A 53,358-nucleotide genomic window follows, 5' to 3' on the forward strand; every position below is an offset into this window, starting at 1 on the left:
CTTTAAATAATGCATAAAGTTCTAACTTTGGTAAACAGGGGGATTCATTTTGATCAAAAGCTTGTTTACTCAGATACATTATTAAAAGCTTAAAAATAACAAAAATAAATAAATATAAAATAACAAAACTTATTTAAATTTTGTTTCAACCTATGAAGTCTTTTAAATATATAGAGTAAAATGATTGTATTGATTATAGATATAATGATGGGAATAAAAACGAAATAAATGCATTTGTTAATATCTGAGTAGGAACCAGAAGCCACAAGCTAAGTTTTTCCCAACCTTCCGCTCTGGATCGCCTTATTTCCCCTTCTCCGGCTCCGGATCGAATCCAATCCGATCGGATCGCACGATCTTGCAGCCTTGGTTCGATCCACTTGGAGAACTGGCAATTTCCCAGCCCTCGTTGGATGCCCTTGCTGGGGACTTCCGAGAATACGAATCTGCGGTAGGACTGTACTGACTGCACTTCCTAGGGGGCAGCAAATAAATATTATTCATAATTCAATTAAGCGCAATTAATAAATACAATTAAGAGTCCATTTCAAAAATTCTCAATTCTGTTTTTTTTTTTTGTTCATTTGTTAGTTACTCCACTCTAGCGAGCTACATTCTACGGCAGCAATCTGGCGCGGCAATTATGTGCATTAATTACGAATGGCAATCATTTTTGTAGCTAATTATTGTATAATATTGAGGTTTTGCTTTCCCAAATCGAAGTCGTTGGAGGCATCGGCTGGTGTTATTCCATGGCGATGAGCTGTCGCCAAAGGGGGAGTCCACATCCACGTCCACATTCACCACTTGGCGATGATATGTCAATCACGTGCTGTGGAAACCGAAGTTCGGAGGCGGGGATCTCCGCTCCTCCGCTTTCTAAGATCAACTCGTTTGGGACTGATTCACACTGGGGGCCAAAGATGACGCCGGCTGCCTGATGCTGTGTGTGTTTTTATTGCCCGCGTTTATCAGTAAAATGTTCATTTGAATATGCAAAATAGCCGCGCGCCTCGTTCGCATTTCGTATTTTGTTTGTTTTGGTTTGTTTTATGCCATTTTTTGTTTGCCTTTTTTTCGGTTTGTTTTTCAGTTTATTTTGCGTCACGTGCGGCAAACCAAAAACATGCTCAAAAAATCCCAGAGTCACTGCAGCATAACAAATAACAGTTTCAGTTGCGGGGATTTTGTTGGAAAGGATATGTTGATGAGTGTGCAACCTAATAAATTGCTTTGATAATTGATTTAGATTGTAGAATTCGCGGGAAATGAAACTATTCAGGTGAATGGGAATTTTTACAAATTAATATGGCAGATTGAGTGCGCTTTATCAAATTATCTTGATGAGTCTGGGCCTGGAATGCTAAACTACTCATTAAATTAAATAAGTCATTTAGCAGTGCTTCCAATTGATGATAAATTCTTTTCCCGGACAGTTCGAGAGTGCTTTTCGAATGGTAAAGGGAAGTTGGTGAATTCTGGCCAGGATTGCAGCTCGTGCTCCCTGCTGCCAATCACAGCTTTATATTTAGCTTATCGCAGTTGGTTTTTTAACGACTTTGCCTTACTTAACAGTGAATGTGTTCCAAAACATTTCCAAGGCGTGTTCACGCAGTGGAGCAAAAATAAACACCAACTTAATCACCATGTGTATCGGAACGAGCCCCCAAAAATAATCGGTAAAAAGTAGCATTTCTCAAGTATGTACGAGTATATTTTCATTATTATCACATTGTCGTAAAAATTCGGCTAAAGTTGAACAAAGCACCGTGGAAGTGAACCAGTTTGTTGCACCTTGTCAACTATACCACACAAAGAAAGTTAAAATTAAAGCCAAAGGAGCTCGGAAGATTTTGCACTCGTTTACTCAGGGATATATAGGAGTTAAAATTAATATATAAGCATGCATGGTTGCCGATTAAATGGTGCCAATGACAAGCCCTTTTGGCCACTTGAAAATGTTGTTTTTTTGTTGGCTCTCCTGCCAAACACTCTTGACCCGCTTAGCAAAAGGGGGGAGGATGGGTCGGCTCAAAAATCAATAGACACCTGTTGATGACAGCTGAGAGTCGAACAAAAACCGAAATCGGAAGCCAGCCTCCACAGCCTTTTCATTTCACAAGTGCCTGTCTCTGGTTTTGATTCGCCTGATTCGCCTGATACGCCAGATTCGCTTGCACAAATGTAAATCACACAAAGTTCTGTTTAAAGAGGTGGATTCCCTCGGCTGCCAGGTGCGGCAATTAAACCGAAAAGGAGTCACATGCTAATTGATGGCGCTGTCTGTGCCACAAAATCCAGTTAGGTGACTCGACTTGGTCTTCCCCAACGCACTTGCGTCAAAGCCAAATGTTGCTGCTGCTGTTTATACTACGGCTATCTGAGTCATGGTCATCAATATCGGTTGATACTTTCGAAAAAGTGGTTATTTTTCCCACTTACAAGGGGTTTTTTCCTCGAGATCAGTATTCTGTTTTGATTCTGGCACCTTTTTTTTTGTGCTAATTTCCAAATCGGAAATGCTGCGGTCGCTCTGGCAAGGAAGAGATATCATCTTTTGGTCTGGGTTTTCTGGGGGATTTGCATAATTCTTCGCCGGGTTATTTCCTAGGAAACGTTCTATTTACGAGTCTTTTCACAATGGTAAGCAATCGCTAAACGAATGATTTGACAGATTTTTGGCTTGGATGGGTTTCACGCCATTGAACCGGTTTTCACCCAAAAAATTCTGTTTAGCATAATTCGCCAAATATGTTCCACTTAAAGCCCAGCCCAGTTTTGTTCAGCTACCGTTTGAAGTCGGGCACAAAGTTCTTAATTCAAGTTGTCAAGGCGAACAATACGAAAATTTAAGCCAACTGCTTGAAGGTTATGCACTTTCTAAGGCCTTTTTTGTATCGCAATCGGAGGTGTTAGTTAGTGGGCTCCTGTATATTAACATAAATTACGGATTCAATCGAGCAGCTGCCTGGTAAAACAAACAACTAGTAACAATTTCATTAGACCAGCTGCGATGATGTTTTTGCACCCAAGATACTAAGATACTTTTAATGCTTAAACGAGGGTGAAAAGTGGCGACTAATTAGCTTCAAGTGTCATGAGTGTCGCCGGTGGGGTGAGCTCATTCGTTAGCTTTGCATTTTATGTAATGCAATATTTAATCAGCTGCCATTGCATTCTAAATTTAAATTTAAATTTCTCGCTTTACTTTGCACGGCGCGTGCACGAAAATTCCATTGAACTTGAATGCTGGGCTGTTTGGTTTTTGGTTTTTGATTTTGGCGTTGGTTTTGGTTTCCACCTGTGCAGGAAGTCGCGTTCGCCGCTTAAGTCTTTTGATTATGTCGGAAACGCTTAAATATGAGTTAATGTGCGCCGTTGGCATTAACGTGTAAACGGCAATGTAAATTCCAGTGACTACGTGATCACCCGGCCAACAACGACATAATCCTCTTCTAATGACCCATTAATTAACAAAGTGTGGCCAAACAATGTTGTGATCCGATCAGCGATTATCTAATATCTGGAATGACGGGGCAAGATCTGCATTACATTAGCAACTAACTCTCGGCAATATAGCATAGGCAAATACACAAACCATTTGTCTAATCGACCATACAAAGGCCAAGTTCAAACCGCACCCTCTATAAAGGCATTGTCTTAATGGCAAACCACAAACATATTGACAACTAAGGCCGGCAGCTCCGAAAAAAAAGAGAAAAAATCCAGAAGCACAGGTTCAACGAACGGCGTCCAAGGGAACGCTATTTTTAAGTTCGATTTAATTTGATTTGTTCGCATTAAATTGGGCGGATATCTTTCTCCCAGTTGATTCACAAACGGAAGTCACCGATTGGATTGCACTGACTAACTGACTAAGGAGCTTCTTGTTGGACAGCAAGGCTTGTAATTTAAATTTAGAAAGTAAAAGGTGATTGGTGCTTCATGTGGGATAAGCAAATGCTGAACACTATTTACTGAATACTGGGCTGACTAAGCGACGACTCGCCAAACTGATTGCATGTTATTTGCACATTTTCCTTGATTTACACCGCCGTCTACTGCACACGAAATCAATAAAAGTCAATTTTAACGTAGCCATTACAAGTGTAATGTAATAATTACACATAGCCAAGAACCTTTTGTGACGGCGATTTTACAATGCCCTACGGAGGCGATCGTGAATAGTTATTTAATTGTATTTTGATTGGCTGTGCTTTCTAAGCGTAGTGCTCGGTAGAAGAAAAATAATAGAAAATGGTATTATACAATCAGACGTGATAGAGCTAGGTCCATTAAACATTTCTTAAAAATTTTGAAATTATTTCTAATTAGTTAGGCAATAAAAGAGAGAATAATTAAGTATTACAATTTGTAATATTACTCAACGTTTTGTAACTCCAAAGTTCAGCGGACTTCGCAATTAATAAAAGTGTTATTATACACCTTAAGCCTTATCAATTGAAATAAGTAAAAAATATTTCGAATTGTAGAAATATCTTCTAAAAAATCTCCTAAACCTGTAAACGATGATCTTGAAATACCTCAACCGCCTTCGACCAGCTGATATACCCAATTAAACACCATGTTCTCTTCAATAGCAGTGCAAAATTGTGGCGAGAGCCGAGAACTACATACCCAACTTGTAGAATGGAAAATAGTGCCTTAACTTCCATAGCAACAATTACCAGTTGGAGTGCATAAATACGAATTGAATGACCTTTTTGGTCAGCAACGTAACGACGACGCACAATATTGTATTAATAATGTTGTATTTTTTTTTCCTTGCCCTCTTCCAACATGATTATTATGTATTAATTGTTTAGTTTTCAACTTCAGCGTCGAGCTCGTAAATTATGCAATACTGCAACACATAAATCTCAATCCGGAGGCTATTTTAGAATGCCTCCACTTGCCGGCAGGTGAAAATCGCTGCGTGACTAAACACAATGACGGCCCATGTACGGATTGTACAGATTATACAGATGGCCACGCCTCTTTTCGACCAATTAGAATATCCCTCAATACTCAACATCAAGAATATCTGAAATTCTCAGGTTAATCGGCAAAGTGATTGCGTGTCAATAACATCGAAAGAATTTCGCGCAAAAATTTATAACAATCGTTACGCAACTGCCGGCGTTTAATTAACAAATTGCAATTTAAATATTCTCGAATTTATTATGCACGCTTGCATTTCATTAAAATTCGAAATGTTTGAGCGCGCCGGTTTGACTCGAATATTTTAATATTCTCATACATTTTCAAACGGCTTCGATTGCTGCTGGTGAATAAACCAATTAACATGCACAATAATTATTATAAGTAACAATCAAAAACAACTGGTTCTAACCGGATGAAAATTTCGCCTACCACCGGCAAACCAAACAAGTGGTGCTGCAGATCATTAATCACAAGAACGTTATAGAATGTTATATATAGTAACGTGACTCAAAGGCTATCTGTGATATAGATTACGACGTCTTAATGGGTGTTGAAAACCAATGTAAGTCCGCTAATTGCCGGATAAACCCCAGGCGACCAAGAAGAGGGCATTGGATCAGGTAGCGTTAGTCACGCACCGTGTTTTGGGTTAAGATTTTTATATATACTACATATATTTAATTAGCAGCTTGTGCGCGGGGTAATTGGGTGTTTTTCCTTAACCTGCTTTGCAACACGTCATCTACCGGAATTTTGACCTCTCACCCAGGGGAATGTGCCCTGTGCTCGAGATGTCAAGATTCCAGGCATAACCACCTCCTCCTCCTCCTCCGCCGCCACATGTCACCACTCACTGCTGCACTCCATGGCACTCGAAGATAATGCTGTAATCGCTGCGGCGCTGATAATTAAATCTGATCACTTGCTCTCAGCAATTCCATTCGAAAGTTTTCGTAAAATGGCACAGTGCATTAGCAACACGCTTCCCGACTTCGTGCCGTTCTAGGAGCCCCTGCACGCAGATGATCGATGGAGCTATAGCATATATCATATAGCATATAGCATATAGCCGCTCGATCGGCAATCAAGCTGGCACAGCTGTCTGCAATTGCTGGCTGGGAATTGGAAACTGGGAACACCAGAACACACCAGCTGGTGAAGGGCAGCAGCAGTCGCTGCAATCCGGACTGCAATTGTATGCAAATGAACGCGTGCCGTGTCGAGAGCCTCAAATTGCATAATAATTGCTCGGCGAAATTATCAACTTGATTTGAAACATGGGTTCTTTTGGATTTTTGTCTTCTTTTTTTTTTCGTACAATATGCAATAGAATTCTTTATTGTAATTTACTCTTGTTGCTGCTTGTTGCCTATACATACAGATTTATGTATAATGTGCACTGGCTGCACTTACTGCATATAATATATATGTTTGTATATATATAATTTATGTATACATATTCATTATTAATATAATATTTAGCTTGTGGTTCTTTAAATATGTTTGTTGCTGCTCTTTTATGCTCTAGGTACCGTCTCTTCGCCATTTCGCAACGCATCGCATCGCTTCACTTTCATTTGTGTTCTATCAACTATGTTATCGTAGGGAAATTAATTAAAATGTACGTTTGCAAAACGAAAGCTTTAACAACTTAATCGAATACGGTTTCTTGTGTTTATTGTTTTCACTATTTAATATATATTTATCCATTAATAATATTATGGGCGCTCGGTTAATGCGTTTCTTTCTCGATTCTTCGGCTCCGTTCGCCTTCAATAGCGACTAAGACACTTTTTCATTCATATTTCATAAATTTCAATTGTTTTGCTTTTCGTCAAATCTATATCGATTTTTACATGGTTTAAACTTTAAACTTTAAAGCTACAATATGAGATGCGTAAAAACGAGAAGAGTTTTTACTTGTCTGTATTCCCTCTTGTATGTACACCAAATGGATTTTCGATTTTCATTATGAAAGTTGGGAAGTTTGAAAGTTGGGAGGGGATGAGGGTCTGAGGCGGAATGTTGCACATATGTGAGCTGTTTTGGGTTTACAATGGTTTTATTTGAATTGATGAGACGCTTACTGTTTAAACCGAACTTTTACTTAGCATATTTAACAAAAATTTATACATCTGCTTGGCGTTCTATAAACTAAAAGTGTGTACCTCACTTAGATTTCGTATCTAGCTTTAGTTGTGTGTTGCGAATCTCTTTGTTTAGTTGGATTAATAAATATTTCAACAAATCGCCCGCAGCACGAATCGATAATAGTTATAATAGTCGTAGTACATAATCAATAGTAATAAAACTAATAATCGTAGTTAATTTACACGAGTTCTATAGTTACGAGTTAGGTTTGGGAAAAAACTAAAATCTAATTATAGTCAGGGGGAGCTTTAGAGTAATTCTTTGAATTTTTTGCATTATTTCTCTTTCGCTTTTCTGCTTAGTTTCCTTTGTTAAGCATTTAAAACAAATTAAGTTCAATTAAATTAGATTAGAGGCCTAATTAGCTAAAGCTATTAAAATTAATTGTCATTAACAAAAGGCTTAAAACCTACAGACTACTGAAAGTTTACAAACTAAAGACCAACAAACTTGCTCTTTAGGCGTGGCCAAAGTCCAGGGCGCAACTGCAGTCAAAAAGGAAACATTGCACAAATGAAAATGTTCATAGAATACAAAAATGAGTCAGAGGATGGGGGCAGTGAAATTCGAGTCTCCAAAATGAATATCAAATATCAGTACAAAACAAAAAGACACCTCAAAAAGTCCACCTACTTTTACACATAACACAAACTTTGCTTCTTGCAGGAAAAGAAGATGGTTCTCTTTTTCGTTCACGAAACTAAATATTAGATTTTAGAATGCCAAACATTTTGCCAAAGTAGTAGTTTTTCTAATACACGATTTCTATGCCTTTTTTGAGCATAAATAAAAAATATACAATATAAAAAGCGAGTTTCAAAAAATAAAAGTCCTACTGTTATTTCTCCATATAAGCTCGAAAACGAAACTAAAACTGTGGGGTTTGTTTACCTTTTTGGAACCAATTAGTATGTGGATTTGAAACCTTTCTAAACCTGCCCACTCTTTCGATCTCATCGCTGTGTAGCTGCTGTCGAGGATGAAGCTGCTGCTGGTCCCGATGCTGTTCCAGTTGCCGCCCCCGTCAGGTCGTCTCCTTGGAGATCCACGTTGGCGGCACTGGCGTACTGCTAAAACCATGACTGCCGGTTGATGTCATACGGCTTTGGCATGCCCAGTGCAGCGCGTTGATAGGCGGATGGAGGCGGCGGCGGTTGACCATATCCGGCTGCTGCCGCCGCCGCTGCCGGTCCGCCCAGCAGACTCTGGTTGAAGATCATCCGCGTGTGAAAGTCATCGCGCCTTAGGTACTGCTGGTACAACTGCGAGTTGGGATCCGCAAACGGATATGCAGCTGCAGCAGCCGCTGCCCGCGAGGATGGATGTGCCGCCGCCAGGAAGGGATACGATCCAGCTGCCGTGTTCAATGGATTTTGACCCTTGTCCGCTGCATTTCCAGACGGATTCGCAGCTGTGCCACTATGTGCCGGTGCCGGTGGCATGTAGTAGGGATTGGGAGCATCTCTAAATTGATCCAAATAGCTGCTAGCTGCAGCGGCCTGGTCTCCGTACAAGCCCAGCGTTCCTGGTGTTGGCGCAAAGTTGAAGGCACTTCCGGGCACCATTCCACCTGTCGACGTTTTCAGTGAAATGGCTGCCGCATCGGCCGCCGTCTGATTGCTGGTGGAACCACTGTTTACCGGCGTAGCTGCTGAACCGCCAACGGGCGAGGATACACCTCCGGATTTTAGACCCGCATACAACTGGAAGCCTTGGTGCAGCGCCTGCGCATGCGCCTGCAGCTGATTATTGGTGGCAGCGGCCGCGGAAGCCACTGATTGCGGCATATTGTACTGCGGCATGGCTTGGTGCTGCTGTTGCTGGGCGGCCACCTGTTGATGCTGCTGCTGCTGGGCTGAGACTTGTTGCTGCTGATGCTGCTGCTGCTGGGCGGCCACCTGTTGCTGCTGTTGCGCCTGTTGCTGCTGTTGCTGCTGCTGTTGTTGCTGCTGCTTGGCAGCCGCAGCCGCAGCTTCGGCCGCAATAGTAGCCGCCTTCTTTTTCCGCCCCCTTTTCGCTGGCGCTTTGACTTCTGCTGGCGGAACTGCAGGAGCTTGCTGTTGTTGTTGTTGTGGCTGCTGCTGTTGCTGGTGAGCGGGATTGTTGTTGCCGGGAACATAATTACCCGGCAGTTGCTGCGCCGGATTGCCATAAGCCGAAGCCGCAGAGCTGGAAGCGCTATACATATGCGCTGCCGGCGGTATGGCCTTGTCGAAATAGTTTCCGGCATAGCCCAACATCGATTGCATCAAAGGATTGCTGTAGGTTTGGGGAGGCGGTGGCGTTGGCTTGTTGTAGGCGGCCAGGTGATGCGTCTGGCTGAGATGATGCTGGTGCGCCGTAGAGGGTAGATTCATCATGTTGCTGCTCGTTTCGCTTACCGCAGCAGCAACTGTTGACTGAGCGGCGGTTGGTTTGTCCGGCACTGCAGTTGCCTGTTGCTGTGCGGTATAATTATGGTTGAGTTGTGTCTGTTGTTGCTGGTAGTTGAGTTGTTGCGGCTGTTGCTGTTGTTGCTGCTGCGGCAATTTTTGCGCCTGCGTTTGCTGCTGCTGCTGTTGCTGGTAGTTTTGACTGAGCGCCGTCTGAAGCTGAGTAAGATGTGGTTGCGATTGCTGGGACTGCTGCTGCGGTTGTTGCTGCGTTTGTTGGCTCGTCTGCTGCTTGTTAGTTGCCACCTGGGGCGACTGCTGTTGCTGTTGCTGCTGCAGCTGACAACTATTGTCCTTTGCAAAGTCCTTGGGGAATCCCATGGCCGCCGCTCGGTTATACATCTCAAATGCTTTATCAGGCGCTATGTTGCCAATAGGTTTGCCGAATGCCATAGAGCCCAGGAAACTATTAAACATTTGCTCGTGCTTGTTAAGCATGGATGGCGTCTGGTTTTGGGCTGGTTGCTGCTGTTGTTGCTGCAGCGCAGGAGTCTCTTCTCTTTTCTGCATTTTATTGGCCGCATTTCCACTGTAATCCATACCAATTTCCTCTCCGGGTCGTTTAAGGGGATTTATTAAGGTATCCGTTTTGGGTGGCTGCTGCATTTGATGCTGCATAAATGTGGCCATATCACTGCCATAAGTTGGAGGCGCAATTTTCTGCTGCTGTTGCTGTTGCACGGCGTCTGCTGCAGCTGCAGCATTGGCAGCGGCATTAGTAGACTGATATTGCGCATAGGTTGGATATTTCGGCTTGTGTTGCTGCTGATGGCCCAGTCCCTGTTGCTGAGGTGCCTGCAACTGTTGCTGCTGCTGTTGTTGTTGGGATCCTTGCAACTGCTGCTGTTGAGGAGCTGCTTGTAGTTGCTGCTGTTGTTGAGGTGTTGCTTGTAGTTGCTGTTGAGGTGTTGCTTGTAGTTGCTGTTGCTGCTGAGGTGTAGACTGCAACTGCTGCGCAGCTTGCATTTGTGGCTGCTGTTGTAGCTGTCCAGCTTGCTGCTGCTGTTGCTGTTGCTGCTGTTGCTGCTGTTGCTGCTGTTGCTGCTGCTGCTGCTGTTGCTGTGCCGCCTGATTTACAGTATTCGTAATACTGGGGGGCAGCAAGCTACGATTTAGACTCCAGTCATTGTTAGGCTTTGTTATGGAAGCAGTTGAGGACGCAGCGGTCGGCAGAGGATTGATCAAAGTGGCTGGGTTATACAAGGATCGCTGTTGTTGCTGAAGCTGCTGGTAGCTATCGTGAGGGGGCGCATAACCATTGTTGCCCAGAGCTGGAATAAAAAAATGTATTAGCAAATGCTGGCAATAGTTAATCAAATCAATGCTTACCCGTTGCTGACTGAGCACCTGTGGCTGGTTGAACTGGCGGTACCACCGGCGGCTGCACCTGTTGCTGCGGCTGCTGATAAGGTGATAACACGGGCTGCTGATACGGCGAGTGCTGCTGTTCCGCCGGCGACTGAGCCAACGGTGTAGGCGGTTGCGTTGCTGCCGAGGACGCTGGCGATTCCACGCTGTGCATAGGACTGAGTGCCTGCTGATGGGCTGCCGGACTGTGCGAAGGCTGCGAGGATTGCTGTTGCTGCTGCGCCGCGGGTGGATGATATGGTGAGTGCTGCTGCTGGTGGTACGGCGACTGGCCATGATATGGCGACGGGTGTGTCGATTGCGACTGCTGCGGGGTGGTGTACGGAGAACTTTGGGGTTGCTGGTAGGGCGAATGTGGGTTGGGTGTGCTCGGACTCATGGAAGAGTTGTAGTCCGATTCCTGGGAGCGCGGCTGCTTGTATTGGTCATAAATCGGAAGCGGGGATGTGGAAGAATACGCTGGAGTCTTAGAAGCCTCAGAACCCGAAGGATTGTAGCTGTTTCCTCCTCCGTAAGGGGACGTTCCACTCATATCCGGCGTGGATACATTAGGTGACGAGGCGGAGGAGTAGATATGCTGCGAGTACTGCGGATACGGCGAGTTCATCTCTCTGGGACTGCAGCTCTTGTCCGGACTGCTCTTGGTCGTGGTGTCCTGGTAAAAGCCCACTTTGATAGCCCCATTTAGAGGATAAGGAGATGCTGGTTTACCCATATCGTCATTGGGCTTCGGAGAAACCATAATGGGGGATGCGCCAATGGGTGAGGCACCGATCGGCGAGGTATAAGAACCAGCGGCATAAGATGCATAACGCTCATCGATGGCGATTCTAGGTGAATCTGGATCCTGGCTAAAGGAACTTCTCTCCGAATTCGTGCTGCCAGTGCTTGGTTTCCTCTGGCGCAGTACTGTTGGTAGGCAGAAGTTGTCCCCAGCGGGCGAGTGAGCTGGCGGATCCACCTTGGAATCTCCTTGAAGATCTTGGGCCGGCGTCTGCTGCTTTTCCTCCTCCTCTGACTTCTTGCTAACCTTTGGGCCACCGAAAGCTTTTAGCCAGGCGCTGAGATTGGGCTTCTCCTTCTGACTGGCCTCCGATTTCGATGGCTCTGTGGATTTGCCTATTTTACTGAGTTCAAGAAGGGCTTCAAATGGCTTTGGTGGTGCCTCTGTGTTCGGTGTTGTAGGCGTGGAAACATTCTCCGGTTTGATTTCCTCATTTGGACTATCGTCTTCCGTCGCGTCCTTTTTTCCAGACATTTCCTCGAGAGATTTGCCCAACGTAAAGTCCTGGGTCTTTAAAACAGTACCCAAACTTAGTTTCGGTGCTCCCTCGCATGTTTCCGTGATAAGAGCATTCTTCAGCTCCTTCACCTTGGTGGCCACTGGATTTACACCTGCGTGCGAATCTCCGCCCTCCTCCGTTGATTTTACGGCGACTACATTCTGCAGGAGATTTCCCTTTGCTTTGCCTGGCTGAAGCCTATCAATGGTTCTCATAACATTCGCCTTGGCTTTCACCTGCTGCGCTTGGGCAGCTTGAGCCGCCTGCTTTTCTTTCAGGGACTTGCGCTTGGCCTCCTTCGCCAGCTGCTGTTTAACTTGAGGTGGCGGTGGTGGATTGAGAATCAGCTGCGTGGTGCTTGGCTCTTTTGGCTTGGGAATTGGAAGCAGTGGCGGAGGCGCGGGCGTTGGCGTGGGAGTAACCGCCACGGGTAATGGAGTGGGCATCGAGTTGTTGGAGCAATTTGAACTGGAGGCCGCAGTGGCGGATGTGCTTCCAATGGAATTCCCTGAGTGCATTGAATGCGGAGGAGTACCACAGCTACTACTCACACTACTCGGAGTTGGAGCCACCGACTCCGATTCCGATTTGCTAGCAGCCTCTTTTGGTTCGCTCACCAGTTCGTTGAGTGCCTCAGCCAATTTAGTTGGTACCAATTCCGCTTTTGGAGCCGCCAATGCCACTGGTCGTCGAAAATCGGCCGCATCTAGTTTACTACCAATTCCAGAGTCGAAGTCATCCAGAAGATTGTATCGCGATGGTGAATTACTGGCCGAACTGAACTCCGTGAAGCGGGGCGTGTGCTCCAGCCAGCGATTTATGTCCTTAAGGGTCTGTTCTGTTTCCACATCCAATGCTTCAAGGTTTGTGTTATTGTTGGTCTGCGGTTGTCCCGCTTTTTGGGCTGCCTTTTTGCTGGACGTCTTCTTGCCCGATCCCTTTTCATTTGGTTTATCGGCAGGTTTCGGTGGCGGCGGCATTTGTTTGTCGGGTCTTTTCTTGGGCTCCTTTTTAGCTGGTGCTTCCTTCACTTTACCGGCCGCTGATGTGGGTGTGGGAGTTGGAGCTGGAGGTTCCTTGATAGTTTCCAAAGCTGATGCCGGTACGGGGGATTTTTCTCTTGGCGGCTTTTCCACTACTTTTTGTGGCTCCTCCCTTTTCTTCGACTTCTCGGTGTGTTTCTCGGTGTCGGCCTTTGAAGCTTTCTCAGTTTTGTCCGCTTTATCCGACTCCTTTGTGCGCTTTTGGTCTTTGCTTTTCCGTCCGCGCTTGTGTTCCACAGCATCGGGTGACTTTTCTCGCTTCGCAGAAGCTTTTTTGTTCTCCCTATTGCCTTTAGTGCTCGCTGACTTGGAATCCTCGGAGGGTGCTACCGAGTTGGATGCACTGGAACCGCTCAGAGCAGCACGACTACGTCGGTACTTGATCACATCGTACTTGTCCATGAAGGGCAACAGCATCTCCAGTTCGGCCTGCTCTGCTGCGGCTGCAGCGGCGGCCGCTGAAAGTGGAGACTCGTCTTTACTTTTCTTATGCTTTGCGCTGCGGGATTTGTCCTTTTCTTTGTCCTTTTCCTTGTCCCTGTCTCGGTCCTTATCCCTGCCTTTCTTTTCTTTCTCCTTTTTCGAGCTTTCCCCCTTCTTTCCTTTCTTCGCCACCGGCGGACGCTCCTCAGAGCTGGCCCTACTGTTGCTTAAGGATTTAAAGTCGCCGTCAGACTCTCGGGAAGATCGCTCCTCATCCGCTTCATCCTGGTGCCGGGCACTCAGTTTTGTGGTTTCCGCGGAGGGAACCTTTTTCACGGTGGTCAGCAGCTCGGAGAGATCATCGTTAAGGGCACTTTTTGAGTATTTCTTGTGGAGATCAACCTTGAAGGGTGACATGCTTCGCGACCGCGAGCTATCCTCATCTTCGTCTTCATCCGGGGGCGGATCATCCCCATCTTCTTCCAGCTCGGCGGCGGAATCGGCTAGAGCGGCAGCTGCAGTTGGTGGCAGCTGCTTCTTAACATCCACATCGGATTGGTCGCTTTCCAGGGAGTCGTCCTTGGCCTTGCGACCACCTTTGCCCTTGCCTTTCACTTGCCGCTTGACGGGAGTGGGCATCTTTACTTTGGATTCAGCGGGTACAGATTTCTTCTTTTGTGCCGCTATCGTGCGAGCTGTGGGTTTAACGAGAGATTTGGTTTTGGCCAACGAAATGTGGTCATCATCGCTGTAATCCTCGCTCTCGCGACTGTCGCTCGGCTCCGACTCAGGATCCGAATCGGCCGAAGACTTCTTGGCCCCCTTTTTGGTCTTTTTGCTGGATTTGGACGCGGCTTTATCGCTTTTAGTTTTTCGTCCTCGCTTGCTTGAAGAAGTTTCCTTTTCCTTCTCCTTTTCTTTGTCTTTTTCCTTATCCTTCTCCTTTTCCTTTTCCTTATCTTTTTCCTTTTCCTTTCCTACCTTGCTTGTTTTGCTCTTCTTGCTTGTTGGCGGAGGAGGTGGAAGAGGTGGTGTTGGTTCCCTTTCCGTCTCCATATCTTCATCATCCGTTTCCACATCCGCCTTGCTCTTCGTCTTCTTTTTACGTCTTTTGTCTTTCTCCTTACGCTTGCGCTTCTGGGCTTTTTGAGGTACCTCCGCTTCGATTTCGCTGAGATCATCCTCAGCGCTGCTCTCCGGCCGACCTGGCGCATCCTTCTCCGTTTCCTCCTTCGCCTTCTTACTGAAATACTTCTCGCGAAACACGTTCATCTTGGAGTCAGCGGCGGGGTAGCTCAGATTGGGATCATCATCCTCGTCGTCGGAGAGATTATCAAAGTACTTTTTGGTGGCCTTCTCGAAAGCATCCTGCAGATTGTTAACCATCTCTGTGTATTCTGCGGAAGTATAGAAGTATATTAGATTTTGTATTCATGTACATTAAAGTGAAATAGTACCATTGTTGTGCCCATTGTACAATCTGCAGTTGTTGACAATCAAACGAAAGTCGTTGCGGAATTCACTGAATTTGTGATACTCCCCACTGTCCAGTTTGTCCTCCATTTTCAGCAGGTCCATGGGTCTGGAAAGGGGATTTAAGGATTAAACTTTGAAATAGGTTTTGGGTAAGTGTACACACCTCCTGATGATGGAGTAGTAGCGCGGTGCTATATCCTCCTCCACGGGATCCACAAATGGCCAAGCATCGCGATGGTTCTTCACGTAGACGAGCACCTTGTGCATCCCGATTTGCAGGACCTCCTCCGTTTCGGTGAAGCTAAGAATATTCGCATGATTGGAGGAGTTGTACGTTGAATTGTTGTTTGTGTTTACTGGGTGGAGTTGTGATGTGCTTGTTGCGTTTGTTGTGTGATTATTGTTGTTGTTGTTGTTGTGGGCAAGGGAGTGGTGCGATTTGGTTTTATGTTTGTTACTGTGATTATTAGTGGTATGGTGATGATGATGATGGTGGGTGTGGTGTGAGTGTGAGTGGGTGTGGGAGTTTTGGTGGTTCTGATTATTTTGATTATGATTATGATTCGAATTGTAATGATATCCCTGCGACGTTGTCGTTGTTGCTGTTGTTGTAGCCGATGTCGTCGTTGGATGGCTGTTGTTGTTGTTGTTGTGACTGTGGTGCGACGCGTGCTTATGGTTGTTGTTGTTGTTAAGGCTGCTGTTGTTGTTGGTGGTGCTACGGTTGCTACTATTTACATGGCTACATTTTATCGGGGTTTTGGGTTTTTGATGAACAACAGTCGAAATGTTTTTTTTTCGTTTGTTTTTTTGCGGGTGGGTACAAAAGTTTACAATAACAATGATAAATATGTTAATCAATTGATCATATTATATACAATTTGATGGGTGAGTGGATGTAATGAGCCGACAACATGCAATGCCTTATAGTTAGGAACGAAACATAAGAACTTAGGAACGGATTGTGAAAATGTACAATCAAGGAAGGAGAAGTTGTTACAGAAAAGGAACCAAGACCGCAGCATAGGGCCCAAACTCAATAATCAAAATCAACAACAATACCAGAGTTGAGCATCATGAAAGCTTATGCATAATATATGAAATTACACCTTGATTAAGTATTTACTTTCTTGGAGATTTAATTTTTGCTTAAACAAGATGTAAGTCTATGACATGATGCCCACACTTCCAACAGCAAGCAGAAGCATAAGGAATGATTAAAGAATATGCCAAGAGCAAACGGATAGTACGATTGTGTTGTGTCTGGGGATCGAAACTGTCCACCCTCACTTACTCATCGCCACTCTTGTCCGAGTAGGCACCGCTGATGCGTTCCGTTTTGCTGGAGGACGATGACGCCGATGAGCCAGTCGCCGACTTCTTGGACTTGCCCGTCTCCGTCTTGCTCAAGTTGCGATCCGCCTTGTCGGCCACTTTGCTGGTGCTGCTGCTCCCTGTGCTGTTGAGCACGGCCTTCTGCTTCTTGGAACGCGCAGTACTGGCTGTTGTGGTGGTGCCGCTGTGGCTGCTGCTACTGCTGCTCGTCGGCTCCTGGGATTGCTGCTGCTGTTGCTGGGCGCTTCCTCCCGGTATGAAGATGTTTCCAGTCAGCGAACTGAGCGAATTGTTCGTCTGCCTGCCAGGCAATTTCACATTTGCCGCTGGCGCCATTGAAGAAGTTACTGCTGGTGGCTGTGCTACCACTACTGCCGGCTGCTCAACCTGCTCGTCCTGCTCGGCTTCGCTCTCATGTGCCACCGGCGAGGGCAGACTTAGATCGGCAATACTTGTGGCCACCGCAATGGCCGCCGAATTGGTGTCCAGCAGTTGTAGCTGCCTACAAAAGTTCTCCTTGTCCTCGGGACTTAGAGAAGTGCTGGGCTCGGCAGTCTCTGCCTGCTGATGATGTTGCTGTTGACCACTACGTCTTCGCTTTGGCTGGACACTGTTGTTGCTGCTGGTGCTATTGGTGTTGCTGTTGCTATTGCTGTTGCTGTTGTGGTTATTGTTGTCGTCCTCGCCTTCGTCTGCCTCTGAAGCATGCTTGTGTCGCCGCCGATGATGATGATGATGATGCTCGCGATCCCGTTCACGATCTTTATCACGATGATGTCGCTTCTTCTGCTTCTTGCCCGACTTTTTCTTCTTGTGGTGATGATGATGGTGGTGGTGACTACTCTTGCTCTTCAATTCCGCCGGCGTTTGCGATTTCGGCGCTTCTGGAGAGCGAAAATCGTCGCCAGTTGCTGAGGCTGCTAATAATTCCTCCGGTTCTTGCCGCTGCTCCTCTTCGGGCGGTTGCTCCTCTGGTTGCTGCTGCTGTTCTGGCTGATCTGACTGCTGCTCCGCGTCGAGGGCCTCGTCGTCGTCGTCGTCGTCGTTTTCTGGCGAGAGGCAGAAGGTTTCCCTGTGGCACAGAAATTCGCTCGAATTAGTTGTGGTTGTTCGTCTCAGGGAGCTTGCGTAGGTTGAAATACCACTAGCTGTCGACGTAGACTGGGATCTAAAATACAAGCAGATAGAAAAAACAAATTAATTAAATGTATTAATAAGCTTTCCTTATGATTTCGAATATTAAATATCAATTTTAGGATATGATAATGTATCACTAAAACCGTTTTCAATGCGTTTCAATATTATAATATTGTTTGAAATGTTTCAATTAGAAGACAACGTTACAAATTCATTTTGATGAATTAATATTAATATTAAATCAGCGTTTTTAAGATACGAGAAATCGATGACAAGATGTTAATTGATACGAATCTGTCAATGTCTGTGTCTCGTGAATGGGATGAAAGTGAGAAGTTCTCTTTTAAATAAACTTAAACCATAAGATAATGCATATATCGAATAGAAATAGATTCAAAAGCATGCTTACAGATTGTTTTTGAAAACGAAATCCAACCAATTCTTCCATATACAAAATTAAATGATGGGCAAAACTCAAATTAAGTGCTGATCCTCGTTCCGTCTATGCTGATCCTGGGTTTATCGTCGATGTTGATGATGGCGATTTGGTTTCTCAACTGCAGCAACGCAAATTGTAAGCGAAGAGTATTTTGGCTCAACAAATTATAAATGTACGGCAACTCAAAAGATCAATTGAAAACATAAATCAAAGATGCTTTCGGTATGCAAGTGAGTTCAATGTATCTGTTTTGTTTCTGCTTCCTGTTCTGTGAGTAGGATGGATGTGGCCGTCGCTTGCGCCAGCCTTCTTAGGAACATTGGCGTGCTAACCGTCTGCGTGTGCGCTGCTGCGATTGCTGCTGTTGATGCTGCTGCTGTTGCTGCTGTTGTTGCTGCTGCTGCTGTTGCTGCGGCGGTGCCAACCAGTGCGCGTTTTGCCGCTCCTGGTAGAGATTCTCCCGCTCACGACGCTGACGCTCCTCCTCTTGGCGCGCCTTTAACTCCGCGATATTGCGAATTCGACTGGAGTTGCGCACTTGCAAGAGTCTGGTAAAGTAAAATAATATTTCATTAGCAATGTCGCTTCAGAAAATGTGTCTAACATCTTTTAGAGTAATGTAAACTGGATTAAGGTAAAGATATTTCACTCACTTCCTACGCCTCAAACGCTCACGCTCGCGGAAAAGCTGCGGTAGCTTCGGCAGAAAGTTGTCATCGAGTATGTGAAAGAGTTCGCGCTCCTTGGCGTTCGTCGATGTCTTAAACTTGGCGGCCAAGTTTTGCCAGTCCTCTTCGGTGAAGCAGATGACTTGCCAAACTGTGCCGTTGCTGCCGATGCCCTTGCTATTGGATGCTCCGCCAGTTGAGGCTCCGGCGCACCCTGATCCCGAACCGGACGAACCCGAACTGGAGGCGGCCGCTCCACCGGTGGCCTTGTCCTCCCGATATAGTCGCGTGCCGTAGAAGTACCAGTAGCCGGAGTTCTTGGCGTCGTAGCCCAGGGGCTCCACGCGCAGACTGTCCGCCTCTAGATTGCTGAGGATGACCTGCACATCGGCGGAGTCCAGGCGAAAGTGGCACAGATCGTGCAGAATGTGCAGGCGCTTGCGCACGGGCAGCGACTGGAAGTCAATGTCCGTGTCAAAGTGGTTCTCGGTCTGGTGCAGGCGACACTGTTGGCGCAGGAAGCGACGCAAGAACATCTGATAGTTGCTGTGTGTGATTTCCTTGGCTACCGACTGTAGCGCATCGCAGCCCTTGAGCAGGCGCACAATTAACTCGGGCACTAAGGCGACCTGATCCTCATCGCTGGTACCATCGGAGAGCAGCGCCGATTCGAGGTCCTGTGCGTATATAAGATTGCGTTTTATACGATTGATTCAATTCAGAGAGTGTTTATCAGATACTCACCTCGATGTCGATGTCGGGCAGATCAAAGGCGGAACTAAACAATGAACAGAAATGCGAAATACACGGTATCTCCCACCATGATTGAATGTCTGCGAAAAGAAGAACATTGCTTGTAGATGGGTACTAAATTATTTTGTTTAAACAAGCACGAAATCGGATTTTATTTGAAGTTAAGGACACTTCTTATAAATGGAAAATCGATTTTATTTTAATTTAAATTGATTTTGTTAAGTAGAAACTGTTTTGATAGAACTATAGCTCACCTAATAGACCAATGAAAGTAGAAACCATTTATGTATGCTTGCTTATTGGAAACGTTGCTCCTCTGCGGGATTTTAGAGATGTGACTAAAAACTATTCCTGGGCCTCTTTGGTAGCTCTCAGCGTGGAAGTCGGGCTGCATATATTGTATATATAACGAATGTGGTCAGGCGTTAACGAATTAGGCTCAAATTTCACGACCGAAAGTCAAAAGGCGGCAAAAAGAGCGAGCGAAGATATACAACAACTAAAAAATACAAAATGTGTGCAACATGTGTGTGTGTGAGTGTTCGGACATTTGGCGGCGATATATACACAAACATCTGGCTTTATCACTTATCAAACATTCCGATGCACGCAAGAGGTTGGTCAGCGCAGGGGAGACGGTGGGGGGTGGGTCCAGTGGGTGGACGGTAGGTCAAAAGAAAGTACACGAGCACCCCTTTCGCGCGCTTATTTTCACGAAGAGAAAATCAAAACAGACAGCCGACAAACGGCACAGGCGTGCGCCAGAGCGGGATGGCATTAGTGCATTTGAGCCAATAGCCGAACCACTCCGTTTTTCACGTTTGCCTGCCATCTCGCTCCCGCAAATGGGCACTACTATTTTGACTACACTGCACTCGATTATTTTGCAATTATAATGTGCAATTTACACGGCTCTTAGGCAGTTGGATTTTTTCCGCTTTTCGAAATAATCGCACGCGATGAAAGGTTATGGTGCCCAGATTTAGTTGGCGAGCATAGCCGTTTATTAAACTACCAATTTTGTGGAGCATGCGCGCGGCGGCTGACGACCGACGGCTTTTCTCCGCCTCCGTTTTTTGCCTGCTGGCCAGTGTGTATTTATTTTTATTAATACACGTATATATATTTTTCAGTTACGTGCGAAAGTGTCATTTTACTTTAGAGACGCCCATTTCCCAGCGCATCTTCCTTTCTTTCTGCTTTCCCCCCTCAATTTCTTTTTTACACACACGCACGCATACACTCAGATGCCAGGGCACACACACACACAGTCACACGAAGAGGGGCTCCATCTGCCATAAAATATTATTAATTATTTCACAACAACAGAAGCACGCAATAAACAATCGGCTGCGATCAATTGATTGATCAGCATGCTAACCCGTTTCGATCCCGTTAATCTGGCTAGCTGCGCAGACAATATGCGATTCGCGTTTTTTGCGCTCCTGGTTAATTTTATTTTCTTCAGCGAGCAGCAAACGCGGCGAAGAAATTATCGAGGTTTTCGATAACTAGTGGTGGACTTTAATTCGTCAACACGCCTGGCATCGATGGTTCTCTTGAGATGAGTCACTCGGAGGCTAATTGTCCTAAGCGATAGTTGTAGGAGGATAATTCAAAAAGAAATTAAAACATTAACTGTTATGCATCAAAATTCTTTAATTCACATCAAAACTATGCATTATTTTGTTTCAAATGTGTATTTATGTTTTACATAAATTTTTATTAAAATTCTTAAGTTTATACAACATATTTATAATGCAATTATTTTCAAAAAAAAACTAATAAAGATATTTGAAATTTATTCGCCCTTTCATATAATAACAATACTGTAGATATGAAGAGTATTTTATAACATTAAATTCAAAATTTGTGTCGAATTAGGAAGTCTGCAATAAATTTCAATGCGTTCGTTCCCTCCCAGTTTACAACATTCCGCGCTTCTATCGATACACCGATTTCCATCTGCCATTTGCTTTGCGCTTGCCATTCGCCTCTCCACTACTTCTCCACCCATTACTATTCTCTCTTTTTTTCCTGCCTTCCCACCCCTTCCTTCGCGCGAGCAGCTGTGAGTCTAACCTAACTTTTTGGCCTGCTAACTACATGGCGGCGTGCATGTGTGTGTTGTTGCTTCACACGCACGAGTGCGGGTGTGTGCGTGACCGTCCCCATGTAGGTCGCCATGTAGGTTCTAAAGTAACTACATGGAATAAATCGCGGGTTGGGGAGCCATCAATTAAAGATTAACCAAAATTATGCAAAACCATTAAAAGTGGCTGTTCAAGTTAAGCGCGCATGCAATATTTTTAAAAGTCTGCAAACTATTGTAGGCATATTTCTGTTGAAATTGCACTCTGTTCATGAACGTGCCTCGGGGAGTCCCACCATGTAGATGCCATCTACATGGCGATTCTAGCCTACATGGCGAGACATGCGAAACTGGTTTGGGCAAGGGCGACCACGAAATTCGTTGTAAAATAAAGTGGTGCAGGAAAAAACTCCCCTAGAACCAAAAAGTAGGCATTGTTGAAATAAGTTAAAACCCTTAATTTTGTTATCCCTGCTTGTTATCTATTTAAACTGAAATTCGGCGGTTTAAAATTAATCAGTCATTCAAAAGTCATTGAAATTGTAAATTAATTCCGGGTTTGCATAAAATCAATTTGAATGAGCATAGAATTAATTTTTAGAAGTTAATGACTTTTCAATAAAGATTCTCCCTTTTCCCCATCAATATATGCTTAGAAGCCCACACACCAGTTTCTTGTATTTCATACATAGTACTTTAGTCTTTATTTATAGTTTAAGTTTAGTGTAGTTTTAGAGGCAAACGTTAGAATACATAGAATTAATAACCGATGTAATGTAATGGCGTATTTACAGGTGGTGCCGCAGCTGTGGCAGCTGGAGCAGCGCAGGCAGGTGGGTCATATGCGCATCCGGATCGCGAGCTCGCATGGCGAGAATAGGTTGGTGCTATGGCTCTATCTTGCGGATCTTTAGACCTCCGCTGGGCCCACGCGGCGCCAGGTGAGCGACTCCGGGTGAAACGCCTGTCGTGGCGGTCGCCGAGCTCACCAATTGGGGTATCAGTGCACCGCCATTACTGTTAGCCTCCCCGTTTCCATTGCTCGGACTTGAGACGGATCCATTGTGCAGACGCCGCTTCAGCACGAATCTTTTTCCCGTGGGTGCTGCCGTAGTCGTGGGCGCAGGGGCAATCGTGGCGGTTTTTCCTGCCAGCGCTGGCTCCTCGTTCACAGGGTCCACTTCCATGTCAGTGCCGGCAATGTTTTCATCATGCTGAAGGTAGGATTATAGTTAGTGACCGTCATTCAGCAGCTAAAAATCTTTAAAAGTAACTTACCAACTCACTGGCTGGATCCTCGTCGTCATGGCCCTCCTCCTCCTCAAACTCGGCACTCTCCGTGTCCTCCGGATACTCCACCAACTGGCCATTCAACGTGGGGAACTCGATCACTGGCAGAATAAGTCGCTGCTGCTGATTACCGTCGTCCATCAGCTGCTGGATGAGATTGGCAATGTCTTCGCGCTTCTTTGTCACCGTGAGAAAGTCAAACCAGTTGGTCAGCTGCTTGATGGGCAGTCTGTAGTCTCTGATTGGCTCGCCAAAGAATTGCTCCACATACTGCAGCAGATATAGACCGCAATCGGTGAAGTTGTTCTGCTGCGGCACCTTGACGCAGTGGCCCGGCATGTTGTCCTTGTTGAAGACGTGCGCCTGCGCATCCGGCTTCTTTACCCGGTACTCGCATGTGAGATAGTCTCGCAATGTGGCCACCACGCGGCTGCGCGAAGCGCCCGCCAGGGAATCAAAGATTAGGATAAGAGGTTGCTTTACGGCTGGCACATCATCGGATGCACTATTCCTCGCTGGTCCGGGGGCTGTGGGCTGCGAACTGGATAGACTGGGAGTGCTGGGAGTCGTGGAAGTGGGCGTGGCCGCTGGTTCCTTGGCCGAGTTGGAGTTCTCACTGTCATCCGAGGCCATGTCGCTCTCATCGCCCTCCGCCTCATCCCTTTCGCTCTCATCGTCTGCTATCCGGCACACGTTCTCCGCTGTCAGCGCCGCTGGAAGTTGTCCTCCCTCTCCCCTTTTCGTCAGCGGGGTTATGGTGGTGTTGCCTATCTGCAGGGACACCTTCTTGCCTCTGGGGCGCTTCAACTGCTGCGGCTCCACTGGCTGATTCGTATCGAACGTGACGGGTCCTTTTAAGTTGGGGTAGCAAATGATGGCGAGGAACCAATGCGACTGCTCGTTGATGGGCACTATGATGAAGTCCTTTTCGAAGATGTCCACTCCCTTGGTCCATTTCTGCACCCTGGAGTGACGCTTCTGTGCTGCCGTCTGCTTCACGTCCGCTGGGCGCGTCAGCGTTGTGAGTCTTTTGTAAAAGAATGTGCTAAAGATATGTGTCCTGTCGCGTTGGGGCTCCGGTATCAACGTGTTCCTCAGCCAGAGAAGGTAGAAGTCAATGATGATGTCGTTGAGGTAGGACTCCTTGGTGAGGCACACGTAATCCTCCATGCGGATGCACAGGCCTCCCGTTCCCTTTGGCGGATACATCAGCAGACTAACCTGCTCGTCTGCTCTCAGTTGGCGCGGCGGTGGCTGCGAGCTCTTGTCCTGCGTCTTGCGATCGGAGTCCGCGATCCTCTCGAGAATCTCGGCGGCATCTGTCGACGATATCTCGTCCACACAGCTGAACATCGACTTGATGTTACCACGGGCGGACACGGATATGCTGTCGAACAAAAGGATCAGGCGGCGAGTGTGATAGCTGTGCGTCTTGAAACCGGTTTCTACAATTGAAAGAATCAATTACCATTAGTTAGTTAAGTGCCGGATAATGAAAGAAATGATGAATGAAACTTTAGTATTATTAATGGACGGAAAACTCACGTTCGTGATGCTGATCGTCGGGCAGCTTGAGCTGGTTCTTCACGTACTCGGCGCACGTCTTGAGCAGATATAGCGTGACCAGTGGCTGGGCGGGCTCAACGTTGCCGAAGTGGGCTATCACCTTGATCACCTCCTGCTTGTGGATGTTCAGCTCGAACTTCTCGTCCTTGTCCTTCAGCGTGCCAGCGATGCGAACGCCCTTCGTGGTGAAGCATACCTGTGGGATTACGAATGCATTTAATTATATTATACACATTTCAAGGACAGTGGAGGGGGTAAAGGGTAAGAGGGTGACGCCTTACCGGCTCGGTAATGTCGAATCTGTAGGGCACCAGACGCACGCAGCTGCACTTCAAGGATGCGGAAAACTGTTCCGGTTCAGGGACATCCGACAAATCCCTAACATCGCCACGACAGAAATCTGCAATGGTAGAAAAAAACAAAACCCTTGGTAGTTATTTAATTGCAACATTTTCCTCGTGGCCACCAGTCACATTTTTTATACACTCGCGAGTTTTCGATTTTGCCCACACATTTACCTTCATCGTTCATTATGGTAGAGTGCTTCGTCTACTCAGTGTCGTTAAGTAATTAAATAAAACGTACTAAAAACCCTGCAAATCTGTTTAAATTGCAAAAGAATGAGGAAAACTATGTGTTTTCACGCATTCGCTTTGCGCTTCTGCTTCTTCTTCGCCGACCCTAAAAATGGCGTGCTCTGGCTGGATGGAGCGCCCTCTGGCGGATTGGCGTTGCAACACAGGCCATGGCGTTGCCAACACGAAATAACTGCACACACAACATTGCTATGCATTAGTGCTGTTGCTAGCTACAAACCGGCTAGTTCTAGCGCGAAAACTAAACAGTAACAAAAAATAGCTAAATGTTTTTATGAAGTTTTAGTAAATTATTTCACTTAATATTTTCAAAATAAATTTACTGTATCTTTAAGATACGTTTATATACGGGCATAGTATTATTTGTATCTGATATTCTTACCAAATGCATATCAATGTCAAGATGTTTTCGTATCTTTGAGATACTTTGTATCTGATTTTGTATATTAGACATAAAATTAATCTCAGAAATAATTATCGGATTTCTTTTGTTTAAAAGATACTTTCTACCCTACTTCATTTATTATTCAAAAATTGTATCTAATAAATTAAAATAAATTGAATCAGTCATTTTCGTTCAAATCCGAAGTAAAAAATATTCTTGTTTGATTTACTCACATCAGATAATCGAACTGGTATAGTTTATGATGTTTAAATGGTATAACTAGGTCTTACCTTTGTACACGGGCTCCTCATCGATCTCTGGCAAAATTGGATCGCAAGGAAAGGCGGCGGAAAGTTCATGCAGGTTTCCATTGGAGTTCAGCTTGGAGTTGCTCGCTGGCTGCTGTCAAATATAACAAAATATTAACAATTGCAAGACAATATATGCAAATGTAAATTACGTACATTGCCCGAGTCCGAGGTGCCCTCACCCTCGTCGGCCTCATCCTCACTGCTCAGCAGCACCACGGGATCCACTTCGGGCACCCGTCTGCCTCCCCTGGCACGACCGCCTCGCATGGCCAGGGATCCGCGACCGCGAGCTCCAACTCCGACTGCGTAGGTCACTCCAGCCAGTTTATTGTTGAATCTAGCTGCTGCCAACTCGCGTTTCTTATCCGCTGCCGTTGGCAGAGCAGACACCGGCTCGCTGGAGGACGATGAGGCTGGCGAGGAGGCAGCACTATTCTTGGGCATGTAGGATTTGCGTTTCGGCGGCTCCGGGAAGACGCGTTTGCACCGCTCGCAGCGGGCGTGATCCACGCCAGTGAATCCACACAGCTGGCAGACGGCCAGAAAACCGTCGATCAGTTTCCTGCCCTCCGCCGGATTGCTTCCAGCGGAACCGGCAGAGGAAACGGCGCCAACCGTTGAGTTTCCACTGGCCGAACTGGCCGCTTCGCGTTTCGCCTGCTCGGCAGCGGCATTCGCTTGGGCATAGGCAGGCGAGGCACTGGTTGTGGCAGGATTGGGATTGGCCGCTGCTCCAGCGACGGCAGCTTGATTATCCTGCGAACGGTTCATTTGCAGACTCTCCTCCGCCCGTGAAATCAGTTCGCTGGCCGACTCGTGCACCGTAAAGCCGACAGTGACCACAAAGTCCACATTGGCACCGCGATGCTCGACACACTGGATGGTGGTGTTGTGGTCAAAGGGCACGCCGACCTGCTCGAGGAGATCCTGCACCGTGCAGGACTCGCGTGGAAGCGTAAAGGTGATCAGACGTTGCTCTCCGCTGGCCAGGATCACCAGCATCTTGGCACTATTCTTGTCGCGCTCGGCTATCTCCTGACCGGCACGGTTATTCAATACATGCTGAGAGTGAATCTCGTAGTTATTGTGCGAAGTCTTCATCACAGATGAGCCCTGTGTCACCGCCGCTGGCGCTGCAAGTGGAGCCGCCACTGCGGCTGGCACTTGCCTCTGTGGCTGCATGATCCTGGTGCCGGGGGGCAGGGCGCCAGCGGGTTGTGTGGGTGTTATTTTGGCTGGTGGGCGGACCATGGTTCCAGGTGCCGTGGCTCTCATGGGCGCAAGGCCTGGATTTGGAGGCGGAACTGGAGCTGGTGAGGCCGACAGAGTTTGCCTCTTCTTGTACTCCGCCAGAGTCATGCTTGCTCCACTGGGTGGTCGTATTCCCTGGGGCTGACTCTGCACCACTTGCTGTTGTTGTTGCTGCTGCTGCTGCTGTTGTTGTTGTTGCTGCTGCTGTTGCTGATCCTCTTCTTGCGGCACAGCTGCTGCAGGATAGTAAGTGGTCAGCGTGGTTCCCGCTCCTATTTGCATGGGCTGCAGTTGATTGGAGGCCACCGGTTGAGCCGGAAGCTGAGGCTTCTGCTGCTCCTTTTTGAGAACGGCCGCCTGAATGCGCTCTTCCAAATCCATGCCTATATTACTCGTTTGGACGACTCCACCTGCGGGCGTTGGAGCAGGCGCCTGAACTGGCGCCGCGACTGCTGTGGTCACCGGCGCTCTGTAACGAATCGGAGCATGGCGCATCATCAGCATTTGCTGGTGCTGCTGCGGTTGCTGTTGTGGCGCCTGCTGCTGCTGCTGTTGCTGCGGATTTCCATCGGTGACCATGTGTGTGCGGTAGATGTGGCGCGGCTGTTGCTGCATCTGCTGTGTTTGCTGCTGCTGCTGCTGTTGTTGTTGCGGCTGGCCGATATTCGTGCTGATGGTAATGTGCTTCATTTGGCCTTGTGTCACTAGCATGGCCTGACCCTCGCCGCCGGCGCTAGTCTGCACCACCAGCTGAGCTCGAGTGGGTCGTACGCCCGCAGGGCGCATATTCCTAACCAGTCCGCCGGGCACAGAGCCCACTGCTCCTCCTCGCGGGCGAACTTGTCGTACAATTGTCGCGGGCGTGAGTGTGGGCCTGGTGGTAATTAGTGTGCCCGGTCGGGCCAACACGGCTCCCCCTCGGGCGGATTTCCTGAACGAGGCTCGGACCAGTTGAGTGCCTCCTGCAGCAGTGGTGGCCACCAGCTGCGGCTGCTGCTGAGCCACCAACTGGGGTTGCTGCTGCTGCTGCTGCTGTGGAGCCTGCTGCTGTTGCTGCGGCTGCACCTTTAACTGCTGGTAGACAACGTTTTGCGTCTGCTGTGGCACTACACGCGCCTGAACCAAGTGGGCTGTTTGTGTCGTGGGCTGCAGTTGCATCTGCTGTTGCTGCTGGACTTGTTGATGCTGCTGCACTTGCTGCTGCTGTACGTGTTGCTGGATGACGTGCTGTTGCTGCTGCTGCTGTTGCGGTGAGGTGGCATAAACTACTCGATTGTTGTACGGATGTATGGCTTGGCGCATGATCAGCTCCTGATGCTGCGGTCCCTGGATCAACACCGGTTGCTGCTGGACTATCACGTGCGTATTGTTGAGCATCTAAGTGTATTGAATATCGTGTCAATATGTTTCAAAAGTGACAGGTAAATAGAGGGCTATGTGGAACCTAACTTACCCCCAATGGTCTCTGTTGCTGCTGGGTGGTGGTCATGCGATAGACAATCTGCTGGTGCTGTTGTGGTTGCTGTTGGGGTGGCGAGGTCTGCAGCTGCAATGTTTGTGGCTGCTGCGCTTGCTGATGCTGCTGCGGGGGACTCTGTAGTAATTGGGTTTGCCCTTGGGGAGTCGCTTGCACTTGGTAGGCGGGTGCGTGTTGCTGATACTGTTGTTGCTGCAGCACTTGCTGTTGCTTCTTCTGCTGCTGCATATGTTGTACGATGGCATTTGGTTGCAGCACTTGCTCGGAAGTGTAGTAAATCTGCTGTGTGTGCTGGATGGCGGGTTGCTGCGGTTGATGCTGCACATACTGTTGCTGCTGCTGTTGCTCCATGTGCAATTGTTGCTGTTGCTGCTGGGGCTCCTGTGGCTGCTGTTGATAGTGAACCTGCTGCACCTGCTGCACTTGCTGAACTTGATGCTGCTGATGATGCATTACAACTTGTTGTTGCTGGTGCTGCTGCTGCGGTTGTTGTTGCTGCTGCTGCTGTTGTTGTTGCTGCTGCTGTTGGTGCTGTTGCTGCTGATGGGCAAGATCATCGCCGCCGATTATGTGGTATGTTGGTGCCGCCGACTGCTGCTGCTGTTGATATTGAGCTGGAGCCGTCGTTTGGTAGACCACTTGCTGCTGGTCGTTGAAGACCAACTGCTGGTCATCCTGCAGGACCAGAGACTGAAAGGATCAGGGAATTAGCTAAGTGTTCATCGTGGGCTTCTGATACTACTCACCCCCACCTCATCTTGGGGCACTTGCACTACCTGCAGATCGGAGTAGACGGGCTCCTCCAGCGGCACAATATACTGCTCCATTTTAAGGCAGCTGGAAAGGGTAAGAACTTAATTTAAGATTGAATTGTATATATGCAAAATACCCATACAAAATATTATTTTTCCTAATTTCATCATATTATATTAAATAATGTTATTTCTTATCTTCAATAACTTTAATTAATATGATGATATTTTCAAAAACTTTTTTTTTTAAATATTGCATATAAAGTAAATGCCATTTCGTGGAAGTCGATTTATAGTTACTTAAAATATGCTCTAGGTACATTTTAAAATTATTTAAATTAACAATGCACTTATATTTGATATAAGCTAAACGTAAAGTTATTAAACTTTGCACCGAATGAAGCATAATTAAGACACTTTAAACATTTGTGTACTCTTTACAGGTTATATTTTCGCGTCTCAGTACGAGCTGCTCATTAAATTCCTGAACATTCAATATAATAAAGACAAGGTAAAGTATTTAAATGCTGTACCAAAAACTAGTAAGTGAACAGGAAAACAAGTTTAATCACGTTTTTGTGCCATTTTAAACACACGAATATACGAATTTCTGCTCATTTTGCAGGCGTCGCATTTTTGAGACTTTTGCACAGCCCTCAAGAACACACACACAAAATCGTAGTTGAAAATTGTGATATCTAGCATTTACCGGGCAGAAACCTTTCAATACTCAGTTGACCTTTTGTGTATGCTTATTCTTTGACAATTTGGCAATATATTTAACTTTTTTTAGACCAATTTATTATACAATTACAGGGCATTTCTTGAGCCTCATTTTTTTTTGTTGGCATTCCCAAACCCACACACCTCCGTTAATCTTCCAAAAATGGCTGGTTTCTGGAGCCAATCGCTGTGCCCTCAGCTCGAAACACTTGTGGTTTGATTAAATCATATTCGCGCTGTCTTTTTACAATAATCACACGTTAAATATTCGCGTTTTTGCTTGAAACCCGTGGCTTTCTTTCTTGCAATAAAAATGGCGTTCACCATTAAAGGCAGCATTTGGTTGATTTTTCGAATCTGGCAATGCCAGAACGCGAGCGCCACCTGGCGGGCTCGTCAGCTGTTTACAAACACTTTGCAGCGTTGCTTTGGGCCGCTGATTTATCGATGTCTGCCTTGTGCCGTCCTCTTCGCCTAATGTTTAGAGGTCCCTCTGTTTGGCATGTAGCCCGTTTAAAGGGACCACTAAACGGTCGGGCCACTGGAGTTGCCTTAAAATCTTTAGTTTTTCGCACTGAACGCGCTGATTCGGTGAATTCCTTTATTTTGCACCACATTTTGCCGTTATCTAGCGAAAGGCGATTGATAACGATTTTTAAAGACCGTTGATATCGCGGTTTTTGAGCACTGTGTGTTTTGTTGTTTGCTGCGCGCTCTGGCGAATTGGGTGAGGAAGAAGAAGAAGAAGCGAGACGAGGGAAAAACAACATCGCCTTTGTGATGACAAACTGGCGATAGGCGGATAAAGTCGATAGCTTGGGAAAGTGTGGGTAGAAATAATAATGTATTCAACTTAAACCAAAATATATATAAAAAAAATATATAATAAAATATATAACAACATATCTTATGAATATAACAAATGTTATAAACTTAACAAATATAAATCAAATGTAATATAAGCTTTGTAAAATGTTTGGTGCTCGCCAAATACTTTAATCAAATTTCTAATTGGTTTTTTACCCAATTATTTTTGCTCGAATTATCTTTGCTCAAAAATGAAAAACCTATTTTAGACCAGTTGAAAATTTCATCATATGACAATTCACAGGAAATTTCAATGATTTCACAACTACGGTGAATAAAATGCTTAGTTTTTAACAATTTTATCGTTTGCTTCGATCGAAAGTGTTTTGGTTTAGTTGGCCATCTCTAATTCCGCAGCTTTTATTTTAATAACAATGTCCAAAATATTTACGCCTACAAATCAAATACGCCTCACAAATGTCGCTATTGTGAGGCTCAAAAAAGGAGGCAAGCGTTTCGAGATCGCCTGCTATAAAAATAAGGTCCTTTCCTGGAGGAGCAACAGGTAAAAGTCGCTAAATGCAACACGTGCACATTGTGAAATGCGTTTTACCTATATTTTATCGCTTTATATTCCTATTCCCATAGCGAAAAGGACATTGATGAGGTCCTGCAAACCCATACCGTGTTCACCAATGTCTCCAAAGGACAGGCGGCCAAAAAGGACGAGCTGCAAAAGGCCTTCAACAAAACAGATGAAACCGAGATCTGCAAGGAGATCCTGAGCAAAGGAGAACTGCAGGTGTCGGAAAAGGAGCGCCAAAGTTGTCTGGACACCCAGCTGAATAGTATAGTTAACTCTGTGGCTGCATTGTGTGTAAATCCAGAGACGCGTCGTCCATATCCCGCCTCTATCATCGAGAAATCTCTGAAGGATGCCCACTTCTCCGTAAAGATGAACAGGAACACCAAGCAGAACACCCTGGAGGCCATTAAGATTCTCAAGGACCACATGCCCATCGAGAGGTCACGCATGAAGCTGCGGGTTAGCTTCGCTGGAAAGGAGGGCGGTGGCAAACTCAAAGAATCGGTGGTCAAGTTGGCCAACACAGTGGAGCACGAGGAATGGGACGAAGCTACCTTGCACTTAACTTTGCTCATAGATCCTGGCCAATATCGTGTCATTGATGAGCTGGTGAGGAACGAAACGAAGGGCAAGGGATTGCTGGAGCTGCTCGAACTGAAGGAAGTTGTGGAGAACGAGGAAGTCTTCTAGAAAATACAATCCCTTAAAAATCTTCTGTTTTTCTTTGTAATATTGTTGATATTTATGTGAAACATAAAGATGATAACACACACAATTGAATCTGTTATTATTTTAATCTTAGCTTCATCTAAATAAAATCATTAAGATTGCGATAATGAGAAGCAAGTTTCAAGGTTGAGCGGTTCATCTGACCAACTACTTAATGCAAAATACAAAATGATCAATAGTTCCTTAGATATATATGTGATTATTTATATAGAACAGGACAGAGATTATAACAAATATACTGTAGTATTAAAAAGGTGATCAGCTGCCCAGTTTTACTTTCGCTTCTTAAGGTTCTCGAAGCGACGTGACAGGTCATCAAAGTCAATCTCTTCCTCGTCGTCCTTCTTCTCGGCACCTGCGCCCGGAATATCCGGCAGATCATTCGGGACGTTGGGCAGCGAGGGGAAGTCCAGCGCCGGGGGAGCACTTGGCAGCGTGGGATTACCCGGTGGCAGCTTGGATCGGGGTTGAGGTTTGGGTTTGTTGGCATTCTGCGAGTGGAAAAGAAGATAATTAATAAGTGACTTAGTAAATTAACACTAACAAGTTGTGCGAAACCTTTTTTTCTGATTTTAGAAGCCATTTAAAATTAAGTAAATAAAATTTAGATTGTACAAAATTTGTGTTAATCGGGGTTTCATAAAATAATTCAGTTAAATTATAAGTAAATTTCGGTTTGTAGAAATTTTCAGAAAATATAGGTTTGATGCTATCAAATTATTAATAAAGTAGGTGCTGGATTTGATCAAATCCAATGTCCTGACCTGCAGATTTACGGGATTAATGGAGGTGTAACGCGGCGGCGGATCATTTTCGGGTTTGGGGCGCTGTTAGGCAAAATTAAAGAAAAGATAAGGCAAATAAAAAATAAAAACACTGGCATAACAAATCAATAAGGAACATCGAGACTAGCGAAGCGATAACAGTGGACAGCAAGCTATGAATCATTTGGATGACTGGACTTACACGCACAGTGGGACGTCACACAGAGATAAACAAGAGTGGAGGAGGAGGTGGAGAACCCATAGTAGCGTTTTTCATTTGTTTAGTGATGTTGCAGAACGATAAGCGAGTTAGTTGTTGGTTTAACAGCATTCTACACAGAGATAACCTACCAAAATATTCTCATCCGGGCTGCCCGAGCCATCCGTATTTTCCGCTTCACGCTGCAACAGCCCAAGATTCATGCAAAACATGCCAAAGCATAACTATTAACTATTCTCCAAAAAGGATATATACCTTTACTGCAGTTGCAATCGAATGTATTACTTAATGGGGCCAATAAATAATTATGTTAGTAAATGCGTATATCTAGCTTACTAGCTTATCTTGGAAAAGTTAGTCTGTGAAGCAGCTCAAACTAGTTTAAAACTACTCTGATTGCAACTGCATAAACTATAAATATCCAATTTCCACTAAACTACAATGAGGCGTTAGAAAAGTATATTTACATTGATAAAGTTGGTGTTCAGATCCTTCTCCTCGGCGCATTTGGCAGGCAGGACTGCAGGCGGTGCCGGCTGATTGGGTGGTATATTGTAGGCAAAGGGCGGCGGTGGCTGCACGGGATGCGGCACAGCATATGCGCCAGCTGGGGCTCCACCTCCTCCGCCGCCACCTCCACCGAAGGGTGGGTAATTGAAGGGCTTGGCGCTCGGTGGCATTGGCATATCGGGCAGTGCTGGCATAGCCGGATAACCAACAAAGCCCATTTGTGGCGGTGCAGGACCACCTCCGCCGGCACCACCACCACCACCACTCAAGTTGTTCCGATCCGAAAGATCAATCAGATGCGGCTGCGGTGGGTGATCCTCCTGCATGACCTGCGGATCCGGTTCGTACTCGATGTTGTAGTTCTTGGCAATGGCAATGAGGTAGTTCTCCACCAAAAGCTTTGGCGGTGCCTGCAGCGTGAGCTTGTGCATGAGTTTCTCCGACACATAGTGCTCCCCAGTGGCGGTTCTCGATTGCTCGGCGAACTGTGGCCCGTATTTGGTCACAAATATGTCCGATATGATCTTCAACTCGGCTATATCGCTCTGGAGGCGGGGACACACCCAAACCAAGCTGGCCACCGGCTCGGCGATCCCTGTATCCAGCTCCTTCATCTGGGTGATGAGGCCGAATCTGGCGAGCAACAGGTCACAGTACATCTCCACCATTTCCATTGCCTCCACCAGGTAGTCCTCCCTATGAATGCAAGTAGATGGTAAATGCAGGGATCTCTATGGATAATGTATTCCAGCACCCACCTTATGATGTGCTCCACGCGAATCCGCGCCCTCTCCGTTTTTCCCGTGGCCAAATAGTCGGCTATTTCCTTCCTGGACTTTTGCGTCAGTTCCGCCTTCTTCTTCTCCAGCAATTTGAGGCGATTGAGAGCCAATCGAAGATTGGTCTTCAGTTTGTTGTAGTTGGGGCCGCTGGAAAACATCTTCACTTCACCCTGGACAGCCGAGTTAGTAATGAAAACAAGGGAATTTGTTTAGTGGTGATTCATTAATTTAATAGGGAAAAAACAATGTGACGTCACGTACAGTGTGACCGTGCAGGCAGACCATGAAAATAACAGCATCTGCAGGAGATGGTAACATTGAAAATTCCAATTGGTTTGAATAATTGTAATCTATTTAAACTAATTAAAAATATTTACAAAAATGCATGGTTCGGCTTATTTTGTTGAGCTTTATTGGTTGAATTTTTGGTAACACAAAAACCTTTAACAATTATCAAGTTTACAATTTGCCATTCGATTCCATTTCGCCGCCGCCGCTGTGCAATTGTGTTTGGCGCCCAGCTTCGAATCCTGCGGCGAATTGAGTTCTTCGCCAGACACAACAACAAAGTTGCAGCCAACCACGATTTCATAGCAGGTGTGTGTTAGTGTTACACGTGAGTGTGTATGCGTGTGTGTGTGGGATCAGGATCCCAATCGAAATATGAACTAAGAACTCGAACGCAATCACTTAGAGATGAGGAGGCGGTGGCGGCGGTTCGGGGCACTGCTCCAACTCCGTTTCCGATTCGCAGGGACACGCCTCCATCTCATCGATGGCGCAACCCTCCTCCTCACAAATACCCGCATCCGGTCCGGATGGTTCCGATCCAGGTTCCTTGTAGCCGGCATAAATCTCGGCACGCTGCTTGATAATCTCCTGAATGATGGCGGTGAGGATCTCGCGTGAGTCCACAATATGACCCACTTCCTCGGCCACCTCGGCGGACAGCCATGGACAGACGCTCTTCATCAGCTGCTCCTTCTTGACGGCATCGCTGGCCGGCTCAATGTTCTCCAGCACCTCCGGCACCAGGCTGGCAATGTGTCCCTGGAGCAACTTGGCCGCCGTCACACTCTTCTGCATCTCAGCGTCCAGCTCCTTGGCTATCGCATCCTGGCGCAGGCGACGCTCCTTCTCCGCCTGCAAGCGCAACTCCTCCGCTTCCAGGCGGCGCAGCTCGGCCAATTCCGCCTCCCTCTGGGCCAGGAATCTGTGGACAACAATACGCCATTATTGTAATCTGAAGAATTCGCGTGTAGTGATACACGGTGATACATACTCTTCCTGTTTGCGCCGCAGACTGGCCAGTTCCATCTCGTGGGCCACCTCCAGCATACTCTGTTCGATGCAGGCGTCCACCAGGACATCGATGATGGGCTGCGCCTCGGCATCGAAGTGGAAGAGTTCGCCCTCGCCAATCTCAGTGCCCACATCCACGCCCACCTTGGCCGGGATGAAGGGCGGCGTTGGCGGCTTCTCGAGGAACAGGTCCGTCTGCGTGTCGATGGAGAACTCCGGCGGACGCTGCACCAACTTCTCCAGATACTTCTCCGTCTGTATGGTCTCGTGCTTTCGGCCCTTGACCGGCGGCGGAGTGCCCAGGACATTGCGCTGATTGCGACACTGCATCGTTCGTTTGCGCAACAAATTGCGGCGCCTCAATTCGGCGCCCTTGTCGAAGGGATCCACATCCGTCTGGAGCGGAAAGTAAAGTGGATTAGTCGCGGGTCAGGGCTGCCAAAGAACTGAGCTGAGCTGAGCTGGGCTGGCTCCGATGGTACTTACCACCAGGGAGGCGTTGCCGAAGTTGCTGCCCTTTATGACGCGACGGTCGTACATGACGTTCTTGTAGGGCTCCGGCGGCGGTACGATGGGTCTGCAAGAGGAGCAAATGGCAGGCAAGGAGTTGCCCAGGTGGGAGCCACCAATTAGTAAGCCTCGACCCAGTTCAACAAACTGCTCATGCAGAAAAATGGATGCATACTTGTACAAATTTCGAAATGAATATGATATATTTATATAACCTTACCATGCTGAACATCTGTGTATTTCTATATGCTTAATATTTATTAAAAATATGAATTTAGTACCTATTAATTTATAGCTTAAATATTATTTTTTTCAGTTTCAGTGCACTTTGCTTTATTACCCAAGACCCAAATCTGTTGCACTATGAAGGCGATAAACATCAAATTTGTGCATTTCTCGACGCCCTCGCAGGCCGCTTGTCAGGTCATCTCCGATTCGAATCAATTTGGCCAAAGTTCAGTACACTTTTGGGTCAGATGTGTGAGGCCAGCACATCGAGTTTAAAGCCTTAAAGTTAAAGGCAAATCCGAGTCCAGTTCGTGGTGGCTGAGTTATTTATGACTTGCTAATTTATATGTATTGCCCCGCCAAGTAAACGGGCAAACAAACATTTCTTACCGCATATCCACATATGTACATACAGATTGTTAGTCGAAGGAGGAGTATATAACATTGTGAGACATTGCACTAGAAGAACTTGGCACCTGAACTCGTGACCTATGCAAATTCGCAGCTACTTTTGGCCCACAAACCGGAAGTCACATTGAAGTTGCTGGCGAATGTCTAACAACATTTCTCTGGGTCTGGGTCTGCAGACCACGCCAATCGGCAAATGGAACGAGGAGCACTTGGTGTGATTTCCTTATGGGTACTACTACTGGGGGATATGAACTGGTCGAAAATCTAAATTGTTCAGTTTATACACCATTTGGTATAACTACATATGTCCTTTACAGTTTATTTCTGTCCTTTAAAGCTACTTTATTTAAACGTTGAGTGATATTTCATAAACGTTGAGTGATATTTCACGTTAAGTGATATTTCATAAACGTTAAGTGATATTTCATAAACGCTGAGTGATATTTCATATTCAGTAACCCAAAAATGATGGCCCATTTAGCAGAACAACATCCCATTTGGGCAAAAAGAACGCCAAACAGGACATGTTTTTGTTTTTTTGTTGTGCCATAGGTGTCCTTCTTCGCTGGTGTGGTAATTGAACGTAATATCCCTCCATTTGTGGCACTATTTTTTCGCTGTTTTTCAACCCATTGTTGTTGTCCACGAAATCTTGATTTAAATTATTTAAGCCCTGAGCTGGGAATATGGGATATTCTTCGCTGGCACGACACATTCGAGGGTCCTTTTGTCCGTCCGTTTGCTCGCATGTTCTTTTATGCAAGGCAAACGAGTTTCCCCATTCGAGAATGCGCTAAATAAATTAATAAAACCGTTCAGGGAATTTAGAAAGTCCAAATGTTATTGGAAAAGCATTTCTAATTGAATTGTAGAAGAGTTAATTGTGGAAGTGGGCGTATCATTTTATAAAAACTTTGCTGATCAAGAGCCTTCTGTTCTATTAGTAGGTCCCTGTTACCGGATGTTAGTTAGGCTTATACAAAATATAAATATTCTAATAAAATATAGAATATTTTAGTTATCATTTTGAAGAATTAAGTTCGGAGCTCTTTAAACCCCTAAACCTTTTTGTAATTGAATTGTTGGGTGTCAATCGATAAAGGCAGTGCGAACTGAAATGGGGAGCTTAGTTCTAGTTCCATTGCAGAATGGCAGTTTTGGTACGTATTACTCATTTGAATTTATGGTAATATATTTTGGCCCACTTTGCCTTGGTCAGTTGTTCGTCCTTTTTTACTTCCCACCTTTTTTTTTACTACCAACTCCAGCACCCATACCATTTTTGGGGGTTGGACTTTTTATTACCTCTTGTCGCTGCTGCTGTTGTTGTTATTATTGTTGCTGTTGCTGTTGTTGTTGTTGGTGGAGCGACGCTGCTGCAGTTGTTGTTGGAACTGGGCCTTGGTGATGTGGAGTCCACCGGCGAGGGACTGAGAATCGTTGCGGGCGGACTTGGAGGCCGCAGCTGTGGCCGCCGCCACTGCCGCCGTGGCACGCACTCCATTCAGCCGGGTGGCGGTCACCTTCTGCTCCTTGCTGTCGGTGCCGGGCTCCTTGGCGAAATATCCTTGGAGTATCATGGGATATGAGGAGTAGGCGTAGACATGCCGCCGCAACATGGCGGCCGGTATCATTTGGACTTCATGGGGCGGTGGCAGGAAGATGCCCTGCGGCACTGTGGTCTCGAAACGTGGTCGCTGGGCCATCGCTGGATCCATCCAGGCGCCGGAACTGGCGCTCTGGCGACCGCCGTAGTTCTGCTCCTCCGGCGTCAGGAAGCGCAACTTTTGGCTCAGCTCATCGGCAAAGCTGCGCACCTCCTGGTTGCTGCGCGAGAAATGGGATCGCTGCGGGGGATTTCCAGCTGGCTCCGCTACATTGTGATCCTGATCCTGGCTAATGCCCGCCTCTCGTCGGATCGGACGCACGATTGCCTGTTGGGGTCGCGATGGATAGGAATCGAACTCGGGCTCCTCGGAGGGCTGGTGGCGCAGCACCGAGAACGCGTTGGTCACCACGTGCTGGAATTGGTAGGGACTCTGATAGCGCTGGACGTTGAAGGCGCCGGCGTTGTAGTTGGAGCTATAGTTGGTGTTCGAATTGGAGCTGGACGAGACGCGTCCTGGTGCGTAGGGATAGCTGCTGGCAAAGGAGAAGTTCTGCACGCGATTCGGTCTATTGTCGGTGTGGTGCTCCAGTTCTGGCTTGAGTTCAGGATGTGAGTGTGCTGGGTGCTGCTGCTGCTCCGTCTCTGGCATGGTCTCCGCTTCCCTCTCGGTTATCCCTGCTCCCGGCCACCGGTCACCTCGTTCATTATAAATAGCCACCACACGGTTCTCTCACCCGCCGCACCGAAAAAAGTTAATCAATATTTTTCTGATATTTTTCCCTTTTGTGTGCCGCGCTGGCCGCTCAGGTGTTGCTTGTCGTTGATTGCTTGATTTCTTGATTTCACCGCGGAACACGTACCGCACGGCTCGAATGGCAAACGCCAAATGACCAAAGGACTCGCAGGACTCGTAGGACTCGTGCTCGGACTTCGACTTCGGATTCGGCCCGTGGTCAGCAGTCGTCGTGCAGACGAAGAAATATATCGAATTTGTTCCATTCGAATTTTGTTTTGTAATCATTTTTAGGAAGCTGCATTTAAGCTTTTACTTCAAGGGATTTTTACAATAAAAATACGTCTTAATTTATTTTCCGCGGAATTTAGAATATCTAACATTTTTTTGTAGATTTTTTCCGAGTGTATCTGGAGGTTAGCGTCGTAGTTTGAGCCACCTGATGGGCAGGTGTTGCAATAATAATGCGAACTGTTAACAGTCGGTGGCATTGGCATGGCCAAATCCACGTTCCCAGGAATTCTACTTTGCATAAGAGCTTTTTTCCACCCAAGTAGTTTCGCTGGGTCTCCAATTAAAGGTCCTGCCCGGCGGTGGACCTTGAATTCCATTCGTTGGTGTCCACATTTCCTGTCACATTGTTGGAGATGACTTCACGCATTTCCCTGCCTGACATTGAAATTGGAGGTGGGTGGTGGTTCTATTACTTGGAACACCTCCCAGCTAATGTCAATGGCCAAGGTCAATTGCTTGGACGGCCTGATAAGCGGAATTCAACAGGGAACTAGCATAATTAAGTGGATTTCTTAGCACTCAAAGGAGGCACTCTCGTCTATTTTACTGGCAATAAGGAAAGGTCAGTAAATAGATGAAAGATTATTGTAACTAGAATTGGGAGGAATGTATCAGAAGTCCAAGAGCTCAATCATACGTGTATATGATTAAATTCATTGATTGACCTTAGAGCTTCACGAGAAACACATAAAAACTCTGTAAATTTATCCTCATCCTAGTTACTAATACATTTAATGATGGAAGGAGAACTTGACTTCAACTTGGTATAGTATAGTTATACTACCGAGTTTACTGTGTTTTTATCATATTTTGGGATCATCCTTATACCCCGTTTGACCTTAATCCGACCCAAGTCCAGCCCCCGTCATTATCTGTAGTCAGATATATTTGTATACCTTTATGATAGTGCGTCAATTTCTAGTTTTGAGCGCTCAACGACTTGCACACTCCTCATAATTTCCCCTCGAATCGCCTTCAATGTCCTGTGTACTCCATCCATTGTTTCGCTTCGGGACACGAATGTTTCTATTCACAATCGTACCGAGTTTGCGTGTCCTTTAGTTGGGCCATTGTATTGACCATCACCCGAGCACGGCGAGCGTTTAATAATTTATTTACGCAATTTATGACTTTCGTTTTTGGTCTTGGATTCCATTGACCCCAGTGGGGAGACATACAAATGTGTCGAAGAGGCCCATCGAAGGCGTTACGAAAAGCATTGAGATACCCTTTAGAAAAAGAGTTATATCCCTGATGCTTGGATGTTTGATGTTGGATGATGTTCACATCTTCACCCCATAAATGATTTCTTTACGATTTACTTAAGCTAAGTCTAATTGAATTGCATATGTAGTTACTTAATATAATTATAGGCTTATGTCTAAAGCACTAGGTACTCAATATACCCCACTGTTTCACTCCAATTACAGGGTGAGCTTGGGAAATTCTTTGGGTGGTTTCTGTTTGGTACTCACTTGGGGCAACCTTTGATTTTGATCGGCTTCGGATGGCTGGCCCACCAAAAGGCCTGTTTGCATGGTGGCGCTGGACAAGGATTCTCGTGCCATTTGAGCTGCATCTCGGTGACCTCGGTTCCCTTGATGCCGGAACTGAGGAAATCCATTCCAGAGCTTTTGCCCCCACCACTGGGCTTGTAGTCCCTCTTCGGGATCGTCGGCATTGCTCACTTTTGCAATGTTACGTTTTCGAGGTTTTTAGAAACTTACAATATTTATCGGGTAAAGGTCTACCGCTTGCCGAAATTATGTGTAAAAAAGTGATTTATTTAGGTGACACATATTTACAGGAGTTCTCTGCCTTTTGTTTATATTTCTTTTAAATAAATTATTAAATATTTGTATTTCTTTGGGTGTTATTTGACATTGGTTAGAATTTGTATCCAAAATAAACAACGACGGCGGAATTTCCTCAGTTGCCATGGGAATTAAAAGTCGGCATTGTTAAACTGTTGCTGTGAGGGGATGGGTTTTTGGCAATGCGACTTCTTCCTCCTAACACTCGATATATTTTCTATCGGTATATAGATTTGAATATTTCCTGCAATTTTTCCATTAAGCTTTCCCTTAGCTTACATGCGGTCACTACACTTTCCCATATATTATTCACTACTAACTATCTTTCAGTATGAGGAATCTATATTTATATCTCCGCAGCAAGACGAAACTGAGGCAAATCAACTTTCTCAAAGGAGCTTTATTAGCTTTAAGCTGCCATTGGCCAGATTTGAACAAGGACCAAAATAATCATTATGGTATCCCTGATTTTTTTAAAGCAATTTATTTTTTGTTCTCTCAATTATATGTACATTATTTAAAGTTAAAATAGTTAACACATGTTACAAATATCAAGCAAAATAACCAAGCAATCGAACTGTGTTCAAAAATTGAGATTCTTTTTTTTTCACATTTTTTGCAATTTTTGATGATGATTTTTGAGTATTGGCCTAAAATCGTTTTCCTGTTTTTTGCCACTATAAATATCAGTATTTTCATCATAGCATTCGAAATATTGGTCCAAATATGGAAAGTCATACCTCGTTAAATTCGTAATTAAATTTCCAATCAAACTGTGTTTTCAAAAAAAAAAAAATTTTTTCTTTAAATTTTTTTTTGTAATTTTTGATGATGATTTTTGAGTATTGGCCTAAAATTCGAAATATTGGTCCGAATATGGAATGTCATACCTCGTTGAGTTCGTAATTAAATTTCCAATCGAACTGTGTTTTCAAAAAAAAAATAAATTTTTTTTAAATTTTTTTGTAATTTTTGATGATGATTTTGGATTTTAGCCGAAAATCGATTTTCTGTGTTTTTGCGACTAAAAATATCAGTATTTTCATCATAGCATTCGAAATATTGGTCCAAATATGGAAAGTCATACCTCGTTAAATTCGTAATTAAATTTCCAATCAAACTGTGTTTTCAAAAAAAATTAAATTTTTTTCATATTTTTTTGTAATTTTTGATGACGATTTTTGAATATTGGCCAAAAATCGTTTTTCTGGTTTTTGCGACTAAAAATATCAGTATTTTTATCAGAACATTCGAAATATTGGTCCGAATATGGAATGTCATACCTCGTTGAGTTCGTAATTAAATTTCCAATCGAACTGTGTTTTCAAAAAAAAATTAATTTTTTTGTAATTTTTGATGATGATTTTGGATTTTAGCCGAAAATCGATTTTCTGTGTTTTTGCGACTAAAAATATCAGTATTTTGATCAGAACATTCGAAATATTGGTCCGAATATGGAATGTCATACCTCGTTGAGTTCGTAATTAAATTTCCAATCAAACTGTGTTTTCAAAAAAAAAAATTATTTTTTTTTAATTTTTTTTGTAATTTTTGATGATGATTTTTGAGTATTGGCCTAAAATCGTTTTTCTGTTTTTTGCCACTATAAATATCAGTATTTTCATCATAGCATTCGAAATATTGGTCCAAATATGGAAAGTTATACCTCGTTAAATTCGTAATTAAATTTCCAATCAAACTGTGTTTTCAAAAAAAAATTAAATTTTTTTCATATTTTTTTGTAATTTTTGATGACGATTTTTGAATATTGGCCGAAAATCGTTTTTCTGTTTTTTGCCACTATAAATATCAGTATTATCATCATAGCATTCGAAATATTGGTCCAAATATGGAAAGTTATACCTCGTTAAATTCGTAATTAAATTTCCAATCAAACTGTGTTTTCAAAAAAAAATTAAATTTTTTTCATATTTTTTTGTAATTTTTGATGACGATTTTTGAATATTGGCCGAAAATCGTTTTTCCGGTTTTTGCGACTAAAAATATCAGTATTTTTATCAGAACATTCGAAATATTGGTCCGAGTATGGAATGTCATACCTCGTTGAGTTCGTATTTAAATTTCCAATCGAACTGTGTTTTCAAAAAAAAATTAATTTTTTTTGTAATTTTTGATGATGATTTTTAGCCGAAAATCGATTTTCTGTGTTTTTGCGACTAAAAATATCAGTATTTTGATCAGAACATTCGAAATATTGGTCCGAATATGGAATGTCATACCTCGTTGAGTTCGTAATTAAATTTCCAATCAAACTGTGTTTAAAAAAAAAAAAATTATTTTTTTCACATTTTTTTGAAATTTTTGATGACGATTTTTGAATATTGGCCGAAAATCGTTTTTCTGGTTTTTGCGACTATAAATATCAGTATTTTGTTCAAAACATTCGAAATATTGGCCCGAATATGGAATGCCATACCTCGTTGACTTCGTAATTTAATTTCCAATCGAACTAGGTTTTCAAATAAATTAATTTTTTTCACATTTTTTGTAATTTTTGATGATGATTTTTGAATATTGGCCGAAAATCGTTTTTCTGGTTTTTGCGACTATAAATATCAGTACTTTGATCAGAACATTAGAAGTATTGGTCCGAGTATGGATTGTCGTACCTCGTCATATATTCTACGCTTCGTAATATTACATGTTGAATATTATTTCTTACAGTAAAATATACATTCTACATTTGTTCTACTTTTTTGTTTTACTTTTCGGCACTGCTTGCCGAATTTACTTCGAATTCAAGCAGTTTTTAATGTTCTCATTGTTTCATTTATTTTTTTGGTTTTTATGAAATAATTAACAGTAATAATAAAAAACATTTATAAGGTAATTTATTTCGAAACTGTTATTATCGATGTGTTCATAATAGTTAGTAGTAGGATTTATACAATTACCAAAATTGTCTATCTGCAGTGGGGACAAAAATTAGCTTTAATTCCTTGAAATTAGAATGACTTTGAATTTCCAAACAATTTATCACCGCAGAAGTTAAATCGCTTGCCATTACTTAAAACGTTTCGATGTAGCCACGCCTGAATCGAATTTCCCTGGAACGTGTCATTTAATTAGGTTTTCAAGGCATATCATACATATCTCGAACTATCGAACGGTTGTCATTTGAATTAGACCCCCTTTTCCGTGCGAGTTACACAGAATCTTTTGTATGGTTTTGGCTATTCATTAACAAATAATTCAAAGGACTTTCGTCTTCGGACTGGACAACAATGACGTGGCTGTCAACGATGACGTTTCGCTTTATGCGGGGGTGATAATTGTGTTCGAACCCCTTGAAAACCCCGGAAAATGCCTAATAAGATCACAGAGGCAACAGTCCACATTCGATAAGTGGCCATGACGTTTGACATTTGCTGTGGCCCTCTGGCCATTTAGCCAGGTCAAAGGTTAATGATGGCCACACAGGCGACAACTGGCGACTGAGATCTTGTCCAGGCAATTTCCTGATCATTTGCTCAGATACGATAGGCATTCTGCGAACTCACTGGGTAAAAGTATCCCACTGAGTTTGTTGGCTTGTTGTCAAACAAATCATTTACTGCGGATCCTCGATATTCCTCAAGATATTACTGATATTACCGTGTAGGTGTGAGCTGCAATTTTCCCAGGAAAAAGTACGTCCAGTTCGAGATTTGATTAATTTATTACCGCTGGTCGAAGGGAAAGTGATCTTCGGGTTCCTAACGGTTGCGGATCGTAAAAAACACTCGGTAGACACAATTGTTGAATTATCTGCGGGCTGCTGTTGTGGGCACTTTTTTTATGAGTTATTTATGTGCGGCTGTGGCGCCAACAGGATCATAAAATAGTTATGGGTAAATCCGTGAAAATAAATGTAAGCGTTATCCAAGAAAATATAGAGTGGCCTACATTCACCACATTAGTATTTTCAATCAGATTAGGGGAAACTAGATGTCAAAGTAGTGCTATTAAAATTTTAAATTGAAATAAATCGAATTACTAGCCTATAAAGCGAAATTTTTAATGGATAAATGGATTGATTTATTCTAAAGTTTTTTCTTATTGTTATTATTTACTGTGACTCTTAAACAAATAAAAATTAAACTGGCTTAGGGTAATTAAATGTATATATAAATCAAATACAAAGTACTTAAAGTGAGTTATAAACAAGACTTGATTAATAGCCATTTTTGCAAGAATGGTCTTAAATTGCCAGCAAATATATCTGCGGAAAAACTACATTCTGGCCCTCTCCAAAACCCTAACCGATAAACAAACTCACCCAAATTAAAATAAATATAACCATTTTTCTCCTAATGACAAGCCCCATATATATGAAATGCAAAACACGCAAACATTTTGGTTGGTTTTTTGGGAATACAAGCTTGCATGACTGAAATATTTCCGAGTATTATTGATTGCTGACATTTGGAGCATAAATGGCTCTTTAACTTCCTCGTCGTTCTTCGCCTGACAAATGTGCGAGGTAAGTGAAAATGTCGTTTCAGTTGGTTTTAGTTAGTTTTAGTCAGACATTAGACATTGCCGCCCCTAACATTTCGCCATTCGGTTGACATTTGTGCGTTTAATTTGCATTTTCGTTGGCGACTTGATAAGAGCAAAATCCGTTTGCTTCCAACCGATCGCTTCCAACTACACGGCGGAATAATTTAAAAAAACCCGAGCGAGCTTTTTGTTACCTTACATACTGATACACTGATACACACTTAAGGGAAATAGAAAATGAAATAAAAATAAAAACGCGATCAGACGATCGTCAACAACAATGAGAATGAACAATATAAATGGTCGCATCGGAATTGCTAATTTGCTTTTCAGTTGACTTGGGCTTGGGTTTGTCTCTTGCTTTTTGTTTTTATTTTTGCTGATTTTTTGTTGTATTTTTTTTGTATTTTGTATTTTTTCAACCAGGGTTCCTGGTACGCTTGACCCTTCCTTTTGGACCCCCAGTGGACCCCAGAATAGCCGGCCGATTGATTTTTGTGCGACATTTTTGACATGCGGATGTGCCATGTTAACGAGAGGACAACTGTTCCCCCTTTTTTCCACCTTTTCGCCTCGAGTACAGCTGCATTTTGGGTTGGCATTCTCGGGCAACTCGACCGACCCGCAACAAATCCTTTTGCACATTTACAATAAACTGGATTCGACCAATGCTGTTTGCGGTTGAAGAGGAGGCTTGGCCCTCCGTTTTCAGGGCAAGTGAAATGCTTGAAAACCGCAGGAAATTCGTCGAATTTGCCATGCGGTAAACTGAACTGAACTGAACTGAGGCAAGTTTCAAATCCTGGGGGCAGCAAGGATTTCGGGAGCTGCCCGAGTCCGAGTCCTTTGTGTGCGTTGGCGTATGCATAATTGATGCGAATGTTTGCGGCAGTGCTCGGGCTTAGGAACCCAAAACCAGAAACCATTCCTCATAATTGAGTCGCCCTCACGAGCGAGGAATAGTTTCTTACCCCTTACCATTCACCCCTTACCATTGGAAAAAAAAGAAAGAAAAAATAGCAAACTTCATTGGCTGCAGCTGAGATTTTTTTCGTCTGTCAGTTGGAAAATGAAATGCAGTTGGAAAAGCCGCAATTTTTCAATTACATGCTGTAAAGTTGCTCTGACAGGGTTGTGATTCTCTCTTTGGCTAATAAATATGCAGATGATTAGAGTCTGGTGATAGGCGTTAGAATCACAAACTGTATATACAAAGCAGCTAGAAAAAGTTTTTAAAGTGAACAAAAATATTTGTATAGTTTATAAATGAATGTAGTATTTTCTCTTATATCTGCTTATTGCAAAGGTTTTTCGAAAGGTTTCACTTTCTCACACAGTCACATAAATAAGGAAGGGATGTTATGACTCGAAGAACCGTTAGGCGCCACCTGTGACAGCCTTCTCCCGTTTCAAGGATAACAACAGAATCTCCAGGATAAAGATCTTCCTGCTGGGCACACTTTCACTCTCTATCCCTGCTTTCCAGACAGTTTTCACCTGAATTTACCTGTTACACACGTGCAAAACTCTCCGAGTTTACCTAGAAAAATTGTAAACAACATTGTTTTTGGGCGTCGATCGTAATCGATCTTTTGGCTGCTGGCTCTGTGTGTTTTGCCTCATAACTCAATTAGCCAGAAAATTTCCAAGGACTACCTACCTACGTGTGGTGTTAAAAATGCGAAGATCTTTATTAGCCGAGGAAAATCTGTTGTGGCCACACTACAAGGCAATTGGGAGATGACTTCCGTTTTCCCTGGAAGCGATCCGAAAGGTGTGGAAATCGCTCTTCCTGTTGCCAGTTGACTTTATCGGGAACAAGTGTTAAGGATGCGCGTGACCGGGACCCCGAAATTTGGTCACGTAGCGGGTTAAGAAAATTCAGAAGGGTTCAACACATTAAGCCTGAAGAAATACTTTTACAGTATTTACAGTATTGGGATTTTTACTTTAGATTAAGATTGATTGATATGCTTAATCACAATAAATAGTTTTGTAACTCATTAAAAATGTTATTTAACTTTCATAGGCCAAAATCTTACAGCAAGCGGAAGTTGCTAAGCAAATCATCATATTCATAGAACAATTTGATGCTATTCGCCAACGATTCGACCTCCACTCTTCTGATTTATCCTCTTATGAGTTAACGATTGCCTACAAATGGTTGTTTAATGGCCCACCCCTTTCGGCTTATGAGCAATAGTATTCCAATATCGGGCGATACGATCTCACTTCATCAAACTTTCAACAGTCATCCACTTCACTGGCAATCCATTGTTTATTGTCAACATATTTGCTTCGCCATTGAAGGAGCATATTCCACAAAAGACATTTTGTGGGCCCATAAAAATCGAGAAAACTATGAAAGAAATTAACCAATCAATGGAGTTTTATGGAATTTTTTCTTTGTTTTTCTTGGGTGGCGCTGCGTGGGGCCCTCAACGAATCGGACCTGATTCATAATATTTAACAGCTTTTCGTAGTTCCTTGGGTTTTATTGGCCTTATTTATTATATGTTTTTGGGGGGGTTACTAATCGATAAAAAGCAACTCGTTTTTAATTATTGAAAATACTTCTTATATATTTTTAATGGCTGGTAGCTGGGCGTACTCGAAAATGGTTAGACAACTTCATAAAACGAACCCCCATTTGCCGGAATAAAATTCGGGAATATTTATTACATTTTTTCGTTAGCCGTTTGCTGGCAAACAAAGGGCTGTACACAGGAAGTTTGGATGGGTCTAAAAAAAAGGAGGAAAAACAAACCATATATCAATGAAGTTGTCCTCGAACGTGTGTCCAGGATGCGTTTAAAAAAGAAATCCCTTCCGCTCGCGCCGCATTTTTCGATTTCTTTCGCTGGCCAAATGAGCTGGACTTCCGTTGCAACGCGTGCGGCAGTGCCACGCCCCCTTGGCCGCCCCGAATCGCAGTTGATATATCTATCGTTAGATACAATGTAGCTGTATAGAGCTATATAGATATATATGTATCTATTTGGCTGGACAGCAAACTATGCTAATCGTTGGTATGCCAAATCGAGTCAAGAACTCGTCTAACCAAGGCGACGCCATTTGCAGCTTCACACTTTTTTATTCGAACCAATTTTTATGGGCAGGCGTGCCAAATTTGTAAAAATGCGCCAAAGAGACAGAGACAAGTGTAAAGCTAGATCCCAGCTCGCAGCTCCTCTCATCGTGGTTATACATAGTTATACATAGTTGTCGCTTGCCACCGCTTCAGGTTGTTGTCTTGCATAATGGCCAATAGACCTGGCCAGCCAGCCAGCTAGCTCGCTGTCTCCATAATTTGTGCAATAAATCAAATGAATTTCACTCAGAAAAACAATCGAGAAACCGAGAAACTATCCATGAGGAGCTGGTGCTGGAGATGGAGGAGTGACTTCAAGGCAAAGCCAAGCCAAGTCAAGTCAGGCAATAATTATTAAACAAAATGCCTTGGCAACAATCAAAAGACCAAAAAGCATATCAATAAAAGTCGCACACGCAAACAAGCGATTGACACGCAAAAACACATTTAAAATTGATTAGCCCGGGCCGGGCTGAAACCGAAATCAGAAATCGAAATATCCAAAACACCAAATTCCTAATACCAATCTCTAATCCCAGCCTCTAGAAGACGTCTAGACTAACCGAAAACCCCCTGCTTATCGCGTGGTGTGACATTCGCCCGCGGTGCGATCTTCTCCCAAATCCCAATCCCAAATTCCAAATCTTGCCATATAACGCAACCATTTTAAGCGGCTTTATAATTTTATCTGCGTGTGTGACGCGTGCTATATGGCCAGCAATCACACAATTATATTTTAGCCAGTCATTTGGAACATTAGTTAAGAGCGGAGTATTAGATGGGATCTGAAGTCTTAAAGGTAACACGTTTGATACTCTTAAAAAGGGATTTAAGCTGGGATTTATTTTATTAACAAGTATAACAAGAATATATATCTCTATTTATAGCAATCATAAAATATTTTATATATTTTTCTGATTGATATTTTCCTATAACTTTTGGAGTGGTTATAAAATGAGGATTATTTAATTACATTTTTTATATATATTTGTATGTTAAATTTCTCGATAACATGCAAATGCCCCCAAGGTGTGTGTAGAGTATTTGGTAACATGGAAAAACCTGAGGCTGTATCTAACTGATAAGCAAAAATGTTCAACTCGCCGCGGGCTTTCCGAAAATACCAACATAAATGTATCGGATAGAATGTCTGCGCATGAGTTTCACTCTCAATTTCTCGGGAGGATGGACGGATGGATGGATGGCTGGATGGATGGATGCCGAAATGGATCGTTGGATGGCTGGATGGATGGTTAGGTGTGGATTGAGGAGGGGGTCGTAATTATTGGGTCAGCGTGCGTCGTCATAACAGACGCATCAGGCAAACCAAAAAAGGCAAGGGCAAAACTAATTTCAGACAGCCAGGCCCTCTTGCGGGCAATTTCCAGTAAAAGCAAGTCAAACTTTTATAATACTCTCCATGGCATCCGCATTTGATTTATGAGCATTGATCAATTTGATGGATATTTTTGGCAAAACTGAGCCGATCGATCCGATCGGATCGATGTACCACCTTAAGGGCTTTCCAAAAAATGCTTAAACCAATTTTTACTTAAAAAAAAACAAAAAAAAAAAGAAGAGAGAAACCAAAACGCCTAAAGAATGAGCAAGCTTAATTAAACGGAATCTCTTCCTGGGCCCCAGCTTCTTCCGTTCCAACTTCACTGCCCTTTCTGTTCGACTCCTGTGTTTTCCGATGGATCGTCGTCTTCCTTCGATTCGAATGGAGCTTCAATGGTGGTCGTCGCCCCAGAGACACGATAAACGCGTACAATTGTTTGCACTTAAGATTTTTACACATGATTCAGTAGCCAAGAAGACCCGAGAGTCCCGAGATCCTGGCAGTCATGTCTGCATATGTTGCACTGCCACTCGAAATCGAAATCAGAGGCCTGGAGTTCGGGTTCAGGCCCAAAAAGACCCAGTAAGACCCACAGCCAACCAGCCAGCCAGCCTTCATTCGGCGGGGTCCGTTCTATCAGATGCAATATTTGCTAACGAATAAATTGGCATTTCACAAGTTGCCCCTGACAGACGGTCGGTCTGTGCCACCAAACTGGTTGCTCGTCTCGTCTCGTCTCGTCTCAGCGCTGTGTCTCCTCAATCCTGAATCCATCCAGGACGGAATCCGGACCCAACATGCATTGCAATCATTTTTGTTGAATCTAAAATTGACGCATCTCGGCTATGACTTCGTCATTCTTCTTCAGCTTCTGCTTCAGCTTCAACCTCAGCTTCATCTTTAGCTTCAGCTTGAGGTTCAGCTGCATGCCAGTGGAATCAGAATCAGAAACTTAAACTGAAACTGAAACACAGAAACAGAGGGCAGCCGAGGAGCCCTAAGTTGGCCCAACTACCGTGTTACGCGATGCTGGCTAAAATGGCCAGCGCGTCGCGCATTTTTCGACGACATCTGAATCTGATTAGAGCCAGAAGGCAGCTCGTCCTCCGTCTTCGTCCTCGTCCGTCCATCGCTCCAGCTTGACGTTGGATGACGGGCGGCCTCCACACAACCACTGCACCACAGCAGCACCACAGCACCACCATGGCACCACTGAGCCACCGAAGGCACCGCTGCAGGCCCAATTCGCAGGAACAGACAACGAGGGATCCTCCATAATGTACAGTGGTTCGACATCAAAAATTATAAAAAAAAGTGATAACAACTTCCTCTTTCCATTGTGGTTTGAAATAAATATCTTAAAATGTTCTTAAAATAACTCAACTATTGGAAATGGCTTTCATAACAAAGTTAAATTATTATTTAAATTATAGCTCCACTGTGCTGTTGTCTCAAATTTTTGTGTGGGGGTTGCTGGCTGTCTTTACCAAGAACTTAAAAACCTTGTGTTATCCCACCAAAAGAACACTTCCGTTAGTGCTTATGCTTTAAACAATATTTTTTAAGCCATAAATTGAATTTCATTGTCAACTCTAAGATTCGACTTGCCTTGAAACGGTCAGTGATTTTTTGCATGCTTTTTGGCCACAAAAATTATTTATAAAAGAAAACAAAACACTGAAGACAAAAGAAAAATGCAGAAATCTACTTTTGGCTGCCACGTTTTGCACTTTGCATAAATTGTGTGAAGTTCGTAGCTTATTCAAGAGTATATGTATGTATGTATAAAGCCCACTGAGTTCGTATCCTGGACGTTCCATAATCGTGTCCTTGTACAACAAAAGCAATTGCTACTGTTCGCCGCATCGTGGGCCACATCATGTGGCATATATCATGTTGTCGTAGACATGGCGATTGCCACGCCCCAACGCCCGCTCAAAATGTTGAAAAACTGACAAAATAAAAAAAAAAAAACTGAAAAAAGCGAAGAAACTGCCTCGAATCTGCGCCTGCGCACCGCCGATCGTCTCGCAGCGTAAATTTGCATAAAATTATGCAAAATCATGCAATGCGCTTAGTGTTTGTTGTCTGTCTGCGGAGCTGAGTGCGCTTCGTTTTATGAATGGAATCGCCTGCAGATTTCGCAGTTTAGGGGATGTGGTTGTGGATGTGGATGTGGATGCGGATGAAGATGGGGCTTCCAATTCGGTTGAGGATCGGATCGGATCATCGAGCGAGTTTGCCTGCTTGCAACTTGTTGCCGCTGTTGTACATTAATGAAATTTGTTAGTATCACGACTTTTATGCCTGTTGCCTGCCAAGTCCGCTTTTGTTTCTCGACTTGATTTTGATTTTCAGCGCTGCGAGCTGTGCCTGGTGTCATTTGCATTACAATTCAAATATCTGCACATGTTTATGAAGCGTTTATGATGCGATTATTCCATTTTGGGCTACGCTTAGATTTGGTTATAAAAACCAAAAGTTCAGGCAAACATGGCTTTTTTTTCGATACGGCAAGTCATGGTCAAGCATTGGTGGAATAATTTCATTTTATCTTGCATAATATAGTAATATTTCAAGAATATTTGAGTAACAAAATTTTAAAAGTATAAAATGTTTAAATACATATTTTCAACCATAAAAACCTGTTGTACACCCCAACTCCTTTTCTCTACGATTGAAGTTCATTAACCCAAGTGACATTCCACCGTATCCTGCCATCATTCTTAAGGATCATTCTCCTTACAATAGCCATTTGAGAACTCCCACCAGTACCTTCGTCACTCTGCGTGTTCCTGCGACAATCCAATTGCAGCACAAGGGCCGTGTCAATCAAAGTTTTTCCACAATGTCTCGGCTCGACGCATTTAATCGCGATTTTTAACATATCGATCTACGTTTCTTTGTGAAGAGCAGAGTTGTGGAGCTGGGAGAGGGGGACTTCGAGGGGGATAAGGATAAGCCCAAACTGGGTAAGCATTTAGCCAAACGATGATGCGTATCTGGTTAGCGCTCTGGGATGTGGCCGGGATGTGTTGGATCTGTCTTTGGGGTGTTCCATCAGTCGGAGTGGCGAAAAAAAAAACCTATTTTTGGTTTAAATGCTGACTTTTTCGGGTTTTATCGCATTACAAAACAGCAGAGCGCATATCTCTGTTACGATCATACCCACACAATGCGTGGAGTTTCGGTCCTGGGATTTGGGATTGAGGCTTGAGATTCGGATAC

The 53,358-nt window shown here is 44.3% G+C and overlaps 5 protein-coding genes across 17 annotated transcripts; 1 reads left to right on the forward strand and 4 right to left on the reverse strand.

Moving 5' to 3' along the window:
* Positions 1-6,987: 6,987 nt before the first annotated feature.
* On the reverse strand, positions 6,988-20,985 carry LOC6533226 (cat eye syndrome critical region protein 2 homolog). 4 transcript variants are annotated; one of them, XM_039374816.2, is made up of 10 exons: positions 20,834-20,983; positions 19,707-19,840; positions 19,444-19,532; positions 18,685-19,376; positions 18,364-18,579; positions 16,415-17,623; positions 15,284-15,421; positions 15,102-15,226; positions 10,857-15,041; positions 6,988-10,798 (listed from the first exon to the last, which is right to left on the reverse strand). In XM_039374816.2, the coding sequence occupies exons 2-10, from the start codon at positions 19,732-19,734 to the stop codon at positions 8,166-8,168; spliced, it is 9,315 nt and encodes a 3,104-aa protein (XP_039230750.1). In that variant the 5' UTR covers positions 19,735-19,840; positions 20,834-20,983; the 3' UTR covers positions 6,988-8,165. The 4 variants fall into 4 exon arrangements, with proteins under 4 accessions (XP_039230750.1, XP_039230747.1, XP_039230748.1 ...); XM_039374813.2 differs by having other exon boundaries at positions 15,284-15,862; XM_039374814.2 differs by having other exon boundaries at positions 15,284-15,862; positions 19,707-19,951; positions 20,834-20,944.
* A 1,234-nt stretch (positions 20,986-22,219) lies between these two features.
* LOC6533227 (sentrin-specific protease 6) lies at positions 22,220-30,617 on the reverse strand. 4 transcript variants are annotated; one of them, XM_039373505.2, is made up of 9 exons: positions 30,040-30,617; positions 29,197-29,257; positions 28,397-29,110; positions 25,846-28,320; positions 25,672-25,783; positions 24,682-24,800; positions 24,380-24,596; positions 22,823-24,279; positions 22,220-22,758 (listed from the first exon to the last, which is right to left on the reverse strand). In XM_039373505.2, the coding sequence occupies exons 2-9, from the start codon at positions 29,245-29,247 to the stop codon at positions 22,432-22,434; spliced, it is 5,472 nt and encodes a 1,823-aa protein (XP_039229439.1). In that variant the 5' UTR covers positions 29,248-29,257; positions 30,040-30,617; the 3' UTR covers positions 22,220-22,431. The 4 variants fall into 4 exon arrangements, with proteins under 4 accessions (XP_039229439.1, XP_015049851.2, XP_002093953.1 ...); XM_015194365.3 differs by having other exon boundaries at positions 25,672-25,780; positions 29,167-29,257; XM_002093917.4 differs by having other exon boundaries at positions 29,167-29,257; positions 30,040-30,616.
* Positions 30,618-31,057: 440 nt separating this feature from the next.
* Positions 31,058-32,063, forward strand: LOC6533228 (ribosome maturation protein SBDS). The gene is made up of 2 exons (XM_002093918.3): positions 31,058-31,267; positions 31,351-32,063. Exons 1-2 carry the CDS (start codon positions 31,137-31,139, stop codon positions 31,976-31,978), a joined length of 759 nt encoding a protein of 252 aa, XP_002093954.1. The 5' UTR covers positions 31,058-31,136; the 3' UTR covers positions 31,979-32,063.
* Positions 32,064-32,196: 133 nt separating this feature from the next.
* Positions 32,197-34,549, reverse strand: LOC6533229 (IST1 homolog). 6 transcript variants are annotated; one of them, XM_002093919.3, is made up of 5 exons: positions 34,270-34,549; positions 33,469-34,207; positions 33,133-33,183; positions 32,782-32,844; positions 32,197-32,508 (listed from the first exon to the last, which is right to left on the reverse strand). In XM_002093919.3, the coding sequence occupies exons 1-5, from the start codon at positions 34,449-34,451 to the stop codon at positions 32,290-32,292; spliced, it is 1,254 nt and encodes a 417-aa protein (XP_002093955.1). In that variant the 5' UTR covers positions 34,452-34,549; the 3' UTR covers positions 32,197-32,289. The 6 variants fall into 6 exon arrangements, with proteins under 6 accessions (XP_002093955.1, XP_015049853.1, XP_039229441.1 ...); XM_015194367.2 differs by lacking the exon at positions 33,133-33,183; XM_039373507.1 differs by lacking the exon at positions 32,782-32,844 and having other exon boundaries at positions 32,197-32,472.
* Positions 34,550-34,682: 133 nt separating this feature from the next.
* Positions 34,683-41,172, reverse strand: LOC6533230 (radial spoke head protein 3 homolog B). Of its 2 annotated transcripts, none has more exons than XM_002093920.3 (4): positions 40,856-41,172; positions 36,082-36,172; positions 35,576-35,991; positions 34,683-35,506 (listed from the first exon to the last, which is right to left on the reverse strand). In XM_002093920.3, the coding sequence occupies exons 1-4, from the start codon at positions 41,059-41,061 to the stop codon at positions 34,984-34,986; spliced, it is 1,236 nt and encodes a 411-aa protein (XP_002093956.1). In that variant the 5' UTR covers positions 41,062-41,172; the 3' UTR covers positions 34,683-34,983. The 2 variants fall into 2 exon arrangements, with proteins under 2 accessions (XP_002093956.1, XP_015049855.1); XM_015194369.2 differs by lacking the exon at positions 40,856-41,172 and adding an exon at positions 38,050-39,223.
* Between the last annotated feature and the right edge of the window lie 12,186 nt (positions 41,173-53,358).

The sequence above is a fragment of the Drosophila yakuba genome, chromosome 3L (assembly GCF_016746365.2).
Source record: "Drosophila yakuba strain Tai18E2 chromosome 3L, Prin_Dyak_Tai18E2_2.1, whole genome shotgun sequence".
NCBI lineage: Eukaryota > Metazoa > Arthropoda > Insecta > Diptera > Drosophilidae > Drosophila > Drosophila yakuba.

What these genes read in the sequence shown, in the direction of transcription:
- LOC6533226 (XM_039374813.2), bottom strand. Translation starts at nt 19,734, where the DNA reads ATGGTTTCTACTTTCATTGGTCTATTAG. An exon ending in TGCCCGACATCGACATCGAG is followed by an intron (nt 19,377 to 19,443) that starts GTGAGTATCTGA and finishes ATATACGCACAG; the next exon opens with GACCTCGAATCGGCGCTGCT. An exon ending in TCGGACAAGAGTGGCGATGA is followed by an intron (nt 15,863 to 16,414) that starts GTAAGTGAGGGT and finishes GATAAAATGTAG; the next exon opens with CCATGTAAATAGTAGCAACC.
- LOC6533227 (XM_002093917.4), bottom strand. Translation starts at nt 29,247, where the DNA reads ATGGAGCAGTATATTGTGCCGCTGGAGGAGCCCGTCTACTCCGATCTG. An exon ending in AGCAACAGAGACCATTGGGG is followed by an intron (nt 28,321 to 28,396) that starts GTAAGTTAGGTT and finishes CAATACACTTAG; the next exon opens with ATGCTCAACAATACGCACGT. An exon ending in TGAGGAGCCCGTGTACAAAG is followed by an intron (nt 24,801 to 25,671) that starts GTAAGACCTAGT and finishes CTACCATTGCAG; the next exon opens with ATTTCTGTCGTGGCGATGTT.
- LOC6533228 (XM_002093918.3), top strand. Translation starts at nt 31,137, where the DNA reads ATGTCCAAAATATTTACGCCTACAAATCAAATACGCCTCACAAATGTC. An exon ending in CTTTCCTGGAGGAGCAACAG is followed by an intron (nt 31,268 to 31,350) that starts GTAAAAGTCGCT and finishes CTATTCCCATAG; the next exon opens with CGAAAAGGACATTGATGAGG.
- LOC6533229 (XM_002093919.3), bottom strand. Translation starts at nt 34,451, where the DNA reads ATGTTTTCCAGCGGCCCCAACTACAACAAACTGAAGACCAATCTTCGA. An exon ending in CGCGTGGAGCACATCATAAG is followed by an intron (nt 34,208 to 34,269) that starts GTGGGTGCTGGA and finishes TTGCATTCATAG; the next exon opens with GGAGGACTACCTGGTGGAGG. An exon ending in TGAACACCAACTTTATCAAT is followed by an intron (nt 33,184 to 33,468) that starts GTAAATATACTT and finishes GGGCTGTTGCAG; the next exon opens with CGTGAAGCGGAAAATACGGA.
- LOC6533230 (XM_015194369.2), bottom strand. Translation starts at nt 39,002, where the DNA reads ATGCCAGAGACGGAGCAGCAGCAGCACCCAGCACACTCACATCCTGAA. An exon ending in TCGGCAACGCCTCCCTGGTG is followed by an intron (nt 35,992 to 36,081) that starts GTAAGTACCATC and finishes TTTCCGCTCCAG; the next exon opens with ACGGATGTGGATCCCTTCGA. An exon ending in CTGCGGCGCAAACAGGAAGA is followed by an intron (nt 35,507 to 35,575) that starts GTATGTATCACC and finishes TGTTGTCCACAG; the next exon opens with ATTCCTGGCCCAGAGGGAGG.